The sequence below is a fragment of the Onychomys torridus genome, chromosome 22 (assembly GCF_903995425.1).
Source record: "Onychomys torridus chromosome 22, mOncTor1.1, whole genome shotgun sequence".
NCBI classification, from domain to species: Eukaryota; Metazoa; Chordata; class Mammalia; order Rodentia; family Cricetidae; genus Onychomys; species Onychomys torridus.
Window position 1 is genome coordinate 41,029,267 of NC_050464.1, and position 72,089 is coordinate 41,101,355.

The window sequence follows — 72,089 nt, forward strand, 5'->3', positions numbered from 1 at the left end:
ATGTAGGAACTTTCTAGAAGGTTTTGTTAATTACATAAATTAAACTATGATGTAGGAACTTTCTAGAAGGTCCTGTTCTCTCACAGTGACTTAGGGCAGGTCTCCTCACCTGTTAAGCAGTGTTACCTTGTTTATTGGCTGCATATTATTCGATTATAGCGATACACTGGATTGAGATCTGGGATGGCCAATCTTGACTGTCAACTTGATGGGATTTAAAAAATCACCACAGAAACAGATCTCTGGTGTGTCTGGGAGGAATCTTCTTAAATAGATTAAACGAATCGGAAAAACCCTTCCTGAATGTGGGTGGTGCCATCTTCTAACCTGGATTTCCTCACTGAATAAAACAGAGAGAGGGGGGCCGAGTGCCAGCGTTCACCCCTCTGCTTCCTGACTGTGGACCAGTATGGCCAGCTGCCTCACTCTCCCTACCACGCTGGCCTGTGACCTGGAACTGTGGGCCACCCCGCCTTCCTCTAGCTGTGTCTTGTCAGGGGTTGTGTGCTAGCAGGATATCAGCAACAACTGCAAGACGCACAGCGATGAAACTTTCCCCGTGGGCGAGCGCGTCACTTGTTTCCAATTTTCTTTCCGGTGCTTGTAAACGAGGTCGCTTTTCTTGAGAATATCCATCTAACCAGAAGTAGACACGTGGCCCCGTGGTAGATTTCCTAGAACAGCACATCCAGGACACTGGGAGGGCGTATTTGAAGGGGCTATGGATCTCCTAAAAGTGCTCACTAAGGAAAAAAGATGAATCATGAACAGAGCCCCTGAGAGGACCCAGGGAGGCCACAGAGGCTGTGTCTCTCTCTCATCTCAAAGATAACAATAGATCAGGGAGCTTCAAGGTGCCCAACAAACACAATTGTTCCCACAATCCCCAGAAAAGCTTAGGTCTTGCCAGAGCCTCACATCCCTGCACACAGTGCTCACCTCAATGAGAGGCCGAGGGTACAATCATGGTATCATCTGTATCTGTTCGCACAAGTTGCTTCTTTGCCGGTGACTGTTACCTGGCATTGTGAGCCTGTCTGGACACCCATGCTCTTCTTTGGTTTTGTAGCTCAGTTGGCAGAGTGTTTTCTGGATGTATAGAGCCCTGGGTTCTACCCCCAGCAACACACAAACTCAGCGTGGTGGTGCATGCCTCACTGGGGTACTTGGGAGGTAGAGGCAGGAGAATCAGAAATTCAAGATCTGTCCTAGGCTATACAAGTTTGAGGCCAGCCTGGATTACAGGAGACCTGGCCTCAAAAAGCTAAAAGCAAAAACCAAGAAACATAGCCCAAATGTTCATACACTCGGATTTTCAACTCTACTCATTCTTTGATTTCTTTGCAGCATCCAAGACCTCGCTCTGTTCCGATCAGTAAGTCCTGGTTACTTTTCTAATTTTTTAATCTGTACATACTTTCATTTTATGAGCTCCATCAGCCCGTGTTTTCTTTAGCAGCTTATTGTTTTGTCTTTTTAGACACATCCTTGGTGCTCAGGGTCATGCATGGGTCACAAACCCATACTTGTAGCCAAGATCATCCTGCTTCATGTTTCCCAGTGACTCCAGCCCTTCAGGAGTCAATTTTGCTGAATGAGTGTGGAGAAGGCTTAACTCCAGTTTTGTCCTCTAATATTTCAACAACTGTCTCTTGCTGTTCATGGAGTAATCCTTCCAGCTGTCCAGACGCTGCCTTTATCACACACAGATTCTCTCAAATCCTCAGGGTGTCTTCTAGACAGTGCTATGTTTGCAATTAGTGAGCAAAATGTCTCTAATCCCCCTAGACTACGCTCCCTGGAGCCCAGCTCTGCCTCTGAGGAGAGTTCTTCTTGATCTTCATCCACCCACCCACTCACCCATCCTCCTAACCCATCACCAATCCTCCTACCCACTCACCAACCCACCCCCATCTACCCACTCACCCACTCACCCATCCTCCTAACCACTCACCCATCTTCCGAACCACTCACCCATCCTCCTGACCACTCACCCATCCTCCTGACCACTCACCCATCCTCCTGACCACTCACCCATCCTCCTGACCACTCACCCATCCTCCTGACCACTCACCCATCCTCCTAACCACTCACCCATCCTCCTAACCACTCACCCATCCTCCTGACCACTCACCCATCCTCCTGACCACTCACCCATCCTCCTAACCACTCACCCATCCTCCTAACCACTCACCCATCCTCCCATCCACTCACCCATCCTCCTGACCACTCACCCATCATCATCCTAACCACTCACCCATCCTCCCATCCACTCACCCATCCTCCTGACCACTCACCCATCCTCCGAACCACTCACCCATCCTCCTGACCACTCACCCATCATCATCCTAACCACTCACCCATCCTCCTAACCACTCACCCATCCTCCTGACCACTCACCCATCCTCCTGACCACTCACCCATCATCCTCCTAACCACTCACCCATCCTCCTAACCACTCACCCATCATCATCCTAACCACTCACCCATCCTCCCACCCACCCATCCATCCTTCCATCCACTCACCCATCCTCCTAACCACTCACCCATCCTCCTGACCACTCACCCATCATCATCCTAACCACTCACCCATCCTCCCACCCACCCATCCATCCTTCCATCTTACCTCACACTCTCCTTACCCTCCTTCTTCCTGTCCATTCATCATTCATTCAACTATTATCTAACCATTTCCTGTCCCCCTCCCTCCCTCCCTCCCTTCTCCATTGGTCCGCTCAGCCCAGTGCTTATTCCCTCCCTCCCTGTCTTCCCTTCCCCCTCCTCCTTCTCTCCCTCCCCACTCTGTCCACTCAACGTGATTAGGGCTTCTTTTTCTTCAGATCATCATGACAAAGTCAACTTCAGTATCGTTTTTGTGCTGGGTGCTTAGCTACATCACTGTGTCTCCTGAACTATCATGGATTCACTTTCCATACAAATAATAATAATAATAATAATAATAATAATAATAATAATAATAATATGCTTGTGGGTGGAGGCCCTGGCGGTCTAGAGTCTGTCCCTGATTGGAGGAGGTGAGTCATTTCACCGGAGTGTGAATCAGAGAGGTTTCCCTTCTTCAACAGTTCAAAACCCCACGCCCGCCCTGGGATCCTTCAGACTCCAGTCCCATTTGTATGCAGCGTGATCAGACCTCCCATGCTGGGAAGAAGGGTCCTAGGGCTCCGTGGTTCCAGGCAGCTCCCCTGCAACAAGAGAAGGAAAAGGCATCCATGTGCTTCAGATCGCCTTCTGCGCCCAGAACTTCAGAAAACCTCTCCATCTGTCCACTGGAGCGTGTTCCAAAGTTTTAAGTACCTTTTTTTCCATGAACTCCGTTAAAGTTAACCTGGCCTCGGAATATATGGGGGAAATCTGCTATAAATAGAGGTAAATAGAGATTGTAAAGATAAATAACGCCACGGCCCTGTGAGGAGCGATAATGCACTCTATTTACGGCCGGCCCTGCGCAGCCTGTGCGTGTCCTTAATGGCTTACTTCTGCTCTGGCAGCCTGACTCCCTGTTAGGCCTCTAAAGATTCAGTGTCACAAAAAGCTTACAGATAATTAAATATTGATTTTTGTTTTCTAATCCTATATAAAAATTGTCCTGGGTCTCCCAATGGTGGTTTTATCTCCCTAGGACGTGGGAGAAGCGTGGTGTCTTTTAACCCTCTTTGGGCTCCTCCTGTGAACCAGGGAGGGTCCCAGACTACCACGTGCTCCATCCTAGCCCAGTGCTCACTGATGCTTCGAATCCGAACCCACAGTTTGCCTGGGGCCCTGGGGACAGGCAGCCAGAGCACCCGAGTGATCAGCTCTGGTCCCCAGATCTCTGTACTGGGTACCCACGCTTACTCTCTTGTCCTTGCCAGGAGCCCACATCTGGGAAGACAGCCAGAGAGGAGCAGGGGATGAGAGAAATCCTTCCTCCTTCAGCTCCCTTTGCCTTCTTTCTTAAAACCAATTAAATTAAAAAATGTAAAAAGGCATCCATTGTCATTTTGTATCCGGAGTGGAACAAGGGATAGCCTGCAGAGTGGCAGGTTCCCTGGCTAGACAGCTGGGAAGAGGCAGAGAACCAGAACCAGGTTTGGAAAGCCAGGCCCCACCATGTGTTGGCTGTGTGGTTCTGAGTGAGTAGAAAGCCTCTTTGTACCTCATTCTTCCTATCTGTGAAATGGACCCCTTCCCTCTCTCACTAGGCCTACCAGGTGACACTAAGCTGGAAAACAAGGATCCGTGAAAGGCAGCAGATGATGGAAGAATCTGGTGTGGCACCCATCTGCCACGTGCTTTACAGAACTCTGTAAAGACATGGACTGACCACACTCACCAAAGGCTTTGCCTATTAGGACCCCTCAAACCAGACAAAGGTCACAAGGTCACCCAGACAGGAGTGGGCAGAGCATCTGTGAGTCCTTGTTCCTCAGTGCCGGTGGCCAGTCACAGGAAGGGCACGGGTGCCCAGAGCCACATATTTTAAATGTATTTTTGAATATTTATTTTTATTAATTTTGTATGTGTGTCTGTGCATGGATATGTGCATGAGTCCAGGTGACTGTGGAGGCTGGTGGCTTCAGATCCCTGGAGCCGGAGTTACAGGCAGTTGTGAGCTACTTGACGTGGGTGCTGGGAACTGAACTCTGGTTCTTAGGAAGAGCAGCAAGTGTTCTTATCTGCTGAGCCATCTCTCTAGTCCATCATGTGAATTTTGGTTGTCAAATAACAACTGTACTTATTTATAGAGCTCAGTGATGTCTTGATGCCTCCTTATCCTCATGGGTGAGTTTATGGAGCCAAACCACCTCGCCATCACTGCCCATGCTTTCGTGTTCACAACACTCTGGAAACAGGAGTCACCTGACCATTGTTTCTATTTCTGTGGTGAAGCACAATAAAAAGTAACTCGGGGAGGGAAGGGTTAATTCAGCTACCATTTCCCATCACAGTCCATTACTGAAGCCACTCAGGTCAGGAGCTCAAGGCAGGGTCCTGGAGACAGGAGCTGATGCAGAGGCCATGGAGGGGTGCTGCTCACTGGCTTGCTCCCCATGGCTTACTCAGCCTGCTTTCTTACAGAACCCAGGACCACCAGCTCAGGGATGGCACCATGTACCATGGGCTGGGCCCTCCCCCAGCCATCATAGACACACACAAACGTCCCCCGGGCTTGTCCACAGGCCAATCTTATGGAGGCATTTTCTCTGTCGTGGTCCTCTTCCCCAGTCTGTCTAGGTTTGTGTCAAATTGACGAAACCGAACTAACAACTAGCCTAACAACATTGAAATAGACGCTTTCACATCCCACATAAAAGCACTAGCGTCCAGCCTCTCCTTGATGGCCTGGTAGGGATGAGCCCAGATCAGCAGCTACTGGGCCATCCTCCCTCTGCCTCAGGCTCCTCACCCTCTACTCCAAGGCCTGGTTTCTCGTCACTGTATCACATGGATTCATCTTCTTTCCAGCCATTAGCCAATGGCCCTGGGGAGAGTTTTGTGAGTGGGCTGGAATTAACCTGGGAAGAGTTTCCTTGTCCTTGAGTGGGGTGGGATCAACCTGCTTGTAGAGTTGAGAAGTACCCTTCTTGTGGCTCTGTGAGTTTTGTCCCTGCTGTGGGCAGTGCCACAAGTAGACAGAGAAACTGATTGTGTTGGTGAAAGTATAGAGCTCCTGACATGGACTCAGGGCCCTGAGGCTCCACCAAGCTTTGGTTATTCTCAGCTGCTGTAGTTATAAGGGACTGTGTTTACAGCAGTGGTTCTCAAGCTGTGGGTGGCGACCCCATGGGGGATAGCATATCAGATATTTACATTACAATCCATAACAGCAGCAAAATTACAGCTGTGGAGTAGCAATGAGGTAATTTTATCATCGGGGGGGTCACCACAGCACGAGGAACTGCACTAAAGGGTCACGGCCTTCAGAAGGTTGAGAACCGCTGGTTTATAGGATGTCAACATTGAAAACGAAATCTGTACCTCACAAAATACTGAGATGTTATAACTTAAATAGTAAATTATTCTACGACCCTGAAATTCCAGCATCGTTTATCTGTAAAATTTAGCCAGGTGTGGTATTAGATGCCTATAATTCCAGCCCTTAGAGACACAGGCAGGAGGATCAGAGGTTCAAGGCCAGCCTGGACTAAATAGGGAGTTCAAAGCCAGCCCCGGCTACATGAGAATATGTCTCAGGAAACCAAAGTAAATAAACAAACAAACAAATAAATTCAAGCACTTCTTCTTCAAGGAAGCTGGCACATTCAATTAAGGAGGTGAAAACGACCTTATTTGATTATGCCTGCTTCCTTGAAGAAGCTGTTACGGACACAGAGGGCTCATGTGCAGTCTCCCCATGTACTGGGACTGTACCATTTAGGGCTGTCTGCTTAAAGACAATAACTTAGCACTACAGGCTGATAAGGAGCCTGGCTCACAGGCATGCTACCCAGAAGCCAGACTTTTCCCTGGACCACTTATGCTGCCACAACTGGCCCTGTGTTTTCCTAGTGAAATCAATACCAGCAAATCAAGATGTGGATTGTGTGCCTTGCTTTGAATAAGCCCATCTATGAATGCCACAGCAGAGACGCTCACTGTAGGAGAGTGTGGCAGCCCACCCAGCCGCCACGCCTGTCCCTTAGCAGGTGAGGAAGAACAGCCGGGAGTGTGGAGTAGCTGTAACTGACCGCTCAGCCCGAAATGAAGCTGCAGGGCAGAGAGAACTGGGGTAATGGAACAAACTTGGTTGGATTCAGGTGTAACAGACACGTTTACTAATGGTGGGCACGTGGCCTGGAACGTCTCTGGTAGCCAGATATCAGCCAAAGGGAGACATGCTCTATTACTCTTGACTTGCAGGAGAATCTGCCCAAAGTGTGTAGATCTGCTGGGTGGCACACAGAACACCCATCCAATGTTATCTGTCCATCTTATACTGCAATAAAGTACTCCATGCCACAGGACTCCAAAATGAAGAGAAGTGTATTGAGTTCACCGCTATGGAGATCCAAGGGCCACATCTGGCAATACCCTTCTTGCTGGCAGCATCCTGGTGCCACCAGAGCATCACACGGTGAGGTAGGGTGTGCCTGTGAGTGTGTGTCTCCCACCCTGGCTTTCTAAAGAGTTTCAGGTCCCACTCTGATAACCTTTCTCATCTAGCTCTCTTCCGTGGGCCTTATACACTGAGGTTTGATGCAGTTTAATGGGACCAAATGTGGGGGATACTGGGACTATATGCAAGCCATCACAGTCGGGGACGGAGGAGTAGGGATAAGGAGAGGAAACTGTGCACTGTCCTCGTGCACTGGGGCAGACCCACCGGGGACACATCCCATCATAAGCAGCATGGGAGAGGTTCCTCTGCTCGGTGCCAGCTTTTGACAACGCTGTCTGTCGGCAGGAAATATCTCTACAAATAAAAACAGAGATCCCGACACCAAGACGTCAAAACCAGCACTGAAAACATGAGCAAAACCAAGGGTCTCAACATAGCTGCTGGTGACATGGGGCAGGGGCGGGGGCGAAGGTGGGGGGCAGAGGGGGGCGGAGCGGAAGATGATACTTGCTGGGCTGCGGCTGTTAGTAAGAGTTTGAACGTCCCTAGAAGCCCACATGTTACAGGCTTGGTCCCCAGGGAGGTGCCAATGGGAGATGGTGAGACTTTGAAGAGATGGGGCCTTGCTGAAGGGAGGTCTTAGAGTCCTTGGGATGTGGGCATCCCATGAGACTAATTATCATATCACGTGACTGATGAGATCCACCCCTTTCTCATTTCCTTCTGCTAATACTGCTGCTGTGGCGAGCTGCCCATTACAGGCAAGAACAATGGAGCAGGCTGACCTTGGGAGGAACTTCCAAAACGGTGAGTTGACACAGACCTTTACTCTTTATAAGTTGATTATCTCAGGTAGTTTGTTATAGTGATAGTAATGGGACTATCTTATAATGGTAGGGTGTCAAATCACACATCCAGAAATCAGCATTCCCCAGCACTTCTTGCTACTCTCCAGCTCTTACAATGTCTTAGGGTTTCTATTGCTGTGGTGAAACACCATGACCAAAAAGCAAGTCAGGAAGGATCTCAAGGGTTTATTCAGCTTACACTTTCATATCACTATTCATCACTGAAGGAAGTCAGGGTAGGAACTCAAGCAGGGCAGGAACCTGGAGGCTGGAGCTGATGCAGAGGCCATGGAGGGGTGCTGCTTACTGGCTTTTCCCCCATGCCTTGCTCATAGAACTGCTTCCTTATAGAACCCAGGGCTACCAGACCAGGGATGGCGCCACCTACCATGGGCTGGACTTGCCCCCATCAATCACTAATTGAGAAAATGGCTTACAGCTGGATCTCCTGGAGGCATTTCCTCAATGGAGGCTTCTTCCTCTCTGATGACTCTAGCTTGTGTTACATTGACACACAAAACCAGCCAGTGCACAGTTTTTCTGTGCCCTTTTGGTGATGTTCTCTGAGCCTTGGAGGGCTGATGCAGGTGTCCTACTTAGGACAGAGCCCTCAACAGCCATTTATTCCCAGCACTTTGATCGTTTATGAGTCTCTGCATTGATTGCTGCTCACTGCTTTCCTGTCCAAGGCCGAGAGCTCAGATCTGTTAGTATATATATAAAGAATATGTAGAAGATAGTTTGGCGGTATGTCCATTAGCAAAACTACAGCCTTGGGTTCCCCCTAGGTCCTAAGGCCTCTGGTGATGTTTGTGACCAGGTTTTCAGTGCCTATCCTGAAGTCCTGTACATCAGGCCTTCCATCTGATCCAAAATCAGTTGGTTCCCCCCAATGCTGGTTTATTTCTGTCACTTTGACACAGACCCTGACATACCTGGGAAGAGAGCCACTCAGCTGAGGAATTACCTCCATCGGATCGGGCTGTGGGTATGTCTTTGGGGCCATTTTCTTCATTGCAAATTGATGTGTGGTGGTCCAGCCACTGTAGGAAGCACCACCTCCAGACAGGTGGGCCTGTGCTATATAAGACAGCAGGCTGAGCAAGCTGGACGGAGCAAGTCAGTTAGTAGCCCTCCTTCATGGCCCCGTCTTCAGCTCTTGATTCCAGGCCCTGCCTGAGTTCTTGCCTTGGCTTCCCTCAAGGTATGGTAGACTATAACCTGTGGCCAAATAAACCCTTCTGTGGGGGTTGGAATGAGAATGGCTCTTATAAGCTCATGTATTTGAACACTTGGCTCCCAGTTGGTGGAACTGTTTGGGAAGGATTAGGAGGCATGGCCTTGTTGGAGGAGGTGTGTCACTGGGGGTGGGCTTTGAGGTTTCAAAAGACTCACACTACTCCCTGTGCTCTCCCCCTGCCTCCTGATTGTGGATCACAATGTGAGCTCTCGGCTGTTCCTGCCATCACCCCTATGCTCTGCCATCGTGGAGTCTAGCCCCCTCAAACCATAAGCCCACATTAAGCACTTGCTCTTATAAGCTGGGCATGGTGTCTTAATGATTGTTCTATTGCTGTGAGTGAACAGATACCATGACCAAGGCAGCTTATAAAATAATAGAGAGGTTGCTCAGCTCTCAGAGGGTCGTTGATGACCATCACTGTGAGGAGCAAGGTGGAGGACAGTCAGGCAGACATGGCGCTGGAGCAGCAGCTGAGAGCTTACATCTTATTCACAGGCAGGAGAGAGAGGGAGGGAGAAGGAGAGGGAGAGGGAAAGACTGATTCTGACATGCGGTTTGTGTCACCCCCAGTGACACACCTCCTTCAACAAGGTAATACCTCATAATCCTATAAACAGTCCACCAACTGGGAATGGAGCATTCCGACACATGAGCCTGTGGGGGCCATTCTCATTCAGTGCCTTGTCACAGCCATAGAAAACAAGCTAAGACACAGACAGAGTCCAAAACTGCAAGGTTTGGGTGAAAGAATAAACGTGGGCTCTAGGGGATGGGGATTTAGCAAGTGCAAGGCCCTAGGTTCGGTCCTCAGTTCTGGCAAAAAAAAAAAAAAAGTGGGCTCTAAATAATTAAACCAAAGAGTAGCTCTCTGAGTTCCCAGAGCTCTGCAGCTCTGCACAAGGCTCTGAAGAGGAACGGGTCCAGAGGCCGTCACTAAGGAAAGCCTCCTTGGCTCTGTCTGTCTGGGTGAAGGGCCTGACAACCAGGGGCATCCACCTTTTTCTGGGTTACCTTGAGGCTCCCTGTGGTGCCTCTCTATGTGGCAAGGCTGGCATTGTCCCAGTGGGCACTGCAGAAATGCAACTCCTAGAACCCCAGGAAGAGGAGGGGCGGGAGGGAGACTAGAGCAAGGATAAATTGAGTTTAAACTCACACTACTAAAAAGACTCAACTCCCAGGAGAGACCTACCCAGAGCTTGGCAGAAGCCCACCTAACCTCTCAACCCAGTCCCCCGCCTCATACCCACTCAAACCGGCATAGAATCCTTTACAGGCTTCCCAGAGAAAGGGTTTGATGGTTTCCCTCTCAGCAGGCAGCCCCTAGCACCCCCGAGAGAGCACCAGCTGCTCAGAACATCTCCATGTCTCCCAGAACCAGAGGCAGGTATTTGAGAAGGGCACTGTCCTGCCACCTCCCTGCCACCCCCCAGCATCAGTCACCTTGGATCTGAATGGATCTCCTTTCTCCTTTCCTAGTGGCTAGGCTGGACCCAGCATGAGAGGCATGGGTGAGCACAGGGCCCTGGAGACCTGAGTGAGTAGTATTTGGTAGAGAAGGAGCTTCATGGACGGTGGTGGCTCCACCCCAGCGACACCCAAAATGTCCCCAGGACCTGTCCCCAGGAAGAGTCCCAGCTGCGCATACTCAAGTCACCCCTCAAATGACGTCTCAGCCTTCTCTTTATAGAGCAAGTGGCATCCCTTCCTGTCATGTCTCAGATCTTCTCACAGGCTGGACCAATTCCTCACACGTGAGCCGCGTTCTCTTCCACAGTCTGCTCACCAGTTTGTACAGAAACCGCAAATATTTTTCTCAGTTTTCTTTCTTTCCTCTTTTTGTTTTTCAAAGAATGGGAGAGAGCTCTCTTGTAAAGTGAGTTCCCTCCCCTCTTTCCAGTTTTGTCTCTGCCTAGCCTTCCAGACCCTTTTGTGTGTGGTGTGATTTCATGCTAATGTATGTACGGAACATGAAGACAGTCACAGGTAACACAATGAACCTAACTTTTTTCTCCCTTTTTTATTGAATTATAATGAGTAGTTTCCATAGCAATTACCACATCGCCCTGCACCGTTACCAGCAGATTCTTCTCAGTCTCCGGGCCATCCTTATCAACACTGCTGCTTCCTTATTGGCTTCTAAGGGGGAAACACAAGCCCCTTGGGCTAAGAGACAATTACAGTTTATATTTCAGCGGATTCATAAAGCTGAACAGGGTTTTTAGGGTCTACATTCGGCGGCTGGCTTCCCTTCTCACCCTCACCTCAGTCAGTCCAAGGGGCCCAGAGTCACTGAGAGGACCGAGGGCATCGGGCAGGGCTGAGGCTCCATGGGCTGTGTGGCAGCTGGGAGCTGTTTCCCTGGAGTGGCCTCTTTCTCTCTCAGGGCCAGCTGTCCCCCGAATCCTTGTGAGAGAGCAGGGAAGAGGAGTGAACCCCATCTCCTGAGCAGCTTCCCTAGCTTTTCCTGTCAGGGACCGAGGAAGTTAACTCAGCTCAGGAGGGCCAGGGAAGCATACCTGAGAGCTGTCTATCTAGGACAGCCAGACCCTCCCTCCCCACCTAGTTCCCCAGCACCCCCAGAGTTGCTGCCCTGGTGAGGGGGGTTGTCATGTGACTAGGACCCAGCAACTGGGCAGGACTGTCCTACAGGTTTAGGGACTAGAGCAGCAGATAGTTTACAGGCCAGCGTTGGGGAAGCATGTGCCATGAGGAGCTCGCTCAGGAGCAGAATGCGGGTAGTTCTGTGGTCACAGTGCAGGACAGTAACGCACCAGGATGGGCTTGGCATGTGGGAGTCTCAGGTTGCTGGGGTGGGGCCCTCCCCACCCTATGAGAACTATGGGAGCCTAGTTGCTGTCTACAGACCAAGAAAGCCAGGGTCCACTCGTTCTGTGAGAGTTAGGATGACTCAGGGTGGTGGTGGTGGAGACTGTCTGGTACTTAGTAGGTTATTTAGTGCAGCAGTGGCTGCTCCCTGGCCTTAACTTCCCAGCAACACAGGACAGAAAGCAAGCAACAGCAATGAGGGGGCAGGGCTCAGGGTGTTTGACGCATGCCATACTGCGCCTCTGGGGCTCCCCGTGGCCCCAGAATTGAGTATTAGCTCTACTGTATGATTTCCATCAGGTTGCTAACCCTCTCTGAGCTTCAGGTATGACTCGTCTACAATGGAAGTAAAAAGAAACCCTCAGTTTTCCACTTGAAAGTCCATTTCCAAAATGAACGCTATGTCAGGTGCACAGTGTGCAGTAGGTGCTCACTGCTTGCAGCGGCAAGAATCCATGGTGACATCAGCCTTCAGGGCTCCAGTGATTGAAGCCGGGCACCTGGAGACACAAGCCCCAGGCCTGCCTTGGACCATTGACTGAACGCAACTTAGGGAGGGATCCTCTGGAGCCTTTCCAGACCCCTTGGATTCCCAGTTTGTGTCTGAGGAAGCTGGATCAGTCAGTGAAGATGTAGCCACATGTGAGACAGGGAAAACAAAGTCCCTGCCAGCCACTTGGGGGTCTTGGCACTACTGTCCTCTGAAATGGTGCTAATGTCCCCAGACAGGGAAGAGCTGTACCAGTCCCGCCACTTAGAGAGAGAGAGAGATTTAGGGGCCAACACATGGGGAGAGCAGACAGGCAGACTGCTGGATTTACTAGTCTTTACAGCAAGGTTGGCAGGAGGGCCCTGCCATGGGGAGAGCTGTCAGCAGCTCAGCCTGCAGCCAGTGAAGACGCCAGCCTCTCTCCATGCAACTGTAGGGCAGGCAAAGCCCATATGCTTTGCCCTAGAACCTCTGGGGGTGAATCATAGATGTTACACCCCAGGGTTTCCAAGCATGGCTGGCAGCCAGGCAGTCTTCTGTGGATGTTACAAGACCCGGGTGCTACTGTGTTCGCTAAATGTCATGCACCGATGCCAATGGAACTACCATGCAGGGCTATGGGAAGGGCTGAGCCTTCCAAACCCAGGCCTAATCCTGTGAGTTGGACAAAGAAAAAGCCTACTATGCCACAAGCAATTGAGATTCTCAGGCCCTCCAGTTGCTCATCCATGGGAAGGGCACAGCGCTCTCACTACCCATGTGGCAGGCTTCCGCTGGTGGTTTTTGCCTGGCCAGGTTCTTTGAGATGTACCTGAGTATACAGCCAGTGCTCGGTAAATGTGTTTTTGGTGAGCTCTGTTTAGGACCTCAGCAAAGAAGTCAACAGAAGAGTAAAGGCTTTTTCTGAATCTGCCATGACCATCGTCCCGTTATCCTTTTAGGAAGCAAATAATGACAGCCGCCCTGGGCTTTGTCTCAGGGTGAGGTTGCAGAAATGAGCGGGCGCATGCCTGCCCATGGCTTTGCCCAACAGACTTAAAAGCAAAATAGATTGACGAGCTACCGTGAAGGCGAGGGAGACACAGTGAGCCTTCTGGTGACAGAAAAGCAGGCTTGGCCTGTGAAGTCAAAGAATGAACTGTGTGGAGGGGGATGCTTGAGATTTGAGGATGAATGGTCATAGAGTTGATAAAGGCCTATGTTTCTCAGGCAGAAACTGTGAGACTGGGGTGTACCGAGGTGCTGAGGTTAGAGAGGGTTTAGTGCAGCCCAGGAGTTTAAACAGGGTCAGAGCACTCAAGCTGATGTAGGCTTGTCTACAAGGGGCAGGCAGCCATTAACCCTGCAGCTCCGGACCCAAACCTGTCCTCACTCCAGGCCTCCCACTTCCTTGCATCCTTGGGGACTATATTCCATTTCTCTATCTCCATGGCCTCGCTATCCTTGGGAAAGCATCATTTTTACAAATGCCTGTTTCCTTGACTGAGGCCGGCTTAGGGTCCAAGATGGGAGTCCTTTGCAGGAATCTAGAGCCATGACCAGCACTAGAACACCATTGAGCAGACAGAGGTGACCATGCATGGAGTCCTGGGTCCCGTAGCTAGTACCCCAGCACACCAAAACCCAGCCTAGGATCCTGAGGGAAGGAGTGGCCTCTGCAGCCGCTTTCCTCTTATGGAAGAGCGCCATCCCTGCTCTCTTACACACAAGTCTCCTTTACTCTCAAGCCTAAGAATGGTCAGGCGCCCTCCCTGGAGTCACAGCATAAACATTCTGCCCTCACACAGGGAGTCTCTCAACAGCAAGCCCACCTTCAGCTGCCCCACTTTCAAGCATTTTTGCAGAGAGCCTATTTGAGGAACCCACCAAGGAATGCAGAAGCCATATTCTGAAGATTGGAGGTGACAGAGGATGGGAGCTATAGGCAGAGCAGGGACCCTGGAGATCTGGCTCCATCATGATATGCTGTTTCCTTTGAATATCCTTGCAAATTCTCTGTGTACTAAGGCCCTGGTTCTGGGGGTCAGTCAGCAGTCCTTGTGAACCTGCTTTGTGTCAGAGCCGGTAGGGCTTACAGGGCAGGGCCAAGTAGACAGAGGTACCCTGTGGCCAGATTTCACTCATGGACCCTTCAGTGATGGTCTCTGAGCTGTACTAAAGATAGAAATGAGGGAAGAAAAGCCAGGTCCATACTGGAGAGGCAGGAGAGCCAATGAGAAGAGGGTCTTGCCCCATTACCAGCATCCTCCACTTGTTACCTGGGTCCATGTCTAGCCAGTGGGTCTTTGGTGGCATCCATGGCTTCAGGGAGGATCTGGCCATTGGAAGAGTAAGCCCTCTTTCCCCTAATTCGCTTCTGTTGGGTATTTGTCACAGCAACAAGAAAAGCAATGAATGCATCATGAACAGTAATCAAAGGGGGATTTGCCCTAGAGCCCAACTGCCCATGACCCCACCCACTCACTCTCACAGCCCTGCCCACCCATCCTCACAGCCCTGCCCATTCACCCTCACAACCCCGCCCACCCACCCTCACAGTCCACATTGTTCCTCTCCCACAGCCCCACCCAAGTTCTAAGCCTCAGTCTGTGTTAGATGTCTTTTTGCCTGGTCTTCTTGTATACAGTGTGTGTGTGTGTGTGTGTGTGTGTGTGTGTGTGTGTGTGTGTGTTCTAGTTGGCCTTCTGTTGCGATAAATACTATGACCAAAAGCAACTGGGGAGGGAAGGGTTGAGTTCAGTTGATTTCACTTGAGTCCAGAAGGGAAGTGAAGGCAGGAGCCTGGGGCAGGAACTGAAGCAGAGGACATGGAGGAGGGCTGTTTGCTCTTCATGGCTTGCTCAGCCTGATTTCTTATACCGCCTGCCCAGGGGCAGCATTGTCCATACTGGGCTGGACACTCCCATGTCCATCATGAATGAAGAAAATGCTCCACAGACTTGCCTACAGGCCAGTCGGATGGAAGCAATTCCTCACTTGAGATTCCCTCTCCCCAGAGGATACTAGCTTGTGTCAAGCTAACAAAAACAAAACAAAACCTAGCATAGGGCATATGCACACACAGGTACGTGCGTGCGTGTGAGTATGTACCTCCCATGCACATGCAGAATCTGGAGGAGGACATTGGTGTCCTGTTCTGTCACCCTGCCTTATTCCCTTGAGGCCTCTCACTGAGTCTGGAACCAGGCTAGCACCCAGCAAGCCCCAGCAACCTTCCTGTCTCCACTACCCACAGTTAGAGGCACATAATGAGCACACCTGGTTTTTCATATGGGTTCTTAGAGTTTGAACCCGGGTCCTTTGTACTTTTGTGAGCAGTTCCCTTGACTGCTGTGTCTCCCCGGCTTCCTCTCCTGGGTCCTCACAACTCTCAGCTTGTTTCCTAGCGACCTTGAGAATGGCTGGCAGGCACCAGTGTGAAGTCTCATCCTCAGGACGGCTGAGAAGCAGACACTGCAGGACGAAAGCTCAGCTCTTAGGAGGACAGCTGACAAAGTGGACAAACAGAGCTGAGGGATAAGCAGTCTGAAGCCGATGTTGTCAGCAGAGGACACCCAGGCCCGTAGTGATAACTAACGTGCTAACTAATGGGATTTACATTTTCCTGGCTGCCCTGAGGGATCTGGGGGAGGGGCGGGAAATCGTCCCTTTCACTGATCTTGCCTCATGGCAAGGTCAGCTCTGGGAGCTGTCTGGTGTCATTCCCACGCACAATGGAGACATCGCAAGAGCCCGGTGAATGCTGGGATGCGAAGCCCGGCATAGCATGAGAGACAGAGCGTGGTGTCTTTGGGGCAAGGGGCTGGCAGAGGAGAAATGTGTCCTGCAAGCTCCTATCCCTTCACACACCTGTGGCTTCTTCTGAACTGGGTTTCTGAGCAGAATCGCTGCTGGGAACCCCCTCTTGTAAACACAGATGGTGTCGTGAACGTGAATCTCTAGAAGGTGTTCTGAAAACAAAGTTAACGGAGTCCAGATCCTTGCATTCTGTGTGGCTTGATTAACTAGACCCAAATCACTGCTGCAACACAGTGGCAGGTGCGGGTTTTGTATGCTTCTGTAAGGCAAGGGCCATGTTTTTCCTCTCTGCTGGATTGAGAAGGTCCGCAGAGTCCAGCTGCACAGGGATCACTGATTCAGGAGCATTCTTACATATAGGCCTCTCTCTGGATAGGGTTATACAGAGTGGATTCTCTTTCCCCAACTGCCTTGTGCATCACCAGTGTCCTGTGAGCTGCCTGTTGGAGGGAATCTTGTCTCTGGGCCACAGTCAAGGCCCCCACCCCCAGGGGGTTTAGGCATAAGGAAGACATTGAGAGGCCAGCTAACCCTCTGTGCGGGTTTTCCATCTCATGTCATTGCTAACTCAATTGCATGAAGGGCCACACCAGCCAGCCCAGACCCCTCCTCCTCTGCATTGTGCAAGGCTCTATCGACATTTGCATAAAACACCATAAATCACAGCTTCTCGAAGCTCAGAGACCAGTTCCAAGCAAGAACAAAGACGCGGGAACCGCAAGGGGGAGGGAAGGTTCAGAGATGGCAGCTTGGACAATGGTGTGCAGGGTGGGTGTGGCACAAGCCCCCCTCCCTCCCACTGCAGGCCCCACAGGTGGACACCACCTGCTGGATTTCAGGTCACACTCTGTCCCTAGGGCCTCTCAGCAAGCTTGAGAGCTGGCCACCCCAAGGCAGAGAGACATGGTGATGATGAGGACCCTATCCTGAGCTCAGTGCAGGTGTCTCACCTAGCACAGGTGTGGGGGCACAGATGGCTGTGATCTGGAAACAGAACAGGTAGTAATACTACAAGTGGAAAACTCACCCCTCTGTGCCCAACCCTGGTGTTGTCTCACAGAGCTGTGTGTACCAGTGTGCGTGCACTGCTGTAACAAAATCATTGCTCACTAGTCACGGAGTTGGTTCCAGGACACCCTCTAGCTCCCCAAATCTGGGGCTGCTCCAGCCCATTTCATGCAATAATATACATTAATGTCACACAGAGACAACCTGTTCTCCCTGGGCTGTGGCCGATGTTTACCATGTATTAGTCGGGGGTCTGTGCAGACAGTTGTTTGCTGTATTATTTAGGTATTAAATAAGGAAGACTGAACTCAGATGCATCAAAGATATGTTTGCCCACGGTGCACAGTCCTCAGCCTATACCAAGGATACCCACTATACTCAGAATTGAGCCACGGGCTGCCTGAGGCTGCCTTGAGGACCAGGTGTATGGTCTGTGTAATAAGGGGAAAAAGAACTAGGCTGATGCATAGCTGCTGCTGGGCACCTGAGAACATCTGGACTTAGAACTGGTGGGAGGAGGTCAGGAGGGACTGAATCAAGCTGGATTGCAGCTGCATGTGGGTCTTGTTCTCCATGGTGCCTCCTCATAGGGGAAAAATCAGGGAGAAGCAGATCTTAAAGGCTTCAGTGTGGTGTTCAGGCATCCTCTCTATTTTCAAGGCACACTCTCTGTTTGCACCTGGCTCTAAATACGACCATGAAGACAGATAAAGCTTTACTGAGTGGATAATGCCAAGCTACAAAATATTAATAGTGTGGGATTTGCGTATTGCCTGGGAAGCAGTGAGCAAATGAGAAGACACTGTCTCCAGTGTGAATGATCTTTTTTAGATGCAGGGCTCCTGGCTGAGTCCTCGGTGGTGGCCGACTCAGATCTGGACCCATAGACCAGTGGGCACTGACAACCCTGCTTCACAGTGTCCTTAGAAAGTCCTGGCTTATGGGAGCTTCTCTCTGTTTATTTGTTTTTGAGACAGGGTATTGCTAGAGAGCTGAGGCCAGCCTTGAACCTGTGGCAATCCTCCTGCCTCTGCCTGCCCAGTGCTGAGATCATATATGTGTGCCACCACATCCAACTGTCTTGTAAGATTCTTGGAAGGAGGAACACAGGATGTGGAGCACTTCAGAACACAGGGAGGAGATTACAGTCTCTCAAATGCTGGGGCACCCTGACAGCAACTCTGGATTTAACAAATGCGAACCTGGTGCTATTTATTTTCCAGACATGGATGAATTCAGCTCATTGTGGAGACATGGTTAGGAAAAATAACGACAAGAAAACACACAAGCATGGGCGTGCACACATACAACCGTGCACATGTTCATGCGTGTATTACTTTAGGATGAAGCAAACACCCCATTAGGCATTGCATATATATTTGTGTCTTGTTTGTGTGTGTGCACATACATACGAGCATGCATATATATTTGTTGAAAGGCATACACTGAGTGGGAAGGAGGAGCCTGATGGCCTTGCTGGGGAGATGGGAGAAGAGCCACTGGGCAGAAGGAACACCAATGATCTGTTGATTGTCTTGGGCCAGAACCAAGAAGTACCGCCATAATGGTCTATGGTTAGGGGACCAAGTTCCCGGGGTCTGGGGGAGTGCAGAGAACAATGATGTCACTAATCACTCTGTGTCTCATCAGTTCACGGGACACTGATGGTCAGAGCAGGGTGAACAAGCAAAGAGCTGGTGGGGCAGGTAGAGTGGGATGTTTCTGGTAACCTCTTGGTGACATGTTTTTTCCAGATAGGACCTCCTGAGCTGGACAGCTGATCTGTGGCTGCTCTCTATCAGACGCCATTTGTCCATCTGAAAAATGGAGCTATTCTCTGCCCTCGGGTGAGGGGTTGGTGTTTTTCTCTGCTGCCTGTCACTGAGTCAGCCAGCATGTAGGCGGAGCTAATTCCCGGGGGAGCATGCAACAGCCGTTTGAAAGCCATGAGCTGGTACGGAAGACAAAATGTCATGTTGGGCGCCAGGGAAAGGGCTCTGATGGTGTGAGCCTGTGACAGTTTGTATGGGAACTATTCCCCACAGGCTCCTGTCCGAACACCTCGGTCCCAGCAGGTGGCGCTGTTGTAGAAGGTTGGGAATCTTCAGGAGGTGGAGCCTCATTGGAGGAAGTGGGTTGCTGGGGGCGGGTCTTGGGGGTTTGCAGTCCAGCCCAGCTTCCTTTCCCTTCTCTACATCCTGATCTGCAGAGGTGTGAAGAATCAGGTTCCTGCCACGAAGCTGTTTGCTTCTCATCTTCCTGGCCATGATGGGCTGTATCTTCTTAATCCTGAGGCAGAATCAGCCCTTCCTCCCTGAAGCTGCTTCTGTCAGTCAGGAGTTTGGTCACAGCGATGAGCAGAGTGACTGACACCTGAGGCTATACCCACAGATGACATGGGACCTGCATGGGGCCCCTTTGTCCTTACAATGGTGTCCTTCCTCTCTGTGGGTCTCTGTCCATCTCCCTAGCCTGGCTTTCTGCCTTGAGCCTTTCTGCTCAAAACTCCTCAGTCTTCCAGAAGAGGCATCTGCAGATGCTTCCAACAGAGCTGTTCTCCTCCTGCTGAGATACAGCAGGAGGCTGCCATTGCTGAATCCATCCCTCTGGTCTCAGTGATTGAGACTTTGGGCATGGCTTGCCAGACTTCTAAGACATACAGGAAAGGGGCGGGCCATGGCATGTTAAACAGTGACAGAATATAGGCTTAGCACTCCTGACATCCCCTTCCTTGCCAAGAAGCAAGGTCCTACCCAGGAATGAAACCAGCATACAGAAACCTGGGCTGAGATGAGGTAATGGCCTTGCACATTGAGCACCTCAATCCATCCATGCCCGAAACTAACATCTACAGAGTTTATCGGTTTGTTTGTTTGTTTGTTGTTGTTGTTGTTGTTTTTGATTTTTTGAGACAGGGTTTCTCTGTGTAGCTTTGCACCTTTCCTGGAACTCGCTTTGTAGACCAGGCTAGCCTCGAACTCACAGAGATCCACCTGCCTCTGCCTCCCGAGTGCTGGGATTAAAGGCGTGCACCACCACCGCCTGGCAGAGTTTGTTGTTTTATGAATAGATACATTTCCCGACCTTTAAGCTAGATCTGAGAAGACCCTGGTACCGCCCAGTGAAGCGTGGAAGGCTCGGGTCCACATGGCCATGTGGATGGAGGAGTGGTGTCGGGGCAGATGGCCCTGGAATCTGACCTGATGATCGGGATAGCTTCCTAGAGAGACCAGGCTTTGTTCATTTCTTTCATCCAACCAGGAGAGCCTGAGCAGCACCATGCTGGCACAGTTACTGTACCATGTGATGCTCTCAGGCCCCGGCTCTGCAGGTGATGGCTGCCTGTGGGGAAATGCAGAGATGAGAATGAGGTGCCTTTGGGGTTCTTTGAAGGCTCTTCTCCTGCCTGCTTCCCTCAGCCTCAGCCTCAGGCCTGAGCTGACCAATGTAAGGAACATCCCATGAAGCTCTCAGTTTTGATGGACAGCCCCATGAAATCCTCCCACATTGGGTTCCAGCAACTGCCACCAGGAGGAAAACACGTAACTGTCACACCACAAGGAAACCCAGCCACCACAGCCTGGCCCTTGGACCTCCAAGGAGCTGTTCTTGCACCCCAGTGATGCATCTTTCTGCATTCATGCACATGAGCCCTGCATTGCACAGTCTCGGAGGTTGGCGTTTTCAAATCCAGTGTCATGCCTTCAAGATCCACCTGAGGTGCTGGATGTGCCAGTGGTCACTTTTTTTTGTTTGTTTGTTTGTTTTTAGCTGAGTGATATTCTGTTGTACGAATCTCTTAGTCTGTTTTTAACCATTTGCCTATTAAAAGTGGCCCATCTATTTCCCACTTGAGGAATTATGGGTAAAGCTGCTATGGACAATCATGCATAGGCTCTTGTATGACATAGCTGTCACCTCTTTATAATAAATAGGAATCACAGCCCTGGGTAGTGTGGGAATAATTATTGGCTTGGTGAAAACAAAACCAAACTCTGATTGTTTTTAAAAGTAGCTTTCCAGAACATTCCAACAGCAGAGTGTGGGGCGTAGGACTTTCTTCTTGTGCGTTTTTTTCCTTATGAAAAATACCGTGTGTAGAGAACATCCAGGATCATAGAAAACACACTTACACATCAGCAGGGTTCTTAAATAAACGTAAAACAAAACCCAAATGTGCATTCTTCGGGTTCACTGGTATCTAGACCCATCTACAGCATCACCCTTTTCATGGCTGAATAGTATTCCACGGTATACGTGTGCAACATCTCATTAGATGGTGGACACTTGTCTTGGCTGTTGTGTGTAGCAGTGAACAGCAGCATGCAGATGCCTCTGACATCTTATCTAGACCCAGCAATGGAAGTTACAGCTGCTGAAAACAGGAAAGCAAAGCCTCAGATTCAAAGACAATCATTTGTCCCAACTGTTCACCCTGGGAGACGGTTGGAAGAGACAGAACAGAGAGAGGAGACTGTTGGAAAAGACAGAAGAAGGAACAGAGAGAGGAGACTGGCAGCCCTGTGCCACACGGTTGGTTGGAACTAGTCTGATGTCTCAGAAGCCATCCCTGTGATCTCTCTCTCCCCCTCCCCAGGCAGATGCAATGCTTAGTGTTCTGTTTAATGAGAAGAAAATATGGATCTAGGTGCGGGGCGCACACCTGTCATCACGGCACTCAGGATGCTGATGTGGGAGGCTGGAGGGTTCCCAGTCAGTCTGGGCAACACAGCAAGTCCCTGACAGACAGACAGGCAGACAGACAGACAGACACACACACACAATGAGTAAAGCGAGACAAGAGGGGGGTGATAAAACAGAAGCAAAGCCCTGACCACGGCCCGCCTTGAACTGAACAGAGATGACTTACCCATACTCCGCTCAGGAGAATGTCCCTGCCTCCCAGGCCCAGCCACAGACCAGCAAGTACAGATGTCTAGCACTGTCCTCAAGAGTCCAACAGGCAGATGGCTATGCCCATATCACACATTTATCCGTGTATAGCACATTGGTAATGCATGTGGTATCCAAAATGCATATTAAATATATAGACATGTAATGTGTGCCATTAGATGCATATACAAACAAAGTCCTATGTGCATACATGTGGCAGGCATGACAAAGTGCTTGTTAAGGAAGCCTTATGTATTCTAGACCCTCTTCAACATGGCTCAGGGTTTGTGTCAAGTCTCCACATACCTGCTAGACATAGAGAGGGCTCTGGTCTGCAGTGATGCCCAGCACAGCCCTGTAGAGTATCTGACCCAAATGGCCGGTACAGAGCTCAGGGAGAAACATCACAAGCTTTATTCTCTGCAACCTTCTGAGACTTCAAAAACTTCTTTTTCCATTCACAACTGGACGACTGTGTGAGTGCAGACTCCGTACAGTGTGTGTGTGTGTGTGTGTGTGTGTGTGTGTGTGTGTGTGTGTGTGTGTTATACGCACTCTGGTCTTCACAAGCGTGTTCAGAGGAGTGTGAAGGCATGCCACATCCTTGGTGACATGTCTAGTTGACATTTTCAACCCTCTGAAGCTTCGTTCTCACTGTCCCACATTGTGTCTTAGAACTCATGGATGTGAGAAACACGGTGATCAAAAGCCACTTGGGAAGGAAAGGGTTTATTTCTTCTTACAACTCCACCACTGAGGGAAGTCAGGGCAAGAACTCGAGGCAGGAACCCGGAGGCAGGAACTGAAGCAAAGGCCACAGAGGAGCACATTTTATTATCTTGCTCTTCGTGGCTTGCTCAGCCTGCTTTCTTATAGCACCCAAGACCACCAACCAGCCCAGGGATGGCACTGCCCTGGTGAGCTGGGCCCTCCCAATCAAACACTAATTAAGGAAATGCATCGCAGACTTGCCTACAGGGTGATCCTATGGAGGCATTTTCTCTTTCTTTCTAAGAATCTTTTTTCCCAAATGACCCTAACGTGTGTCAAGCTAGCCAACACAGTGACTGAAGCTGTCACTGTCTTCCCATGATTCTGGCTGAGAAGAAGGAACCCCAGAGAAGCCTAGGACTGGCCAGGGTCACACTGCCGGGCCATCTCTCTCCAACTACCCTGGACCTCAGTTTCTCATCTCCACACGTAGGCTTTAATTCTAGATTCTTCTATGTCCTGGACTTCCAGTGAGCATGTTTCAGGGTGTGTGGAGTGTAAAGTCCAGCTCAATGGGGCCCAACTTGTCGAGCTGCAAACACCAGCAGCAAAGAGTGAAGTGGCCTCATGGGAATCGGTGGACATCCTCAGACATCCTCAGCCATCACAGGGGATGCACTGGGAGGAGGCTTGAGCCACCAGACAGAAAAAGAAGGGTCCAGAGCAAGACGTCAACGGTCTTGTTACTGTTTAGGGTCACAGTTCACTCTGAAGAGTCTAAGGTCTGGGGACTTGGAGAGAGCAGCCTTTCTGGCAGCCTGTGGTATTATGCACTGTTCGCATCCATGACAACCCTGTGGTGTGGAGGTAAATGGAGTTCTGGGGGTCATTTTCAACTGCTTTCCCCAAATAACCTGGGACTGGATAAATGTATAGTAAGCAAGTTTATCTGCCTCGAGGTTCTGGGGCAGCTGACCTGGCTGATGCTCCACATGGACAGACAGGTTCCCATCTTCCTATAAAGCCACCAAGACGACCCTATTCCCATGGAGGAACGCTCATAACCTCCCCAAGCCTCCAGATGTCAGCAGTCAGGGAACCGGGAGACGACGACATTTCAAACACATGACTAAGGGGGCATGTGGAGCCGCAGAAGCGCTTCAGTGGGAGTTTGAACTGCTGACCTCAGATTTTATTTGACAGTGAGAGCTGAGTTCTGGGGAGTGTGGTGGGGGCGGGGGAGAGCTTGTGTCTTGTTCGCTGGACAATTTCAACAGGAATAGTAGAGCCTTTTCTTCTGGCCCGCCTCCTCTCTCCTTTCTCCTCTCTCCTTTCCCTCTCTGTCCCTCTCTCCTCTTCCTCCTCCCCCCCGCCCCCCCCATCTCTCTCCTCTCTCTTTTCCCCCAGCCGCGGTGAGCTGTCAGCTCTGTAACCATCCATCGCCTTTGCCTTCTCTCTCTCATCCCATGCTCACTTAGGAGGCAACAAAGAAATCCTCATTGAATAATTCATCCAGAAACTCAAATGTGTCTCCTCTCCTTCTTATGTGCCACATTGTGCGTTGCGAGGCCCCCACTGTGGCAGGGACCTGGCTTCTGGGGGGCGGCCATGCTGAGCTGTTTTTTGGCACAGGTAGAGATGGCTATGGTGAACAGTTGTAGCTTTGCATGGGAGAGCTGGCAGCACTGGGCTTAGGGACTGGGAAGTGCGGTGTGCTTCATGGAGACGAAGACAGCTGAGGTGGTGAGCACCATGGCTCTCTCACAGACCTGCAGACAGTCCTGGTCTGTGGAGACCCTTTGATCTGGCAGCGCAGTAGTGGGAAGTGGGCAAGAGACAAGAGCAAGCCCCAGGAGGTTGGAGCTGTACCCCATCTCCAGGACCTGCCGCCACTGGGCACCCATGGTGTCCCCCTTGAGTTCAGTTGTCATTTCTCAGGAGACAGGAGTCACATCTTTGCCACAAACACCTCCTAAATGCTGGCAAAGGTTTTCATATAAAACACACAAACAAACAAGCAAGCAAAAATAGCCATTATGGCCACAGCCCCCAGCCCCAATTGTATTCGACAACATGGTAGATCTGTGGGTGTCTGTTTTCTACCATGGGGCCCCATTTGGCCACGGGGTGCATTGACACACCCCTGAGAGAAGAGGTGACCTTAAAAGACACTGTCTAAATAGTCAAGCTCCTGCAGAGCCTGGCCCTGCCTGCCACGTGACCAGGTTTATTTTTAAAATCAGGCCCTCTTCTCTGTCTGCGTGGGGTGAGATGGGCGGAGTAAATAATTAGAACTGGTTTCTCCTCACCCAGTCGGGAGAGAATGGGAGGCAACATTTGTCTCTACACGAGGAGAAGAGGGGAATGAAAGAAAGAAACTTCCTTCCAACCCGGGTTGGATTCTGTGGAGTGTCTCCTCCATCCTTGGACTCTGTCACCAGCGTCTTTTGATTACAACATCGGCTTGGAGAGACACTAATTGTACCCTGCTTACAATGCTTGTAATTACACGGATTACATTTGCTTCATTTCCATATGTCAACACCACTCCGAGATGGGTGGGGGGCAGCCGGGAGCCGCTTTTATAATCGGTTATTGTCTATGGAAAAAAAAAAATCTCTGCACCCAACATGAGTGAAATGTTCTTTGTTGAAATTGGAAATAAGATTATACATAAAAGTCGTCCTCTGACATCCACAAAACGGGCAGTTTAAAATAAATTGCGGCTGCTGATCAACTAGATTGCTGGCCCTGATCCCTCTCCTGCTAATGAGGGAGACACCACTCACGTCGCGTTTCAAAAGCTTTCTTCTTAATAAAAGATGACCCCCATATCTCTCCCGGAGAAGACATTGTCCCACACTGACTGTTTGTGATTGAGGCTCCTTTCCATAAAGAGAGAGAGAGAGAGAGAGAGAGAGAGAGAGAGAGAGAGAGAGAGAGAGAAGAAAGGAGAGGGGGGAGGGAGAGAGAGAGAGATACCAAGACCTGGTTCCTGAGTCTGTAGCAGGCAGGCTCAGAGCTACTCTCAACCTAAGACAGAGGACTCAGGTAGGTGGTCAGTGAGCAATCAACAAACATCTCCAAACAGGACAGCAGTGCCTGCTGGGGGAGCTCTGGGTACTGCCTCTCACTGCAGCTTTTGAAACAAAGACATTTTGTGGGGGACAGGGGTCTTTTCCATACAAAGTCCAGAGGGGTTGGAAGCTGAGGGACTGAGACCAGCTGGGAGGGTCTGGGGGTATCAGAGTAGAGGAAGCAGACCAGCAGGAAGGGACAGGCTCTGGGACGACACACACACTGTGTTATGGCTCACTTGTATACCGCCCCCCCATTTGTACAATGAGGTTCTCACTCTCCTTGACCTCGTGTGATTGTATCCGGGGCCCTGGAGGATGAGAGCATCCCTCCAGATCCCTCTTCTTCCCCCTCCTTTCCTCCTCACACACTACACAGCCAGGAAACACCCACTGAAGCCCAGCAGATGGCCAGTGCTGAGCTGAGGTAGCCCCTTTCTTTATAAAGCTCTCCGCCTCGCGTATTCTATTACAGCATCAGAAACCTGAGACCCTGCCAGGGGCAAGCCCGTTGGAAGGAGCTTGCTCTGTTGTTCCTTATGCTCACATCGAGGTCACATGACAAGTTCTCATTGGTGAGGGTGGTGTTTGTTTTGTTTGTTTTCTGAGACAGGGTCATCTGGACCTTGCTGTCCTCCTGCCTCAGCCTCCAGGGTGCTGGGATGACAGGGGTGCACTCCCATGTCCAGCATCTGGTTTCTCTTCTTAAACTCATATTCCAGATGTCACAGCCCAAACCCTGCGCTTCCCATATCTGAGGCTGAGGGACTGGGGCTCTCACGCGACATCCCATGGCCATGCCCTCACTCTCTCCCGGATACTGTCACTGAAAAGGAGACAGACCGTACTTTAAGGGACTTGAAACTGTAACACTCAGGGAATTTGCAGAAGGCAGGCTTGGAGACGCTGGGACTACACCCTCCCTCGGACTTGAAGTGGGTGCCCCTAGAGAAAATGTGATGGAAGCCATTCTAAGACTCGAAGCCACAGAAGAATAATCCCCAAAGAAGCCACACAGGTTTTAAATCCCGAGAAAGGGTGATGCAGGCACCTGGGACCTCACAGCAAGCGCCTTGTGAAACCACAGAGGCGCACCACACCAGGAACTATGACGGCATCTCATAAGAAAGATCAGTGGGGCCCTTGGCATCGATCACAAACTGTTTCTGTCAATGTCACATGCTGCTGGGCTTGGGGGAGTTCCCCAACACATCTGCTAAATTGAAAAAGGCTTTGGGGTTTGAGAACAAACAAATAATAAATAAATGAATATATAACAATACAAGGAGGGAGGGAGAGAGGCCTTTGAGTTGGGAGACAAGGAATCTGAAGTAAATGGAAGATGAAGTCAACATACACAGGTGTGTGTGTGTGTGTGTGTGTGTACGTGCATGCATGTTGGGGGGGGTCTGTGTGTTCATGGTGAATGGGTGGTGGGTGGACAGATTAGTGAACGAACAGTGAATGACGTGTTTCAAAGACAGTCTGAAGGGAGCTGCACCTAGACTCGGCCTCGCACAGAACTCCATTTGTGCTCACTTGAGGGGGGCGTATTTCCACAGTGAAGGTTCCTCGCTGGAAAATGGTATGAGTTTGGGGTCTTGGGGAATCCCCTCAAGCTAGTGTCTGCCCATTGTGAAGAGATTGATGATGTGAACAGTGAAACAGTCCTGTGGGAAAGTTCCTGCTGGGTCTAGCGGGCCCAGAGCAGGCAGAGCGGCTGGGTTCTCCGTATATAATTCAGACAGTGACCTGGGTTTACTGTTCGTTTGTGAAAATACAGGGAGGCAGGAGCTGGAGCAATGTCAAGCTGACCCCGGGGGAATGGGGGAGCAGGGAGGCTGTGCAGGGACTGCGGTGTGCTCAGAGTCTGAGGCCTCGATGAGGCAAATCTGCCCTAGTCTTTTTTCTTTCCAGCATCAGCCCCTCTGAGCTGCCTGGTGACCTTCACACCTCTAATCATCACAAATACCTTTTGCCATTCAAGAGCCATCTCAAATGCTCTCCTCCCTGGAGAGCCGGCATGCTCCTCTCATGCTCACAGGCAGCCCTGTTCACGCGCTGAAGAGGGTGCTTGCTCACAGCTGTGGTCTTACCTCATGGATCTGCCCTAACTAGAAGCATCACAAGTACTCATTCTGTTTGTGCCTAGCACTCCCAGCAGGGGATACAAGTCTGGCTCACTCTGCAAATCTCCCAAAGGAGAGCATTCATGATAAATCAACCCGATTTCAGGCAGGAGATCTTTTGTGTTTATGGTTGTTTTTTTGTTTTTGTTTTTTTTTTTTTTTACTTCTGGAGATAGAACCCAAGGTCTCATGCATGAAAGTCAGGCAGGTGGAAGGAGGGAGACATGGGAGGACAGTGGATGGATGGATGGATGGATGGATGGATGGATGGATGGATGGGCAGATGGGTTGGTGGATAGGTGGATGGATGAGTAGACATATGGATGAATGGATGGGTAGATGAGTGGATGGGTGGGTGGGTGGGTGGATGGATGGATGGATGATGGACAGATAGAGGGATGGATGGATGGGTAGATGGATGGGTGGGTGGGTGGGTGGATGATGGATGGATGAACGGATGGATGGATAATGGATGAATGGATGGGTGGATGGATGGATGGGTGGGTGGATGAATGGATGGTTGGGTGGATGGATTGACACATTGCTCCATGGGAACCATTTCTTGATTGAGACCTCATGAGCTTTCTATGCCTCTGACACAGGCCACAGTGGTCTGGCTCAGAGTACTTCGGACTTGGTGGGCCAGCTAGCCATTTTATGGATGGATGGTGTGTGGACAGATGGATTGTGGATGGATGGATACATAATGAATGGATCAGTATGGATGGTCAGATGGAAGGGCAGATAGGTACATGGGCACATGGGGACATGGAGGTATCAATTTAAGGAGAGGTGGATAGAAGGGTGGATGGTTGCCTGGATAGATCTGTCTCTGGAGGAGAATCTGGCTGTACCCTCCTTCACTAGTGCTGGCTTCAAGTGCTCACTTTGAAGGTGGTGAGCTGAGCACTGTGCTACCATCTATTAGATTCCCTGTGGATGTCATTTCTGCCAGATAGGATAGTGAATGCCTGGATTTTCAAGGTTGTGAGGGCCATTTCTGCAGGGCCAGCCCCCTCGTCTCCAGATTTTCACACTATAGCTGAGGCTGGACTAATTTCTGGAGCCTCTTGCCTCAGCTCCCCAAGTGCTGGGATAACCGGTATGAACCACTGTGTCTGGCTTACACCATCTCTACCATGGGGCTTTTAGATGTGTGGTTACTGACTAGAACAAAGTGAAGAGCCTTGGTATTGTTACTTCATAATGTGTCTGCCTCCTGCTCTGCCTTCAGGTCATATCCTATGTCTCTTCCAGAAGTATCCCACTGAGGTAGCTTTGTAACTTTGTCGCTTACCAGCCTGACCTAGCAGCTTTCTCTTCCACTTCATCACTAAAAGCACCTATCAGCCACCATGACGGTAGAAGCAGTTAAAAGAGATGATACTCATGACACGGGAGATCTCTGCACATTCCCAAAAAGGAGAGATAGCCCTGTGTATGATTCGTTAGCATAGCCCATATCTCTCCTCTACCATTCCTATCTTATATCTAAGCCCTCATTCTCTCTGGATGGAGAAACTGCTGAGTGATCAGTTCTCCATTCTTTGGAAACTTTTTTTTTTTTTGCTCCTGACATTTATCTTTGGGATATGGGATTCTGTGGAATGAACTGTGGGCCAGTCATGGATGGACAGATTGTACATGGGTGAGTACGTGGTAGGATGCAGTGGTTGATGGGTGGGTTCGTGGGTGGACAGATTGCATGTGGATGAGTATGTGGTGGATGCAGTGGTTGATGGGTAGGTTCATGGATGGACAGATTGCATGTGGATGAGTATGTGGTAGGATGCAGTGGCTGATAAGTGGATCCATGGATGGACAGATTGTATGTGGATGAGTACGTGGTAGGATGCAGTGATTGATAGGTGGGTTCATGGATGGACAGATTGCATGTGGATGAGTATGTGGTGGATGCAGTGGTTGATGGGTGAGTTCATGGATGGACAGATTGCATGTGGATGAGTATGTGGTGGGATGCAGTGGCTGATAAGTGGATCCATGGATGGACAGTAGGTGATCAAAGCTACTTAGACTTCCTTCAAGAAAAGCCCTCCCTGTGATGTAGCAAGCACTTTATCCATGGGGACAGCCTCTCCTCATTTTTCAAATGGTTTTAATCTGCCATCACCAAGAAGGGGTGGTGTCTTAGTTAGAGTTTCTATTGCTGTGAAGAGACACCATGACCATGGCAATTCCTATAAAGGAAAATATTTAATTGGGATTGGCTTACAGTTTCAGAGGTTTAGTCCATTCTTGTCACGGCTGGACATGGTGGCATGCAGGCAGACATGGTACTGGAGAAGGAACTGAGAGTTCTACATCTTCATCTACTGGCACTGTGTCACTGGGCATAGCTTGAGCATAGGAGACCTCAAAGCCTGCCCCCACAGTGACACACTTCCTCCAACAAGGCCACACCCCCTAACAGTGGCATCTGGGGAACCAGGGAAAGTATCTTTTAGTGGCTGCCAAGGAAGACCCAGATCCACCACCAACTAAGGACTCAGTTTCCCCATCCATGATACAGGGGCCATGAGAGACTCAAAACACAGAGTCTGTAGTTACTTTGAACTGGGAAATTATGGTGCCAGGGTTCCCAGGGCCAGTCCTTCCTCTGCAGGGGCTGAGCCACACCCAATCTCTCGCCTCTAAGAGCTCCTAGGAGCCTCTCTCAGGCCAAGTCAAACAGATCCACGCAGCTGCCTCAAACACCACGCAAAATCACAGGCAACAGGGCAGAAAACCCAATTATTCTCAGCTGTTACACTGCTTAATTTAATATTTCCAGCAAGTTCCTTGGGCCTATGCCTCAGAGCGAAATGCATATTTGGGCTCTGTCACACCACAACAGTGTTACATGATGCCGAGGCCGTCCCATTCTGCTGAGGTAATTTGTAAGTGGGCTGCACCCCTCCCACAGTCTGGGGACTTTTGTAGTGTATTCCTGGAAGAGAGATCTGAGCTAACGGTTCTTGACAATGACAGGCAGGGTAGAGACAGCAGAGCAACCCCACCTGGCTTGGCTTCCACCCTCCTGAGAACCAGGACAAGAGAGCTCAGGGCAAACAGAGGGGCAGGGTGTGGCACGCTGTGGTCTCATGCGATCCTATCTTTAAATTCTGAGACAAGGTCTTTCATTGAAGCTGGAGTTCATTCACTGGCTAGGCAGACAGGCCTGTGAGCCCTGGGGTCCACCTGGCTGTGGTCTCTAAGCTGGGATCACAGGCCTGGTGTCACCAGACTGGGCCTTTTCTTTGGGTGCTGGGAAGGGAGCTCAGTTCCTCACACTGCCTTCCCAATAAGCACTTTACTGACCCGGCCATCGCTGCGACCCTTGCAGTTAGAGCTGTTGACCGGGTGCCACAGACAGTGGCAAAGTGTAAAGAAGATAAACAAGATGGAGAAGGAAAAGGTGAGGCCCCAGGGCTGCAGCCAGGTCATGGGTATCCGACATTGGTGGCTTCCAATTTTAGAACATTTGCACATCCACAGTGAGGTGTCTTATGGGCGGAACCCCAGGGTGAGCACAGAATTCAGTGACGCCTCATCTACACTGTGTTCTCATAGCCCGAAAGTCACTTTATACAATTTTTATTTTTAATCGAGCCTGTGTTGTACCTGTGACCTGTCACACGAGATCAAGTTGGACTTTCACGTGTGGCTTCTATGCTAGAGCTCAAATGTTTCCAACTTGGGGACATTTTGGATTTTTCTTTTTTAATCCAGCATAGCCTTTTTATGAGCTTTATAAGCACAAACACATGTATGTCATATCTATGTGTTTATTTAAATGTTATTTTACTTTGAAATAAAGTACAGACTCACAAAAGAGTTCCAAGAAACCTACAGCAGTTCTGTGTCCATCCACTAGCTTGCAAATAACATCTCACCACAGTGTGGCCTTCCCATGGTAAGTAGTCCCCTGTCCCTGTCCCTCTCTTCCCTCTGCACTAGCAAGGCTTTCTTTTTTTACCTTTCAGGGTTCAATCCTGTGGGGACATGTCCAGGAGCCCCCCTTTATCTGTAGGGTGCACTATGGGTAGAGGTGGGGAGAGTGGCAGGCACCTTCTAAAAGTCAAGTCGTCACTGTATGATGCACTTATAAAGTAATGTCTAACTGACTCATTGTGTGCTGTCCTTAAATTCCATAATTGGAGGTGTCTAAAAGGCCAGGGATGGCAGGAGGGCTGGGAGTGGGGAGGACTGACCATGAGCACCTTTCTTCCCCTAGCCCTCAACAACACAGGACACTCATTTAAAGATCTGCTTGATATATTTACATTTTCTACATAGAAGTTGGTTTGAAGTGAGAACTTTGGAGTTTGCTCAAAGAAAATAATTTCTATAGTTTTTGAAAATGAAAAACCTCCTGACTCCACATGGCTGCTGGGAGCCCACTGCCTGGAGAGCCCCACTCTGTGCATAGCACACACCTTTGTGTTGGGAATCTTTTCTAACTAAAAGTTGACAAGGTCACATCTATCACTGCCCTTACCCCTCTTGTAGAGAGACTGGTAGGTGTCTCACAGGGGTCTGACCACATGCTTGCGCTTACCGATGTTATTTTTCCCACAGTGGTCACTGTGAGAATATTTCTTACCATTTTACTGAGGAGAAAACTGGGGTTGCAGGCTCTGCAGCAGCCTCCCTTGTCCCAAAGGCCACTCAGGAGCTTGCTTAGTGTTTCGACCTACAGCCCTATTTCTTCTTGAGGGGTCTGATCCCTCTCCTCCCTGACACTCCCCAGAGACAGGGATTCAATCTGGAGGCCATTCTCTAGGTTGACATGGCAACCTCTCAGATGCCTCTTTCTCCAGAATATAATCTGGGCCACGGGATATGAGGGTACAACCTAGCATATGTAAATGGCTGGACATGCATCTTCCTGCAGGGATTCCCAGGGCTCTGTTGCAACCCTGAGCATCACAGATTTCCAAAGCATGCCACAGGCTGTCATTTCAAGGGGATTAGTTTAAGGGACACTTTATCTGACCATCTAGCTGCCTATCTGCCCCCATCATGGCCCTCAACACATTAGATTCCTAGTCTAATATACCAGGCCTTGGATGGAGTAGTTTATAAACACAGGGTGGTCCTTCTGTTCTGCCCTCCTGCAAATCGAAAGCACCCAGAATTTGGAAAGTTGTCTGGGAGTTGCAGGAGGATGGATCTGCTACGTCTCCAGGCCTGGCATTTGAAGCCAGGGTCTCTTGTAAAATGCTGTTGGGGAGGGCAGTGAGGCAGATATGCAGCAGGGCTATAGAGGGACCCAACAAGGGTCCTGGCATAGAGACAGGGGTTCGTTCTCTGTCCCCCATCTCTTGCAGATGCCGTCATTGCTTGGGCTGCCCTGGGAGCTGGGGTTCAAGGCTCTCTCTGCACAGCTTGGCCTCCCCCAGCACAGAGCAGGGGAATGGTGGGAACAGTCATGCAGGGGCCCACTGGGAGACATGCCGTACTGAGCTGTGAGGGCAGTCAGGACGGGAATGACTGGGTAAGGCAGTAAGGGGAGGAACTAGGAAAGCAGCTGCCCCAACTGCAAGCCACCTTCCCACTCCAAACTCCACCCAGGACCCTGGCTGAGGGTCAAACCCTCCTTAGCTCTTCTCATTACGGGCTGGGGGCTGTCATTAGCCCCCAGCACCGAACAAAGGCCCCTCGACCAGGCGGCCGCATCCGCTGGGCTAATTAATTGGATTAATGGAAGAGCGGCCCACACTGGGGCTGCAGGATCACTTCAGTGGGCTTTCCACAACCCCCCTCCCCCCGCGCCGGCCCCGAGTCGTTGGGGTATGGGGAGGCAAATTGAGTTAAAATTGAAGAGATGGCTGCATTCATTAGCCCGCCCACCCTCTGAAGTCGCTGGTTAATATGCAAACTATTAATATGCAAATCAGCACAAATGCAAAATAGAATCGTGAGTCGTCCCTCACCCCACCCCTTTGGAAACTGGCTCTCGAGGCATCAGGCATCGGAGGCCAGTGTGCTGGCACAGATCTGAGGTGGGGGACAGAGCTCACTGTCAGAAATCTATTAAAAATGGTGACAGCAACTCTGTGTGCTTTATCAGGTGGCTCCTGGCTCACCTGTGTCAGCGCCCCTGGGCTCTGTGGAGCTGGGCTGGACCATTCTTGTCTTTGTGGCTTGGAGCAAGCCAGCTCACTGTAGGCAACCCGGAAGCAGACCCTATCACAGCCTGATCACTAGGGATCAGAAGTCAGAGCAGAGACCTCATCCAGGAGCTGCCGGTGGTGGTGGTGGTGGCGGCGGCGGCGGCGGCGGCGGCGGTGGTGGTGGTGGTGGTAGGAGTCCTGTGTTCAAGCAGTTTGTTTCATGGGTCAAACAGTTTACTCACTTTAAATGAGCGTGTTTCTCAATCAACCATTGTCACATGCTTTAGATGTCAAAGGAATAGAGAAGGGAGGGAGGGAACAGGAAGACATGAAGAAAGAGGGAAGGGAGGGAGGAAAGCCCCTCCGGTTTCTGCCTCTGACTGTGTCCTGGTTCCACAACCCCTTTCCTGGATGCCACCATTCGTGGGTACACTCTGGCTGTCCTCATCCGAAGCAGACTCTTTCCCCTGTTCCTGAGTCGTTTGCCAAGCGCACATCTAGGCCTAGTCCTGCTGATGGTTCCCATCCTATCCCAAGTCCTCCCGCCTGCTGCCACACCCCCCACTGTGTTCCCCCAGAAGAGCTGGTTCCTGGCTCCTATGCTGTCTCTACCGACTCCATGGTGGAATTCCTAGTGTGTGGAACATTTGGTGTCTGCGGTGATGACAGGCAGCTCAGCATCCTCAGGTGCTGTAGCAGGGATGCCTGTGGCTACAGTCTCACTGCCAATGCCTCTGTGAGAAGCAGAAACCCTTTCTGCTCCCTCCAGCCCTGGAGGCCCATGGCCGAACCATGTTCCCCCTCTCTCCAATCCCCGAGGAAAGCTGGAGTACACAGCGTCTCCCTGGTGCGGCTAATGCAGGGTGAGTTTGGAGCTGTTGTATTTTCTTTCTTTCTTTCTTTCCTTCCTTCCTTCCTTCCTTCCTTCCTTCCTTCCTTCCTTCCTTCCTTCATCCCTCCCCCTCTCCCTCCCTTGCTTCTTTCCTTTTCTTTCTTCCCTTTTTTTCAGCCCAACACTAGCTAGAGTCATCTAATAAGAATTAACCAGGTTGGGGATTTAGCTCAGTGGTAGAGCGCTTGCCTAGCAAGTACAAGGCCCTGGGTTCGATCCCCAGCTCAAAAAAAAAAAAAAAAGAAAAAAAGAAAAAGAAAAAGAAAAAAAGAAAAGAATTAACCTTGCTGGGTGGTGGTGGTACACGCCTTTAATCCCAGCACTTGGGAGGCAGAGGCAGGTGGATCTCTGTGAGTTCAAGGCTAGCCTGGTCTTCAAAGAGAGTTCCAGGAAAGGCGCAAAGCTACACAGAGAAACCCTGTCTCAAAAACAACAAAAACAAAAACAAAAAACAAAAAACAAAACAAAATAAAACAAAAGAATTAACCTTGATTCAGAAAATGCCTCCCCATCAGCAAGGCTGTTTTCTTTCAGCAAGGGTGTTTTCTTGATTGATAATTGATATGTGAGGGTCCAGTTCACTGTAGGTGGTACCATCCCCAGACTAGGATAGAAAGCCAACTGAGCAAGCCAGGGGGAACAAGCCAGTAAGTAGTGTTCCTCCATGGCCTCTGCTTCAGTTCCTGCCTTGAGTTCCTGGCCTGACTTTCTTCTCTGATGGACTGTGACAAGGATGTGTAAGCGGAAATAAACCCTTTCCTCCCCAAGTTGCTTTTGGTCATGGCATTTCATCACAACCATAGCAACCCTGTCTAGAACAGACATTGGTACCAGAGGGTAGACTATTGCTGTGACAGACCTGACCATGTTTGAGGGAGGATTGTGAGAGGGCTTTGGAACTGTGGGCTAGAAAAGCCATTCAGTTTAGAACTTAATGAGCTGTTGTGAGAACCTAGAGAATAATGCTAAGGGCAGTACAGAGGATGGAGGCCTGCCTTGAAGTTTCAGAAGGAAGCAAAGACTCTCTCAGGGCCCTTTGTGTGATATTTTGAATTAGAATCTGTGGCATCTGCTCAGCGGGTGTCATTAGCAAGAAACAGGAACCATTAAAGTGAAATTTTTGCTGGGGAAATGGATGCTGGTTCACTGGGCTGAAGAACCAGCTGTGATTAAGAAGAGATCAGCATCATTGAGGCAAAATCTGGGAAGTGTGTTCTCAGGGGCAGCACACAGAAGCTGTGTCTAAAGCGGGCCATGGCTGGCCACCATACTTGGTAATGGCTAAGAGTCTCTTAGGTGTTATTGGTTTTGAAGGTGTGAAGGGGTCATGGAGAATGACTGAGGTTTGGCACCTTGTATTAGGGAGGGTGTCCCTGAGGAGATGCCAAGAGACTATTGGTAAAGGTGCAGTCTGTGGAGACCTTACCATATGGGGATCCTAGGACTATGAGATGACCACGGAGGATAGCAGCCACTGTAGAGTAGAGACATCTCTGTACTCCAGGTTGGCAGAACCAGAGGACTTGTTCTGCCCAAGCTCTGTGGCACCCAGAATGATTCCCAGGCATTAAGCACTAAACTTTTACACTGTTGAATTATAGCTTTTTTAAAATTTGACTGTACCTGTGTCCTGGTTCTTTCCTCTTTGAGTAAGAAAGTACGTAACTTTTTTTTTGTTTTTGTTTTGGTTTTTTGAGACAGGGTTTCTCTGTGTAGCTTTGTGCCTTTCCTGGAACTCGCTTTGGAGACCAGGCTGGCCTTGAACTCACAGATATCCGTCTGCCTCTGCCTCCCAAGTGCTGGGATTAAAGGCGTGTACCACCACCACCCCGGGGTAATTTATTTTTTTATTTTAAAGTATTCCACAGTTGAGAGACTTTGAACTTTTACATTGGATTTTTTAAAAGAGAACATGGACTTTTAAAGTGTTGAAGTAGACTGGGATTTTTAAAGCTACATTATGTTTTGTATTGTTCAATAATTATTACTGCTCTAATATTAGCTTGGCATCTTGGGGGACAAATGAAGAAGGAAGGTTTATGGTTTAACAATGATGTGCTCATGTGTCAAGTTGACAATGGGTCAATGGTGTTGGTTAGTGATTTTTCAATTTGACACAAACTAGAGTCAACTGAGAAGAGGAAATCTCAGTTTAGAAAATGTTCTGATCATATTATCCTGTAGGCAGCCTGTGGACCATTTTCTTGATTGATTATTGATGTGGGAGGACCCAGCCCATTTTGGGTAGTGCTACTCCTGGGCAGGTGGTCTTAGAGTGTATAAGAAAGCAGGCTGAGCAAGCCATGGGGAGCAAGCCAGTAAGCAGCACCCCTCCATGGCCTGTGCATCAGCGCCTGCCTCCAGGTTCCTGCCTTTGGTTCCTGCCCTGAATTTCCCTCATGATGTGAAATTAGCTATAAAGTAAAATATACCCTTTCATCCCCAAGTTGCTTTTGGTGTTTTATCATAGCAATAAAAAGCAAACTCAGATATGGATTTTCTTTCTGAAGAGTACACAACTCCTTGAACTCTGTTCTGTTAACCCTCCAACTGGTGCTTCTTCTCTTTGGTCAAGGATGTTCTCCAATGACACAGAATTTGGCATTTTCATATGTGATGTCATGTACTTGCTTTTTCCCAGCTTCCTGCTTGCCCTGTTTTTGTTTTTTTTTTTTTCCTTAGATGCCCCTAAGCCATGATTGTCCCTAAAGTTTAATTCAGGAATCTGACCCTGCTGCTATGGAGCAAACAGGTTGGAGAAGAAGCATTGATGTTGGGATTAGGCAGATGGGTCCATTAACTAGGTGAAGGATACTGGAGGTCACTGGCACGTTCTCTGTGCTGGATGGAGGGAGTGGGCAGCACTGGTTCACCTGGACAGCAGGTAAGAGGAGGCTGTTGATCAATGGTGAAGATGCCGCTTGTCTCAGGGAGCACTGGCTGCATGTCTACCCTGAGCCATCCTCTAGGACCAGCTTCCTTATTATACACTTAATGCCACACCAGTGAACAAGGGCTGTCTCCCTGTTCATTTTACAGATAAAAAACCAAGACCAAACAAACAAAAACCAGAGGCTCAGAAGAAGGAGGAGCAAAGCACCGTGATTCAGCTAGCTGGCCTGAAGACCCATGTGGGTTGACTCTGGAGCCTACAGCCGCTTCCATGGGTCCTGTTGAATGTCCACTGAACAGGTTGCTAAGTAACAGCTAAGACACACCAGCCATGCTCTGGTCCTCAGCATGGCCTCCTGTTCAGCAGCCAGAGTTGACTGTGCAGGTCTTCAGGCTCCTTAGAATTCCAGGGCTGGGAACCAGAACTGACCAGCTGATACCACAGGGTAGCCTGGACCTGCTCACATATATGGGCTGATAGTGTGTGATGGTATCAAGGCTCAACTTTGCTTGTGACTTCTTAGAGAGAGAGAAAACAGTGGGTTTGTGATTTCCGCACTGCATCACAGTGGCCTTGGCTGAGTCAGCTTATTCTAGAAGGCTCTTCCTAACTGTCCACAGAGATGGCTGCATCAGCAGGGTGGCCCATTCCTGGCGGCTGCTTCTGGGGCTCAGGTGGGTCTTGAAGCTTCTTGGCCTAAGGAGAGGCAACAGTGACCTGCTCTGGTGACTACACTGGAGAATTTAGGATCTACCCCTGACTGCAGCAGCCCAGGCTGGGTGCCAGGGCACAGCAAGGCAGGAAAACACAAGCCCCACACCCGAGCAGCTGCTCCATGCCAAGACTGACACCACGTGGCACCTTCACTTTCTGTAGCCTCTCAATTGAATCCCAGAGGGCAAATGAGCCCATTCTCCCCTTGTGGGTCTTCACCAGAGGCGAAGCAGGGGCTCCAGCCATGCCTTTCCCCTGTCTGGCACACAGGGAACTCCAAGGAACCAGAACACTTGAGTTCCTGCTCTCACTCAGTAGGGCGTGGAGACAGATGCCAAGGCCAAAGTTAGAAGTACATGCAAATGGCGTGCTAACTTCATGCGAACTGTACACAGAACTGACTGTGAGCTGTGTAAGGTCCTAGTCCCACTCCTTGGGCCTGTTCTTTGGGTTATGAGCTTGTTTTACAGATAAAAGGCCTGAAGTTCCTAAGCATTAGCGATGGGCCTAAAAGTGAGGCCCATCCTCGTCACAGGTCAGAAGAATTCACCCCTAAACCTTCTGGTCCCAGAGCCTCCATTAGTTATAGGCAGTCAGGTAAAGGACAGCTGCTCCTCCCCCCTTTTCCGCCAGTCCCGAGAGTTCAAAGGGCAGGTGCACCTATCTCACACCTGCTGACCTTTCCTCTTCCCAGTACATACAGCACCTGGCCTGTGGCAGGTGTCCAGTAAGGGTTTGGAAGATGAGTGAATGGATGCATTGGTGGGTGGGTGGATAGATGGATGGATGGATAGATGGGTGGACTGGATGGGTGGGTAGGTAGATCGATGGATGAGTGGATAGGTGGATGGATGGTTAGATAGATGGATGGGTGCATGGATGGATGCAAGCGTGGATGAAAAGCTGGGTGAATGGATAAATGGATGAGTGCTTAGATGAATAAATGGGTGGATGGGTGGGTAGGTGGATGGATGGATGGATGGATGGATGGATGGATGGATGGATGGATCAATAGCTGACTGGGTGGGTAGATGGGTAGATAGCTGGTTAGTTGGGTGGGTGGAGGATGGGTAGTTAGCTAATTGGAACAATGGGTGGGTATATAGCTGTTTAGTTGTATTTGTGGATAGATAGGTAACTGATTAGTTGAGTTGATGGATGACTGTGTAGCTGGTTAGTTGGATTGGTGGAAAGATAGGTAGCTAGTTAGTTGGGAGGGTGGACGGATAGGTAGCTGGTTGGCTGGGTAGATGAGTGGATGCCCTGTTCCATTTCCTTACAATCCTTACCTTGCCAACCAGTGCATTTTCTTCAGCATTCTAAAGGCATTGAGTCTGGGTAAGAATGACAGCCCTGGGCCCTCAGACATGATCTTGAGCAGCCTTCAAGCACACCCTCCTCCAAGTGTACTACCTGGGAGTGCAAAGCATCATGTTAAATGCTCTAATAAGCTCTGCAAAAAAGATTCAGCATCATGGAACCCAGGGTCTCCAATTATAGTCCAGGACATGTCTTGTCCTCCCTTGGCTCCATGTAACACAACCTGGATCCCCTGAACAGCTTTGTGAGCAGAGGTGTGAAGCTCTGCCAACATTTTACCTGGAAATTCCTTACTTTAACTGCTGCTTTGGGGAAAAGCCACTCTGTGTGTGTGTGTGTGTGTGTGTGTGTGTGTGTGTGTGTGTGTGTGTGTGTGTGTCTATTGTCTGTGTTTTGTATGCATGATTCTCCGTGTGTGTGTGTGTGTGTGTGTGTGTGTGTGTGTGTGTGTGTGTGCATTCTATATGTATCTCTGTGTGTGTTCTGTACACATGATTCTCTTGTGTGTGTTCTGTACCCATGATTCTCTGTGTGTGTTCCATGTGTGTGTGTGTGTGTGTGTGTGTGTGTGTGTGTGTATTGTCTGTGTTTTGTATGCATGATTCTCCGTGTGTGTGTGTGTGTGTGTGTGTGTGTGTGTGTGTGCATTCTATATGCATCTCTGTGTGTGTTCTGTACACATGATTCTCTTGTGTGTGTTCTGTACCCATGATTCTCTGTGTGTGTTCCGTGTGTGTGTGTGTGTGTGTGTGTGTGTGTGTGTGTGTGTGTGTGTGTGTGTGTTGATCTGTCTATCTGTCTGATGGGAAGGTTTTAGGCACACCATCCCAGAAGAAAGGCACTTTGGCACGTGCATGCTGCTAGTGACAAGCCTCTGGGGGTGTTTGTGGTTGACCTCGTCTGGCCTCCATCCTCCATCTAGAAGGGAGAGAGTAGTGTACTCAGCCTGCCAGCCCCTCCCACCCCTGATTCTCTCACTCTGAGTCATGCCTTCTAGGATGAAGAACTGCTGCTGGGGAGCCCAGGATCCCCCTTCCTGGAGATGCCTGCTCTCCCTACTTGCCAAGGAGTCACAGACACTGGCTGTAACTGTCAAGACACCTGACTCCGATTTACTTGTCCTGACCCCCAAGTCCTAGCAAGGGAGGTGACTGTTTCCCTGGCCTGGTCCAGTAAGGCCATCAGTTCCCTTGTGGCTGCCTTGATCCCATCTTAGAGGGGGTCCTATGGTTAGACCACAGCCCTTTTTGCCTCCTGCTAAAGTCACGGCTCTGTCTCTGGAGTCACAATGGCTGAGCAGGCAAAAACCATTCCTCTGACTGTTGCACAGACTTACTGCGTTCATTAGAGTCACCCTCCACACAGCCGCAGTGAGCCCTGCCGGGCTCAGAGGCCTGGGAACAGGGTCTGAAGAGACAGAGTTCCATATGTGTCAGTGGGCTCTTTTCTCAGACCCCAGAGGACAGCTGCAGCTGTTCCCACCCTGAACTGAGTCCCCTCTGCAGCACAGACTGGAGCAAAACATGCTGAAGGGGCTCCCCTGTGCACCTGAAGTTCATCTCCTGGGACTCCTTCCTCACTGGGACAGAGTCAAAGTGCAGCAGGTCCTCAGGAAATGCTTTCCAACACAGCAGGGGCTGCAGAGATGCCCACGAAGTGGAAAACACCCTGATTCCAATACATGCAGGCCATTGTAAGAAGATGTCAGCTTCAGAGAGCAAGGCCCGAATCAATCCCTTAGAAGCCACCTGGGTACCACTAACTGAGAGATGGAATGGGAAGATGGCAGAGGCTTATATGGGCAAGGGGCTTATGTGGGCAGTTTTGGACTTATGTTTGTATTTGTAGATGGTGAGGCCGGCTTGCTTTATGATCTTGGGGAAGTTCCCCCCACTGCGCCGCCCCCCTCTGCCCCCACGCCTCAATTTCTGAATCAGCTGCCTGTCAGGAAGATGGTAAAAACCAAATGGGATCCAGGCAGCAGCCTCCTAAAGCTCAAAGACGTGGAGATAGGAACTCAGAGGTTCAGCGGCAGCTGGAACCTCTGTCCCAGTGGAAGGGCTGTACTTGCCATGTGATGGTGGACAGACACTCTGCCTCCCTGGGACACAGTGTCCTTTTGTTATCACCATAGAGACAGCAAATTATGAGTTGTGGGTTGTTGGGCCTTTAGAGAAGACGTGGTTTGCAAGGTGCGTGAGGCAGGCCCAAGAGTTCTTACTTTCTCTTCACGATTATGACATAGGCAAGCTACGAGAGGAGGGAAGGAGCATGCTTTCCACACGCTTCCTCCTTTACTTCCAAGAAAAGCTGCTGCACCCCCAGTCCTCTTAGAAAGGAGCATGTTAACTGGACAGTGCAACAGAAGAAAGAATGCATGCGCAATGGGTCAGCGGGTGTGCTGGTGATCGTGAGTTCCACACCCTTGAACTCTCAACAACAGAAATTACCTTAGAGGGCCTGCAGGTGCACCTCCATCACACAAAGGAGGAAGCAGGGGCTCCTAGAGCCCCCAGAAACTCATGCAAGGTCATCCAAGGCACAAGCCAACTCTGGCTCCAGTCTCCAGCCACCTTGGTTTTCTCCTGTCACCTCACACGGCTGATCTCTGACTCTAGTCACCCGGTACAGACCTCCAGGGTGTGCACTGCACATTTTTGCCCTGTGTAGTCCCAGGAGGCATGCTGGGAGAAGGGGCTGTTGCTGCCACCAGGGCCCCAGCCCCAGGCCATTATCACCCCTCTTGATGTAATAAATACATTCTAGGAGAAGCAGATGCCTGAACAGTTGGACGGGAAGGACCCAGGCATGCAGAGGGAATCTGCTTTGTGAAAATTTGTCTATCTGCCAGACACTGGGCAACATGGCACTGCCAGCCAAGTCTGGGTCCGGCTGCCAGGTGGGCGGCTCGGGCCTTGGCTGTGCCTACTGCTCTTTCCAGACCCCCTATCCCCAGTGCCCTGATGTGGTCCAGTTGCCAGTTCTTCTGGAAGCAGGCCTGAGATGCTGAGGGTGGTTCCCTATAAAGTCAACCAAGGAAGCAGAGCCACCGTGCAGGTTAGCATGGCGGGGATGCTGGGGGCTGACTTCACCCAGGCCAGCCACTTTCCCCCAGTGACGACTTTGTTTGGTTTTAATGGTTTCACATACACACACACACACACACACACACACACACACACACACACCTGTGAGGTACTTGTGACCTACCAGAAGTCACTGTTTTACTTAAGTGACTGTTCACAAAAGTTTCCCCTGCTGCCCTTCCTATCCAGTGAGACCCTCCACCCCCACCCCAACATATGAATGCCGACAGCGGAAAGACCACTGACTCACAAAAGGCACCAAGTTGCTGTTGGCTCTGGCTGCTTCATGGAGACACAGGTTCCCAAAGGGAACATCTGTAGTCAGATTTTTTCTTTGGGCTGGCAGCTCACAAATAAGGACACAGAGACTTATTATTAATTGCAAAAGCTCAGACTCGGCTTAGACATGTCCCACTAGCTCTTATCACTTAAATTAACCTGCTTCTATTCATCTGCATTTTCGCCATGTGGCTTTTTGCTTCATGTCCGACTCCCTCCATGTCTTGTTGGCATCTCACTGGCATAATTCGTGTGCCTAGAACCATCCTGAGTTCCTCTCTTTTTCCCATAAATTCTGCCTGTCTCTCCTGCCTAGCTATTGGCCATTCAGCTTTTTATTACTTATTACATCAATCACAACAACACATCTTCGCACAGTGTACTAATATCCCACAACAAAAACCTGTCTCGGTACCTACACATTCATCTCACCCCTTCACCCCCAACCTTTTTTCTGGGTCCAAACTCATTAGTTCCATTGAGTTTAGGGCAGGGGGGATATGGCTCATGGACAGGAGCAGGGCACTTCACTGTGTGACCTGGCTTTGTGTCCTCACAAAGGCCTAACAGGTGAGAAGTGACTGTCCCCATCTAGTAGAGGCCTCCTGTAGTCTGCCATGCATGCCCCCCCCCCAGCCCCAAAGGCCTGGGAAGGCTTGGTGATCCATTTGTCATGTTGATAGAAGTAGTGGGACCTTTAAGAAGTAGTACCTAAGGGAAGGAAGTGAGGTCATTGTGGATGTGTCCTTGAAAGGGATATTAAGACCCAGTCCTTATCTACCCGGTCTCCTTGTGTCCTGGCCACCAGGAGACATAGGGTTTGTTCTGCCACAAGATACTGCCCTGGCATGGTTCCTCCCCCTGGCCCTTAGCAGCTGCCACTGACAGCCCCTGGTGCCCTCCTTCTTTATAAGTTGATGTCTTGGGTGTTTTATCTCCAGTAGAAATGACCTGCACAAGATTCCAGAAGACAGATAACTCTTCCATGATCACACAGCTCAAGAGAGACAGTATTGGGGGACCATTGGGGAGCCCCTGAGTCTGACTTTTTCCCTCTCCCACTAACCCAGTTACTTTCTTATCTGTAGGTGATTCTGTTTCCTCCCACACTGGCTGGAGACCCTGCGCTCCTTCCTCACCATCATCTTCTGTGGTCCCCAGAAGAAGGACAGAAGCAATACTAAAAGTCCTTCCCTCTTTCCAGGATTGCTTGTTCCAAACATAACATAGAAACACCATGTGTGGCATTATTACTGTTGCTTTTACTGTTTTGCTGTTGTCATTATTGGTGGAATGGGAGAGTGAGATAATCTCCCCTCAAGCACTAATAATTATTGCCTTGCAGCTCACAGTTAAGCTATGTCAGGTCCTGCATTCTCAATGACTTTTGTATCATCCAGTTCATCCCTTTATGCATCCCATGAGCTGCCAAATCAGGGCAACACTAAAGGAAAATGTTTAGGTAATTTCTCAAAGCCACTTGGCCAGAAGGGATGAGATCTAGATTTAGTGCTGAGTTTCCTGCTTGTGCTGGGCCCTCTGTGCACCTCACTCCATTCCATCTTCTCCATCTTGGAGAGGCTAAAGAGCCAGCCATGGCCTTCCTGGACTCTCTTGCAGCTAGAGTTCTGGATGCAACATTCTTCCAGACAGTGAAAAGCACAGAAGGGAAGCTATGCGGTATCTGACCATTGCTGTCAACACAAACAGTATGAACTCACTATGACTGCTGCAACAAGGAATCACTTTATCATCCCATTTCCTGGGGAATATGAGGCAGTGAGTCAGACATAGAGTGTCTTCCTGCATCTGCCATGATTCTGGAAGTGTTTGTTCAAGTGCCTGAGTTCTGTGTGAAATTGTTCCAGGATCCTGGTCCTGCTTCTTCTGTCCTTGGTGATTTCTTATGCACTGACTCCCTCAACAAAATCCCCTCTCATTCCAAACATCCATCTTGGATTTTGTTTCCAGCCTAACCCTGGACAGATATCCAGCTTAACACAAGAAAAACTCATTCCAATTTCTGAGCCTCAGTTTCCACACAACACAGGATCACAGGAGGGCTGTAGTGGAGGTGTGGAGGTAAGTGGGGTTTTGACCCACAATGCCTTGTATAGAAATCATGACCCTGGTGGAATGTACTCTCTCTAGTAGAGAACATAGACACCCTCTCTCCTCAGCCTGCTGCAGAAACAGGTTCCCAAGTACTGACCAAGAATTGGGAGAGCATGGGAAGAAACCAGATGCTTCCTAGAAGTCTCAAGTTGCAGGAATGCCTGCCTGGAGGGGCCCAAGTGGCTGTGCCTGCCTCTGGACTCACTCATCTTGTCCCTCAGCCACTCAACATTTCACTGAGGCTTGCTCCCATGGCCATCTTTGAGCTAATCATCTTCAGAAAAGAGAGAAGAGACATATGTTAGGGAGAGATCAATGGTGAGTTGGGGATATTAATGAAGCTATGGGTGCTTGAAAAAGTCGCCTGACCCAGCTGGGGAAGACTGCATGCAGGAAGGGACAGCTATGGTAAGACTGTAAAAACATGTATTTTTTAATTCAAGGTAGGTGGTAGCATGTGGGTGAGGAAGATGCTTCCAGAAGGAATAGCCTGGGTGGCTGATGGCTCTGCAATCAAGAGTCTGTCTGGTGACTCAGAGTTGTTACTGGAAGATGTGGGGTGAGGAGTGAGGGGCAGAGAGTCAAGGCATTTCCAGGGTCATGCACAGAGACCAGAGTGAGTGAAGACCCTGAAGAAGCATTGAAGGATTGGGATGAGGAAAAGGCTGGTATAGCAGGAACCTTAGATGGTCTTATTAATAAGATCAAACCTGAGCCAGGTATTGGGGTGAACGCTGGAAGATCAGAGAAGCAGAACAAGCCACAGCTACCTCACCTCGCCAGTTCCTCAGCTGATCCTGTTTCCTCAGACTGAAAGCCTTGGAGTCCTCATCCCAATGGCTCTCAGCTGAACTGCTGCTCAAAAGCCTAAGAGCTTAACCACCAAATGCTTCTAGTTTCTGGTCTTCACCTCTTATATATCTTTCTCTTTCTGCTGTCACTTCCTGGGATTAAAGGCTCACTTCTTGGGATTAAAGATGATTGTCACCATGCCTGGCTGTTTCCAGTGTGGCCTTGAACTCACAGAGATCCAGATGGGATTTCTGCCTCTGGAATGCTAGGATTAAAGGTGTGAGTGCCACCATTTTCTAGTCTCTGTATCTAGTGGCTGTTCTGTTCTCTGACCCCAGATAAGTTTATTAGGTTACACAATATTTTGGGGAACACAATACCACCACACCTCAGTGTGTGCCAAGTAAGCACTCTGCACTGAGCTCCACCCCAGCCTAGAGTCTAAGAGTTAATGACCCCTCTCTCTACTGGGGAAGTTAGTCAGCTAATGCCGTCATGGTTAGTACGCAGAAAGTTCTGAACAACACAGCATATAAGGTCCTTTATGTGACTGTCTCTGTGCCTTAGACTGGAAATCCATTCCCAGTGGACTCCAAAGCTTCTTCCATGGAGCCCCAAGCAATATCAGCAAAGTCCTCCTTCTTTGAGGGGTGCTCTTCAGCCTACCAGGTGGGGAGGGATGGGGTATCTGACCCATCTCTTCTGGAGAACTCATCAGAACTTACCCAAGGAAGACATGTCAGTGTTTAGAAATGAAATGGCACCAGACCTCCTTGTTTCTGCTGTAATAATCAAGACTGGGAAAGGGTGAAAAAGGACACTTCAGGCTCAGCATGAGACGGGTCAAGTCCGAAGCAGGAGGATGAAATACGCTTTCGTTAAAGATGTGGCACTTGTCCAGCCCAGGACCACTTTATTATCCATTTCTGTCTCTGCAGAGTTGGGTGAAGGGGCAGCTGTTGGCCACAGAGAAGGAGGGAGGAATAGAGTAGTGGAGGGGTAGATGCAGGGATGGCTGAGTGGATGGATGGATGGGTGGTGGATAGATGGTGGATGGATGGATGGATGGATGGGTGGGTGGACAATGGGTGGATGGATGGGTGGATGATGGGTGGATGGATGGATGGAGGGATGGATGGATGGATGGATGGATGGATGGATGGATGGATGATGGGTGGATGGGTGAATGAGTGGGTGGATTGATGAATGGATGCATGGATGGCTGAGTGGATGGATGGATTGATGGGTTAATAAGTGGGTGGATGGGTAGATAGAAAAACAGATTACCTAAACAATAAATAGGAAAGAGTTCCTCAGTACTTGCCACAGAACAGATCCTCAGTTGATGGCTATTCTCAGAGTGAGTATGTGGTCTCTTGCCGGGATGCTGAGATTCTAGGCCATCTGTAAGTTTTCCTTCAACACACTGTTGCACCGTCCCTCACCACCCAAGTGTTTCCAGCTGTGAAATGAATATTCTAGTTTACACATCTTATGCAGTGGGGAAGAACTGCCTGTGTATTAATAACAACAGAAAAAAGCCACAGATCAGTCTTTGTAGGCCACTAGCACACACCCACATGACTAAGAACTGCCTGTGTATTAATAACAACAGAAGAAGCCACATATCTGTCTATCTGTAGGCCACTAGCACACACCCACATGACTAAGAATCAGAAAACACACAAGGCTGAGGATGGGATGTAGCCACTGGGAATCTCGCCACTGGTGGGATGGGAAATGCCAGAACCACCTTAGGAAAAAGGCTGCTGCAGCATGACAGAACTCCACAGTGTGTCTCTGCAGAGACCTAAACACAAACCGCAGAAGTGGCTGCTCTCAGCAGCCCCAGCTGGGAACCTTCCTGTGGCCACTAACAGGAAGGAATCCTACATTATGGTGAGAAAGCCCAGCTCCAGATGCTAAGGAAAAGTCTCCCTGAAGCTTTTAGACCCCATGGTTCCCCTTAGAAATGGTTCTAGTACCAACTCCAGGACTGCCCGTGGTAACAGCTCTCCGGGGCTGTGGCTCCTGGGGTTGGCGTTTGAGAAAGCTCCACTCGTGATTGAGCTGCATGCATTCCAAACCATCTGTGGGCTACACAAACTGCAGACACTTGTTTGCTTGAAAATGTCTTTGTCCCCCACCCCAGGCTCTGAGACAGTCGAGGTAGGACAGGGAAGATTGTAAGAGTCAGGGGTCAGAAAGAGAGAATGGAAACAGCATCTTCTGGACAGGACAGCTGCATTCGTGAGCTCACAGTAGCTCTGGTTGCCTGCACAAAACCTGCACAAAATCAAGCCAGTAGCTCATGAGTCCCTACCCCTAGCTGATGAGCTATTGACAGCTGATGGCTCCTGGGATGGGGAAGAGATCTTGTCGATGATGATGATGATGATGATGATGATGATGATGATGATGATAAATAGTTTTAAAGGGCTTGTTCTAGTCTGCCTTTAGAAGGAGAGAAGTTGAAGTAATTCTGCATCCTTTCTCCTCCCCTACCATTGAACCCCAAGGTACCTATGTGGTGGGATGGTGCCTTCAACAGCAGATGCTGACAGTTTGTGACTACAAGGCACAGATAACACCACAGAGTTCTGAGATAAGAGGCAGACACCACAAAGCCACAGCCTGGGCCCAGGCTCCAAGCTGCTCTGGCCTCGGAGCCCACTGTGTAAAAGAGGCCAGATCAGATTAAAGCCACCAGAGCAGCATTATCCTGTCGGGCTCACTAACGCTCATTAAGCCCTGAAAATCCTTTTTACGGTGTTTAGGATGCCTCAGGAGGCCTTGGCTGTGTAAATATTATCCTGCTTTTAAATCCCACCAACCAGGCCACCAGCAACAAGTGGGGTTCCCAATGGCTGTGAGGAGGAACCAGGAGCCAGGCCAACAGTCAGGATCTGGGTCTCCCGAGTCTGATGCCTCTGGGACCTGCTTAATGGGGCTCACGATCTGGGCCAGAAATCACACACCCCCACCCCAGGCAACCACTTAGAGCAACACACACTGGGCATAGATGGCCTGCCTCTGAGACCATTGACCTCATGCAGCCCTGCAAAAGGATGTTCCACAGCTGATGGAGGAGGTAGGGCAGCATTTTCCCCTTGGCTGTCCCTGAGGTGGCCCTCACAGCTGGCCTCTCTCTGCACCAACTTGTGCATGTCAAGTTGGGAAATGGCTGGATGGGGAATTGTAGAACTAGATGCTCATGGATGAAGAATCCCCACTGATTCTGCTGTGGCCATGACACTGGCAGTCTATGCTCCTTTTTCTTTCTTAAAATCTAATTAGTTTATCTTTTTAAAGCTGATTTTCAGGTCTGGGTTGCAATTCTAGCTGATGAAGGACCCGTTCTAGGCCCACGGCAGGGTGGACAGTCACTGCTCCCTGTGTGTTTTCTCAGTGGGTCCCCATGTCGTAGACAGTGAGTACTATACACGGGTGACACAATCCTGCTTAGTAGAGGTCACAGTCCACTGGGGGAACAGTGAGAATCCCGTACCCTAGCTGTAGGGATGTGGCAGCTTGGCACTGAAGCACTGGCATTCAATCAGAAAGGAGTGGGACCCTGCATGCACTCCGCTTAGCAGGCAGTAGTTGCTCAATTAACATGATTTCTTTTACTGCCACTGGGTGAAGCTGAGGTCTAGCTCATATTTAGAGCATGCAACTTTGAGAAAGTGTCTTTCCCTCTCTTGGCCTCAGAGTCCATGTCTATAAATGGAGCTGGTCAGAATACCTGCTCCTCAAGCTTTTGTTTGGTGCATAGCTGATGAGCCCTTCTCATGCGCTGGGTGCTGTGTGTTTGGTGATCAGTAATGCATGGTGCTGCCTTCATGGGCTTCTGAGTCTGTCAAGTAGATGTCAGGTTAGTACTGTGGCTGCTGTTCATGCTGGCCACTGAGGGGCACTGTGAAGAAACTTTGGGGCAGACACTGGGTATAGCCTGACTAGGAGATGGGATGCAGCTTCAACAGGGGTCACAAGCTACTATGCAAAGTCTGAACCACTGGCTGTGTCTTGTACAGCTCATGTGCTGAGAATGACTTCACAATTTTAACTAAAAAAGAAAAAAAAGGTTTGAAAGCTGGTTTTAGGTCATGTGAAGCTCATATGGTGTTTATATCTGAGATAAGGCTTCCTGCCCAGTCAGGCCCATGTCAGAGGCTCTGCTCAAGGGTACAGCCCGTCCTGGCGGGAAAGGCATGATGGCAGGAACGTGAGGCAGCTGGTCACACTGTGTCTGCAATCAGGAAGCAGAGAGATGGATGCTGGTGCTCAGCCTGCTGTCTCCTTTTTATTCTGCCCAGGACTCCAGCCTGGGCAGTGGTGAATCTTCCCCGCTCAGTAAAAACTCTCTGGAAATGTGTCCTCCCCTGCCCCGCCCCACAGAGGTGTGTCTCCCATGTGGTTCCAAGCCCAGTAAAGTTGACAGTGAGTATAGCTACATCATGTGTCGCCTTCAATCATGTGCTGCCTGGGGCTGCTCCGATCCAGGACAGCCAGGTTACCTCCTTGCAGCAAAGGCCTTGGGCCCTCCCCTCTCTAAAGTTCACCTTACCTGATCATGGAAAGACCTTTCCTGCAGACCCCAGTCCTGAGGAAGTAGCCTTTGACTAGAGGGCTGAGAGACAGACAGGCTGGTAAGCTGCAGTCTGTGGAAGGGTTGAGGGGAATGTATGGATCCTAGAGAAACTAGTTTGGTATCTTTAATAACTATGGAGCGTTGTGGGCTCAGCTGCAAAGCCCATGAGTTGTGCAAGTTTAGAGAAGCTGGGCCTGGCAGAGAGAGTTTAGCATGCAGGAGACCCTGGCCTTACCCAGCATTTCCAAAGTGGGGAATGTAATGATACATTTTCCTGGGTATAGTGGTACACAGCTGTCATCCCAGCCCTCAAGAAGTAGGATGGTCACAAGTTCAAGCAAAGCCAGCCTAGGCTACATAGAGAGACCCTGCCGCAAAATTTAAAAGAAAAGAAAACAAACAAACCTAAATGCCTGAGGATATAGTTTGGGCACAGAGCACTGGCCTGCTGCATGTGTGAACTTCTGGGTTCAATCCTTGGTGTTGAAAATGAAAATCCACCAGCACTCTAGAGAAAGCCAGGACTGTGTGATGGCCCTAGCCCACGCTCACAAGCTCAGGCGTTCTCTCCCGGTATTCTACTACGTTATCAAACTGCAGACTGGTAAGAACAAGAAAAGTACACAAAGTGGGCAGAATCCAGTGCAGGAATTTTCCCAGCCACCCCTCCGGCCTCCGGCATCTTGGCTGCCGTATTGACACCACGGGCTTCTCTGAAATCCAGCCACGCCACGGGGAAGGAGAAAGACCGAGCCAGGCTTTCCAGAACACGCCAGCAGGAGGGGAGCTGGGGGGTGGCTGGAGAGGCAGCTGCATTGGGCACAGTTGGCATGCCCGGCTCCTGGCAGCTGTGAAGAGCAAGCAGGAGCTGTCTCCCTTCGCCGCTGCTGTGTGGGCTGCAGCAGAACCGTGAGGTGTGGGGTGGCAGGCGCTCGTGGTAGGCCTGCCAGCTGCCTGGAAGCGACTCCTCAGGCGCGTGAGTATATGTGCTTTTGGCTGCTTGGCAGGCGTGTGCAAGAGCACATCCCTGGGGCGTTGGGGGAGAGTCTGGAGGCTCTTTTAGGAGAAGGTTCTGGAATTTCCTGTGTGGCCCAGTCACCCCTTCTGAGGCTCAGGTTCCCTCTGCATGTGGAGACAACAGTTGGGACTTTTGTAGCCACCTGTGCAGGGGACACTTGGAGTGGCTGCTTGGGTGTCCTTTGAGGACGGCTCTGCCCCCAGAGCTAGCTAGGTCCATTGGTAAGTTGGTGGCGTTGGTCACTGCCCCACAATGCCTCAGGCTGGGAGGCCCAGCTCATTCAGGTCACATGCTCTTCCAGTGACCATGGCCCTGGGAGTAGAGCTTGTGCTTTTTGGGCAAAGTCGAGGCTCTGACTGCCACCCACTAGGGTTGTTCCCACCCCAGTGAAGAGACGCTTGCTCAGCACTCACACAGAGGAAGCCATTGACACAGTCCATCCTGCAGCTCCCACCCCAGCTCTATAGAGGTTTAAACTGAGAGTGGATGGGGCCAGGACCAGAGGCCACAGCTCAGCAATCCAGGTCGGTGCAATCCTGCTCACCCTCCTCTCAGCTCAGGTCTGCGAGGAGACCCCACAGATGGCTGTCATCAAGTAGGGACTAATGTGCTTCTTAAGGTGACCTGCTGTAGGCACAGCTGCTCCATCACCCCCCATCTTGGGGTGGCGGTCCTCCAGGCTTGCCCTGCCAGGGGAACTCTCAGTCCCTGCTGGTGGCTCAGTCCTGGAGAAAGTAACACTCTTGTGTGCTCAGCCTCAAGTAGAACGAGAAAAGGACAGATTGGCCAAGGGGGGTGGACACAGATGGAGGAGCCGGGAACCCAGCACCTCCTTGGGGTGAAATGATCCCTCCAGTGCTGAGGATGAGTGCTGGCTAAAATGACAGCGGACATGTCATTGTCACAGTTCCTACAGTGGGTGCTTCAGACACAGCAGAACCACACCCCCTGAGTTCACTACCTCATCCCAGTGGTCAGTTGCCTCTCACACTGAGCCTCATGGCCACCTGTCATCCTGGGCACATATGGGGTCACTGGGGAAACCTACCTAGGAACAGGTCTCTCAAGGTTCCTCGCCCCAGCCTTGTTCTCCTCTGAGCTTACTGAATGTTCAGCCTTGATTTCATTATTTGCTCACAAGTGGCCACCCTGACTCTGAGGCTTGACAGCTTTCTCCAGCAGTGGTGTTGTCCCTGAACGTATGATGACTGGAAAGGCCACTTGGAGCCAAAGAGTCAGATATCTAATCAGACGAAGGAGGAAATACCCAGGGTCACGAAGGCCAACAAGGCTGTCCTCCCCACCTGCTTATCTAACGGCCGGGTGGCCGCAGACTCCTGGGTGGCTTCAAACCACAGAGCTTTGTCAACCATGCAGCTCCGTGACATAGATAGCCAGACTGAGCCGTGTTAGGGGACCTGGTATAGAGAGAGGTATGAAAGCCTGGCCTGACAGGGATGGATCTGTCCACGGCCAGAGCATCTCCCCACTGCCTAGGGCTTATTCTCCTCCCAGTCCCTGCCTTTGCTACAACAAAACACACTGGGGACTGTGCTTGTTAGATTGATGACACCTTGGTTTGACCAGATGCAACTTCATCTCCCGACCTAATGGCAAGGTGCCCCAGAAGGCCATCTGCTCTGCAGGAACCAGGCTACTGGAATCACCCTTCAATGTCATCTATTACAGTGACTGCTGGCAGTTGAAACAGGGGAAGGCCTGGCCTGCAGATTCCCACTCTCCTCATTCAATGGCTGCCTGTCACCTGGGGATGTGTTCATTCACACACAGGGCTCATGCTGACCCTGGGGCCCCTGGGGCCACTCTGCCCTGTGTCACATGAATAAGCAAATTCTTTGCCGGCTCCACCCCTGCAAACCCCTCTGGGTGATTTGTCTGTGAGATCTTCCATGGCTTGACTAGGAGGCTTCATTGTCACTCAGCAAGCTCTCAGCTGCTACTCGGGGCCAGTTCGGGCACTGATGTCACATGGCAGGCTCCTTCTGTGGGAAAGGTGAGAGACCTGGAGATCAGAGGGGAGAAGCCACTTGATGAAGTCGAGCAGTTTATGGAGGTCAGAGATGAGACCCTCCCACTTCAGCATGGCCCTCTGTAAGGCTGGGCTCTGACTCCATCACATAGCAACGGAGGTTCTCTGGACCCCAGTGATCCTTGAGCTTCAGGTGAGGCAATCAGGAGTACTCTGCCCATTGTACACATCAGAAAGCGGAAAGTCACCAAGTATGGAGGACAACAGGAAGGGACAAAAAGTAAAGGTTTGATGTGATAATGGCGGGTGTTGATGATAGTTATGGTCATGATGGTGTTGGTGATGGTGATGGTCATGATGATGGTAATAGTCATGATGATGGTGATGGTGGTGATTATGATGGTGGTGATGATGATGGTAATGATGGTGATGATGGTGATGGTGATTATGATGGTAGTGGCGGTTATGGTGGTGATGGGCATACTGATGCTGGTGATGATTATATTAATGATGATGATGGTAATGGTGATGATGGTCATAGTGATGATGGTGATGATGGTAATGGTGATGATGATTACATGATTGTTTCCAGCAGCAGCACATTGGTACCTGCTGGAGCTAGCTTTAAAAGCGACCACTGTCCTGCTACCTGCTATGGTGTTTACCTGACTTCTGAGCACAGTGCTTGGCACTGATACTGGTGACATTACTCACTGTGTCCTCTGACTCCTGGAAACATGCCATGCCATTGGTTGGCTGATGAGTGAATGGATGAGAAATTCAATATCACAGCCTCCCTGCATGGGCAGGTTGTGTGCCTGAGGTTTGAGTGCACTTTCAAGTCACTGACACAGACAGGACTTTTAAGATTTATTTATTTATTATGTATACAGCATGTATGACTGCAGGCCAGAAGAGGGCACCAGATCTCATTACAGATGGTTGTGAGCCACCACATGGTAGCTGGAAATTGAACTCAGGACCTCTGGAAGAGCAATCAGTGCTCTTAACCTCTGAGCCATCTCTCCAGCCCCACCGCCTTTTGGTTTAGAGTCCTTACAAAGTGCTCAGTTAAGGAAGCCTCGCTTAATTGCCAAATGTTTGCATGGGAAATGAGCTCCCAGGAAGCAGGGAACTGGTCCTGTTTTACAGAGAAATAATTAGGCCAAGGAGATGGGAGATTGCTTCTGAGGGCCAAGGCCTCTCCACTGAAGGGGATGGAAAGCCTTCATTCAGCCCAGGAGTTTCAGAACCTCACATTCTCTCAGAATGAGTCACAGGAGGGCACTGGCTTGGAGTGAGGGGAAAGGAGAAGCCAGGGTGGGACGGCTGTGGGGCCCAGGGAGGGTGCAAGGAGACAAGAGACATAGATCTGCCTCTGCCTCTTCCTCTCCCCCTCCCTAGTCAGACCTGCTGTGGGGTTTCAGCAGCTGTCACTGTTTACAGGAAGTTGGCTTATAAAGGTTATAAAGATACAAGCTGGAGCATGTACAGTTGGGTATGCGTGTGTATGTGCATGCACACATGTGTGTGCATGTATACGGGTAGGTACACATGCCTATGACATCACTGGAGCACCCCCCAAGCTCCCTAATCACCTGCTTCCCTCATAGCCCTGGACTGGCTGATAGGAGGATGGGCTCTGTTTCCTTGTCTCAGTGGCTCTATGTCTAATTTTGAAACTTTAGAAAAAAAAGTAGGGAACCAATACATGCTTCCCATGGAAACAAAGTTAGTATGGAGAGAAACCAGCTCTTGTGAGTAGAACCCAGAGGAGGGGAACAGGGGAACAAGGGAGCAAGGGTCATGCTAGCCCTAGAAACACCATCCCTGGCTTCCCTCCATGTAGAGTGTCATTACAGCAGGGCCTTGGGTCCCTGCCAGTCAAGAGATTTTGCTGCTCCCATTTCACAGGTGAAAAACTGAGGCTCAGGTGACACACACAGCCCCTCTGGGGTGGGGGACAAGGAGGAAGACATGTTCTCCATGCCTACTTTGTCTCATAGCTTTCTAGGAAGAACCTGATAGACTCACGATGCCTGCCACTGCTGCAGGGGGATCAGATCAGGGAAACACAACTGATCAGCACCCAGGAGTTATTGATCTGTCTTGTGTCTTCCCAGCATTCCTGGCAGCCTATAGGTGTGTCATCTGAATCCTTCTTCTAGCCTGGCCTCATGTCCCCCACCTGCAACACATTAGTTCTAGTAATATCTAGTAATATCTCTAACATGCATGTGTCTGTTCCTTAATCTCAAGAGGGTTGCGATTCACCTCTATTTAAAATGATCCTGGAGCAGGGCCCACCAAACCAGGCCAGTTCACATAGGTAGCCCGAGGTGGGGACAGTGCTAGAGGGGTTGGCGGAGGGGAAGCATGCGGCTGATATTTTGAATCTAGATTACTCATCTGAGAACACGCATGTGACTCTCTGGTAGGGTACACTGTTCCTGACTCCTTACCTCCCGGAAGGTGTCATCATCTCCCTTGTCCCCATTTGGGAGCAGAGCAGGCATTGTGGAGGGCAGAAGAGAATCTCAGAGCTAAGCCTGTCTGGAGCTTTGCACAGGGAACACTCAGCTGACCTTTCAGAGTGTGTCCCAGCCAAGTGGGTGGGGCCTGGAGATGGAGGTTGATTCACAAACACAGATGCATCAAAGACAGCCTGCACATTCCCGAGAGAGGCAGAGCTCAGGACTGAAGCAGACATTGGAGGAGTGACCTGGTGTGGCAGATGACATTTCTATAGTCTAGAGAGTGGCCTTCAATAGCCACATGTTCAGATTTGAATGAGTCAGTTTATTAAGTAGGCGGCAAGTCAAAACAAAAGAATAAATAGAAAGTGAGAGATGACAGACAGACAACTAGGGGAAGGAGCTTCCAAAGGCAGCATAATTAGAGACAGGCTAGGCAGAGTGAACACACAGGGACCCTGAGTCTCAGTCCTCTGGTGGGCCCCCCCTGTGTGGACAGGACAGGCCACAGCCACCATGCCCACACACTCCTAGGGACATGGGGGAGCTGCTTCCTTCCTCCAACTTCAGTATCCCTCCAGGCTTCCCACACATACTGTGAGATCCAGGCCTGTAAACCACACCGCTTATCAGGAGTTTGCGATGTACATGGACCCCTCCCTCTGAAACCTCAAGAACACCCATTACCAAATACAGCGTCCTGATTCGGGGATGAGAGCTCACCTGGATCCCTGGCTTTTCCTGGCTGCTTGCTGATGCCACCACACGTGATGACAGGTGTGACTGTCACGAAATTATGTCACCCTGGGAACAGCCAGAGCTGGGTGGGGATGCAGTCGCCAGAGTCATGCTATCCACACTGCCCCCGCTCCCAAGAGACTGTTTGGGAAACCCATTATGTCACTTTCTCATGATGTCTTTTCTAATGGCTGTCATCTGCTTCCTGCCCTGACCCGTCTCCTCTAAGAGAGCTTGAAATAGCACCGTCCCCCATGTGTGTTTCAGGTTGGTTTGTGGGGTACCCCAGTCAGCCTTGAGGTGTGGCTGTAAGGCTGCTTTGCTGTGGTTTAAATGAGATGTCCCCCACAGTCTCAGGCATTTGAACACTCAGTCCCCAGTTAAGAGTGCTTTGGGGGAATGTTTTGGTGGCATGTCCTTGCTGGAGGAGGTATGGCACTGGAGAGAGCTTTGAGAATGAAGCCCTCACCGACCTCCAATCTGCTCGCTCTGCTTCCTGCTTGAGGTTTACATTGTGAGCTCTCTGATTCCTGTCCCTGATGCTCCGCCTGACCCTCGAGGCCATGCTGCCCCTGCCATTATGGACTCCATCCCGCAGGACCATCAGCCAGGATACATTCTTCCTTCTGTCAGTTGCCTTGGTTGTTGTATTACATGAGAGCAATGGAGAAGTACCACACCACACCACCGTTCAGCTCCTCAATGTAGATCTCACCCTCCTAAGGCACAGGGTGGACAGGACCTGCTGGGATCCACCCGCACCATGTTCTCTTTCCCATGGGAATCAGTGAACTTTTCTGGGCTTGAAACACTCTTGGCTTTGGAGCCATAGTCTCTTCCATGGCTATTCCAGCTCTGCGGATGATAGAAACTGCCACAGACCAAAGAGGTCCCTCCGGGAAGATTCTCCGTCTAGACTGTATGTGGTTATGTTACAATAAAGCATTATTGGCAGACCACAGACAGCAGTTTTCTGAGCTCCAGCTCCACATATAAACGAGTTCACTGAGCTGTGAGTGGGGCTCAGCGGAAGGACGTTTGCTTGATGTACAGAGCCCCCGAGTTCCATCTCCAGCACAGGAAAAAAAAAAAAAGGAAAAGGAAATGTCTGTTGATGGCCCACTAGGCACACGGAGCTCAGTCTGGGCTCTTTTCTAACATAGTTTCTGAATCTCCCACTTCCAGGGACAGTCACCAGGTACCTCAAGGACAATCCAACACTTGGGCTGGGGAAGTGACAGGGATGGGAACATGCTTACCATGTAAGTTCCAGGACCAAGTTCAATCTGCTCCCAGAGCCCACACAAGAAGCCAGTTGTCACAGTGTGTACTTGTGACCATAGCACGGGGCAGGTGGGGACCAGTGGACCCCTGCGACTTGCTGGACAGTCAGCCTAGCTGACAGCAAGCTAGGTTCAGAGAGAGAGAGTGTCTGAAAATAATGATGGATAGACTGAGAAATGACACCCAAGTGTAGCAGGAATCCTAAAAAGTCTTATTAATAAAAACAAACCCAGGGCCTGGTATTGGGGTCAATGCTTGAAGGTCAGAGAAGCAGAGCAAGCCACAGCCTCACCTTACCAATTCCTCAGCTGATCCTGTTTCCTCAGACTGGAAGCCTCTGTGTCCTCATCCAGAATGAATCTCAGCTGAACTGTGCTGCTCAAAGCCTAAAAGCTTAACCAGCCTAGTTCCTTGTCCTCACACCTTATATACCTTTCTGCTTCCTGCCATCACTTCCTGGGATTAAAGACGTGAGTCACCATGCCTGGCTGTTTCCAGTGTGGCTTTGAACTCACAGAGCTCCAGGTGGATCTCTGCCTCTGGAATGCTAGGATTAAAGGCGTGTGCCACTACCGCCTAACCTCTATGCTTAATATTATGGCTGTTCTGTTCTCTGACCCCCAGATAAGTTTATTGGGGTGCACAATATATCAACCACATCCAAGATTGTCACCTGCCCCCCCCCCACTCTTGAACATGTAAACACATGCACGTGCACATGCATGCACACAAACACACACACACACACACACACACACACACACACACACACACAGTCCGACTCTTTGGCCAGGCAAATACAACACTGTCTTCTTACAAGAGGGAGCTGTGTGAAGGTAGAGAATGAACTTTGGCTTGAGAAGAAAACGTCCTCCATGGGCTCACCTGCCGAACATTGTTCCCAGATAGCGGCACTAGTTTGGGAAAATCTAGAAGAGCTGGTAGGCAGAGCCTGGCTGGAGGAAGCAGGCCACAGGAGCTGTGACTTTGACGACTATGCCCGGCCTCCAGTGTCTTCCTCACTCTCTGCTTCCTGCTGCGGTCACCATCACGTTCTGCCTCAGGGTCAACATGAAGCTGGGCTGAGACCTTGGAACCCGGAGACAAAGTCAGTCCGTCTCCCTCAGGTGCTCTGGTCATTTTAGCCCTAGCCTCGCAAAACCGACTGACACAAGCTTTCCCTGTCACCTGTCTCCTCAGAGGACTCCTCCTTCTCTCCAGGGTCCAGCTTGGCTGATGCCTGCCCAGCTGCAGAAGCCTCGGTTGACCCAAGTCTGGTCTGTCCGAGCCATGCTTTCCCAGGAGAGGTGTGTGGCCCCATCTGGACAGATAAGAACCTGCCTGGGAGCTAACTGTTTTCCCAGTGGGTGATAAGCAATGGGATGTGAGATCAGGAGAGTGCGGGGCTCTATGCTGAACTCTGGCGGCCTCTGTGATGAGTGTCCTCAGCTTCCAGGTGTCTCCCACCCTGGAGAGGTAAGGATCCAGGGTACTCTTCAGCTCTAATTTGGGGTAGCAAGCTCTCTGACTTTAAGGGGCCTGTCTGGGCTAGGGGATGTCCCGGAGATCGATGCCCTTCCTTGAGATGGTACTTTTGTTTGTTTGTTTGTTTTGTTTTGTTTTCGAGACAGGGTTTCCCTGTGTAGCTTTTAGTCTTTCCTGGAACTCTGTAGCCCAGGCTGGCCTCGAACTCACAGAGATCTGCCTGGCTCTGCCTCCCGAGTGCTGGGATTAAAGGCATGTGTCACAACCGCCTGGCTTTTTTTGGTTTTTCAAGACAGGGTTTCTCTGTATAGCTTTGCGCCTGTCCTGGAACTTGCTTGGTAGACCAGGCTGGCCTCAAACTCACAGAGATCTGCCTGGCTCTGCCTCCCGAGTGCTGGGATTACAGGCGTGTGCCACCACCGCCCGGCTGAGATGGTACTTTTAAGGCTGCAAGAGTATGTCAGAGGGAAGGGAGAGGCTCACGGTAGCAGAGTAACTGAAGTCACCACTGGCAGTAATGAGCTGTAGGCTGAGCTGCATGTGGGAGCGGTCTCCCTACACTACCAAGCCACACACAGTGGCCCGAGGGTCCCTTTTCTGACTCACTTTGAGCTTGGCTGCTACTGAGCCAGAAATGTCCTTGTCCCCTGGCTGGGAACATAACTTTGAGATGGCAGGGAAAAGACGGAGTAGGTGTCTAGGAGCAGGAAGGAGCTGCAGCCGAGAATGCCCGCTCAGCCTGTGGGAAAGCAGAGCAGTGACTCTAAAGGAGGGGCAGACTGTAGGCTTGCAGAGGGGAGAGAGGTTTCCTGCTCTCTTCCAAACTTCCAAATGCCCGTGTCAAAGCCAGTTGTTTTTACTAAAGCCTTGAACTGGTCTAAGAAGGCAAGGCAGCTGGACTCCATTCTGGGAAAGAAGGGGGAAACGCGGAGGACTGAGGGTCTGGCTGCTAAGCACGGAGACTGGTGTGTGGCCTCCTCGCGGCATCTCTAGGAGGCAGTGCCTGGAAGCCACAGCTGCAGAGCTGGGGGGATTCAAGTTCCAGCTCTGCCTGGGACTCACTCACCCTGTGGCCTCGGTCCCTTGTCCTTACTCCCACGCATGGGTTGTCAATCAGTCATCGCTCAAATGCATTTTCACAGCTCACTCACCAAGCCCCCTTTCTGTTCTGAGAAGGCTCCAGTCGCCCCAGAACCCACTGCCCCAAATGTGGAACAAACAGGTATGAAAGACACACGGGGCACACTCTGCAGAATGACAGGCCCAGCCTCTTTTTCCCTCAGCCTCAGTCTTCACATCTGTCTAGTAGAAAGAACATGCCCCTCATCAGACAGCTGGCTGAGCATGCCTGGCTGTGTCTCTACTACCCCAGGTGCTTTGAGGACAGACATTGACCGTGATTATTTCCTTCTTCTTTGTCTTGGAAGCCCTGAACCTCAGCTCCTGTCCTCACGTGATGGGTAGAACCCAGGCCCCCATAGCATTGTCTGAATACCTATTCTTGGCAAACAGCCTCAAGTCAGGGGCTCAGGGAGCAGAGGGAGACAGAATTCAGCCTGCCCACTTGCCACATACTCATTAGGAAGGGCCACCCACCATGTTGCCCCAGGAAAGGGGGAAGGGAAGTAGGTCGAAGGAGAGATTGGACCAAATGAGGAGAGTGATGGCTGGCGACTCTAGTCCAACTCTGGAGCTGGGTTACCATCCTGCCCCCATCCCAGGAGGCCATCAGGCCTCTGTGCATTACAAGATGCTTTAAAACTGCTTTTGCTGACAGTCCTAACTCCTCATTGGGGCCACAAAGTCACAGAAAGCAGAACCCATGCCTGCCACCACGGCTTCTGTCTCCCTTTGTCCTTCAACTTTGTCTCAGACCCCACTGGCCTCTTCCCACCTGTTTTCTCTCATCCCCCTTCAAGGCTGAGGGAGATGTGTCGCCATCCCTAACAGTCCCTCGTCAAGAAGACCACAGCTGTGCCACGTGCCTCTGCATGACAGGACTCTTCAAGTTCCCTGGCAGGGTAAGCCTGCAGGAGAGCCACCCCAGACAGAGCGATGGCAGTGGCCGCAGCAGGTCACTTGTGGGAACCACGCCGGTCCCCTCCTCATGACAGAGATCCATGAGGCTGCCTCCCAGACCCGCTCTGAGAGGAGGATGGGCAGCGTTGAGTCAGCCTGGACTTCCGAACGGTGACCTCAGGTCGCGGCCGTATCCTTCCTGGGTTTAAACCTAATGCTGGAGCCTGTGCTGCAGGATTGACTGTGACAATGGGCTCCTTATGTGTTCTTGCTCTGTGTGAGTGCCCAGAAAACTGAGATGGGGACAAACATGTGTGTGTGTGTGTGTGTGTGTGTGTGTGTGTGTGTGTGTGTGTAACAGCCAGAGCCTGGGCTTTGCCCCTAAAATCTCTAGTTATGGTGGGATGAGAACCCAGCTCCACAAGTAACAGGCTTGTATTGTTTTTTGTTTTTTTGTTTTGTTTTGTTGTTTTCTGAGACAGGGGATCTCTGTGCAGTTTTGGTGCCTGTTCTCACTCTGTAGCCCAGGTTAGCCTCAAACTCACAGAGATCCCACCTGGCTCTGCCTCCTGAATGCTGGGATTAAAGTTGTGCACCACCACCGCCTGGCTTAACAGGCCTGTGTTGTTATTTGATTTGGGCACCATCATCTTTCTGTGCAGTCAAAGGGTCCCAAACTCTTGGGCTGCCCCTGCCTCAGCCTCCCGAGTGTTGGAACCAGCAGTGTTGGAACCATGCCTTAGTGAGTAGGCAATTTTTTAGCCCCAGGCTTGAAACTTGTCTGTCTTGAATATTTTCATCCAGTGGTAGCTGTCATCTGCTCATCTAGGCATCTAGAGCATGAAGGAGCCTCTAGAACCTTCCACAGCTGGTCGGACTTCTCTCTGCCCACGGATGACTGTCTGGGAAGCCCTGAGCCTCCTAGCTTTGTGACTCTGCCTTCAGTGAAAAGCTTCTTTGTGGACCGAGGATGAAATGACACTCTCCGCAGGGACCAGCCCAACCATTTGTTTTGGCTGCATTCAAAGCCACACTTTCAGTGGCCAGGGTCTAATTCTCCACCCTGGAGTGACTCAGAGGCCCAGAGAGGAAACCAGCAGTTTTGAGGGAGAGAACACCACACCACGGAGATCTGTCTGTCTGCCTCCAAATGTGTCCTGAGGGGACCAGTGTTTACCACTGCATTTACCAAAGGCACGAAACCCCACACAACCCGGGTCTGTGACCATGACCTCGGTCCTCCTGGCAATCTCTGTTCTGCACATATTTAAGAACCAGCTAAGGTGGTGTTTGTGGAGCCCCTGCTGTGTTCGGGACCCGACTAAGCCCCTGCAGCAAAGTGTGGGGAGAAGGTGGCTATGGCCTATCCTGAGGCTCCTGGTGCAGCCCTCCTGGTATCCCCCAGGGTGGGTGCTAATGGCATAGAGAAGTAGGAAACAGGATTGCACACAGGGCAGTTCCACCCGTGTTTATGTGGTGGCTGGAAAGACAGCTTTGCTGCTAAGAGAACTGGCTGCTCTTAAAGAGAATCCGGGTTCAATTCCCAGCTCCCACATGGTGGCTCACAACCGTCTGTAACGTCAGTTGCTGAGGAACAGACGCCTTTTCCAGGCCTCCGCAGCACCAGACATATAGTCAGGCAAAAACACCCATACACATTAAATAAGTAAATAATGTTTAAATGTCTGTGTTCGTGGAACAAGGAAAAGGCAGCAGAAGCATGTAACAGCATCAACAGCAGTCGGTGCTGATGGTGAGCATCAACTACCCTTTCATGCCTGATGCAAGGCTCAGGTTCTCAGCCGTAAGTAGGTACCATTGCTCAGTATGGGTGCAGATACATTTTAATTATAAAAGTAATTTATGCAAATTGAAAACCAGGGAAGTCACTAGCTCCCTTTCCCATGCCGGAGCATGGCCCTCCAGTCCCCACAAGTGGGTCCTTTGTGTTTCCATGTGGACTTGGAGTCTAGTAATAACACTCAACTCTGGCCTGATTGAAGAAATTCATATTTACCTCGAGATGTACTTGGGATCCAACTTCTGCAAGTTTACCCAATTCCACGTTGAAACTGCTCAGAAAGTCACATCGGAAACCAGAGAGACGGTGAAGTCTGTGAGGTCCCTGCCATGTGAGCAGGACAGCTTGGACCCCACCCTCAGAACCCACATAAATAACCAGCCACAGCAGCCATGTCTGCCTGCAGGAACAGACAGCAGGACCCTGGAGCTGCATGGCCAGTCAAGCTAGCCAGAACTGTGAGCTATGGACACGGACTGAGGAAAACAGTCAAATAATATGGGCCTCTGGCCTACAAATCCAAGAGCAAACATCCAAACACATATGCACATAGATGCACAGGCACCTACATATGTGCACACACACATGCCCCCATGCCCACACATGCATACACTCATACACCCACACCCACCCACCCACCCCCACACACACCCCACCCCACCCACACACATACACACGTATGCATGCACGCACACCAGTATTTCTTCTGAACAGGTACAGGCTTGGTTTTGGTCCTTTTTCCTAAACATCACAGCCTGATGATAGTCTCGTGGCATTTCTGTTGCATCAGACAGGGAAGCCCCGACACGTGATTTAAGATGTGCAGTGTTCTGTGCTGATGTGGTCTATGCTGATGCTATGGCACTCTTGGATACAAGGGGTTTGATGTCTAGGATAGAGATGGGGGATCTTGGGGTCCTGGAACCCATCCCTCCAAGGCACCAGGGAAGCATGACTTTTCTTTAAGAACATTTCCCGCTTGTCTTGTGGGTGTAGACCTGCCTCTGTCATAAGTCATTACATTATTGTTGCTAATATGAGACTTTTGAGACAAGGTCCCATGTAGCCCATGTTGGCCCCAAGGTCCTGTGTACCTGAGGTTGACCCTGAACTTCTGACTCTCCTATCTCTGCGTCACCTAAGTGTCAGGTTCCAATTTTGTCTCCAGGTCTGACTTCTGCCTTACGATGGAAAGGTGTTCTGAGGCAAGTCTGCAGTGCAATGGTTACGTCCCTCCCCTACAGTGGACATCCTTGAAGGGATGTCTTTGCAGCTGCATAAACATTCCAGAGGAGAAATTCCTGCAGGCAGCCTTCCTGGCTGGGTCCACGGGGGGGTGGGGTTTTAATCCATCATTAAATTAGTCTTTTTTTTAAAAAAAAAGACAAGGTCTCACTGTGCAGCCTTAGCTGGCTTGTAACTAAGTTAGCTTTTAAACAACAGTGCCTGAGTCTGGATGACTGGAAGATCATGATCCACAATGGTGACAATGGTGATCAATCATTGGACTCTTCTTAGATGAGGGAACTGAGGGTAAGGGAGACTTCCCTTGGCCCAGGAGTGGGTGCCAACATGATCCAGACATCTCACTTTCACAGACACTCTCCTCTCTCCCTCCCTGGGAGCCCTCTGGGGTCATCTCCCACCCTCCCTCCAGCCCCGTCCTGACATCGCTCACACTTGCAGTGTGTGGCCCTCTGGGTGGAATTACAGTGCCTTAATTGAACTGAAAACAAGAGGAGATTGAGTTTTATGGGGCACAGGAGGCCAGGGAGGGCGGAAATGAAGTCCAGAATGAGCTGCAGGCCCGGGGGAGCTGGGCTACAGGTGGGAGGGTGGTGAGAATGGAGCCTGACCGCTAAAGCTGGTGCCTGCATGGCCTCTGTACCTGCTCTCCATCTTTAGCCCTGTGTCATGGTGGGGGGTGCAGCTGAGGTGGGTCACTGGCTCTGGGGACTTGGATCCCATCACCCCAGCAGAGCGCAGAACCATGAAGAATGCACACATGCATGTCTAGCCACCCAGGACCCCTCCAATGGGCCTCTGCAAAGGAGGCTGGGCCGAGACCAGGGGAGACCTTTCAGATTCCAGATAGGTGCACATACAGGACTCAAACCAACTCCAATCACAAATCCGGCATGTGCAGGCTGAGCTGCTTGAAAGCTGGCATGGGGGTTGTTGGTTTTTCTGTTTCTCAGGCTTCAGCACAGGACCTTGTAGCTCCCAAGTCCTCACAGCACTTGGCTCAACAAATAGACACCTGTTTACTCAGCAGATAGGTTTTTCAGAGTGGGGAACGTTAGTGGGGAGAGAGGGGGATAAAATGCCGTGGTGAGGAGATGTGTGCTTCAAGACATGATGGGCAGAGTGGAGTGGTATGCTCCCTGGAGGGATGCTGTGAGAAAGGCCAAGAGGGAGACCCCACAGCAGAAGGGGATGGCGGGGCATTCTCACCAGACAGGGCATGGGAGTGTCAGGGACATGCAGGCTGTACCAGGAAAGTCCCACCGAGCCGGGCCCAGTCTCCACTGTAGGTTTTCTGGTTCTTGAGGGTCTTCCGGTTCCTCTAGAGACATAGCACACTCCCACAGGGGCATCAGACCTCAGATAAACACCGCATCTTCTGCTTGGGCCCAGGAGGCTTTAGAGATGTTTTAACCACAGGGTTTTCCGTCTTAGACACAGCTGGGCAGACACGGACTCTAGAGTTTGTACCTGTGTTCAATTCTTGACTCGGCTGCCAGGTGAGTTACTTTATGACCTGTCACCTCTTCTGCCTCTGATACCTTATTTGTTAACTGCAAATGGGCATGGAATCATGCCCATGAATCTTTGTTAACACTTCATCCGTAAGAGTCTCAACAGCCAGTGTTCTACAGCTGGTGCTCTTCAGCCAGTGAATGGGCAGACTGTAGCATGCCCATACACTGGAATACTATCCACCCATGAAAAGGGACAATGCTGAGGAAACAAAGGTCAGTTATAGAGCCAGATCACACACCTGTGATCTCAGTGTTCTGGAGGCTGAGGCAGGACGACCAGGAGTTTAGGGCCAACCTGGGCTACATAGCAATTCTGTCTGAAAAAGTCATCGGAGGCCGATCTGGAAGCTTACATTTCCATTCAACCTCATGTCTGCGACACTCCCACAGAGGGCATCACAGGGGTAACCCAAGAGGCTTTCAGTGTGAGAATGGAAGACCCTCTCTTCCCAGGCGGCCACAGGTGCCCATCTGAACACAGGCTAAAATCTTATAGAGCTGTTTAAAGAGCACAATGATCAACTGTGCCTTAGGGGCCCAGTGCGGAACCAAAGGTGATTCTGTGGAGTTTAATGCTGCTGGGGGGCAAGGCGGGGCACTGGGGAGAGGGGGAGCTGGGATAAGGGGAAACTGAGATAAGGGGCACTCTGGTCCAGATCTGCAACTTCTAGTGAGAGTCACATTATTTCCGAAGAGTCTCATTAGAATCCAAATTCCCCCACACCTCTTCTCTTGATGACGTGAAATGATTCAAGAAAGAAACCAGCCGCACCCAGAAAGCAGCTAAGTGCCCCTGCCGCCATGTTCAGGTCACTTTGGGAGAAGGTCAGGCTGAGGGCAGGGATTTGGAGGGAACACCGGTAGAGCTGACAGAATTTCCTGATGGAAATGCTTGGGGCTGGAAAAGAACTCAGATTTAATCTCTCAAGAAAACAGGGGGGTGGGGGTGGGGGAGGGAGGGATGGCTCCGGGTTTGTGCGTGAGCCTTGTCAGCAGCGTCAGCCTCAGAGTTCCTTGCACAACCTCTGGTAATCCAGCCAGTCAGAGCCTCCAGAGCCTGGGAATTCACTGCTGTGTTTTACTGACCCCTCTCCCCCTCCCCCACAGATGGCAGCTTCACTCGGAATCGTGTGTTAATCAGAAACACATCGTCCATATTGTCAACACTTTGTTTAACCACTTCTATAAATTCAGCATTAGTGTTGGAGCAGTCCTGGGTTGATGGATGGAGTCGTCGGCTGCCCTCGACAGCCAAAGCCCATAAAACTAAGTCTGGGGCTGGAGACTCCGAAGACAGAGACGCTCGACTTTCACCCGGACTTGTGATGTGTGAACAACAATGCGGCTCTGGGCTGGAAGGAATGGTGGGTCCCCCAGGAAGCCCATGAGATGCGGAGAAGCAAGAGCATCCCTCCAGGATCCTACAGGAGTTATTTTTGAGAGATTTCAACCCCAGAGATTCTGGGTGTGCCTAGAAAGAAGTCGTGCTCAGGAGTACAGAGTGCAATTTCCATCCTCTGACGGCAGCTCTGTGGAGCATGTGACTACCAAATACTGAAAGTGGCAGGATCAGGCTGTGACGCTTCACTTGACTATGACAAGGAGCTGGAGCCTCCCATCCGTCTGTTTGTCTGCCTGTTGTCCTGGGCTCTGCCCTTGGCTGAGAGGCACACATCTGCAAGCTTCCCTGGGGAAGCTGTCCCTGTGCCCTGTTGAGAACCACAAGGAGCAAGTTGGTAACTTCTGAGTTGAGGAGGGACACAGATTGTCCTCCTAGTACACTCCAGCCAGAGGAATGGAGAACAGCACAAGGGCATGGGGGGAGGGGAGCTCTGGCTCATGCTGGAGGGCAGGGCAGGTACTATTTAGGATACCCAGTGGAAGAGATAGAGGAGGGTGCTCCCAGACACAAGGAGGAGCCTGGGGCTGCAGGTGAGTGCTTCCCTGGGGATCTGAGAAGGAGGGAGTGGCCAAGGACAAGGTTAGAAGGAAGAGCAAGGGCCGGGTCACACAGAAACTTTCAAGGCTCTTTATTCCAGTGGAGGAAACTGAGGCAATCAGTGGGCCAGTGACATCCAGGTGATAGCCAATCACAGTGAACCATCAAGCCAGGCCACCCCTCTGCTCTGGAGACCTGTTGCTCAGGATCTCCAGGCTGCCTTCCTTCTAGGGTCCCTAAGAAGAGACAGCAGGATGGTGGAGGCCCTGGTCCTGCAGCACCCCCATCTTATCCTCCCCAGACCCACCAAGCTCTCCCTCCACACCCCAAAGGCCTGTTTTTCCAGAAACACAAGCTGAGCGGAACCCCTCCCTGGGCCTGACTGAAATAAGAACTCCCACAGAAGAGCACTTTCTTGGAGAGCGCTGCGGAGCCTCCTGCTGACTCTGGACACAGCCAAGCTGGGTTTGCTAAAATAATAATCTTTAGGAACCCAGTTCGCCTGCTGCCAAAAGCCTCGCATGAGAGCTTTGTGTACCCGCAGGCCTGACCCAGAAAACTGGCTGTGAGGTAACTCAGGCCAGAGGCCAGAGGGAGCCACGCCCTTTTAGCTCTCTCTCTCTCTCTCTCTCTCTCTCTCTCTCTCTCTCTCTCTCTCTCTCTCTCTCTCTCTCTCCTTTTTCTCACAGATGAATTAAGCCTGGTGCTGTAAGCCAGAGATCCCAGCTATTCAAGAAGCTAAGGCAGGAGAATTAAGCTCAAGGCCTGCTTGGGCTACAGAGTGAGTTCAAATCCTGCCTGGGCAATTTAGTCAACCTCTGTCTCAAAAGAAAAAGAGAAAAACAAACAAAAAAGCAAAATAGCCAGGTGGGTGGTGGCGCACGCCTTTAATCCCAGCATGTGGGAGGCAGAGGCAGGAGGATCTCCGTGATGGGGCCAGCATCATCGCTGTTACAGAGCACGCTGAGGCCCCAGGTTCAAGTCCCTGTATGGCAGCAATAATGTAACTACAAATGGCTTCCCCGTGGTGTGTTTTCGAGTCGGGCTGTCACAGACACAGCAACAATGAGTTTGGCTGAGACTCCGGGGAGGTGGAAGCCACAGATCTGGTGGCCACAGAGACTGACACCCTGCAAGGCAGTCAGCAAATCTCCAGTTCCATCCCATGGGGACCTGAAGGGGCCTTGAGGTGGTGCGACCCCACAGACTTAGCTCGGTTGTGGCAGAGGGCCACGGGCTCTGGAGGATGGTTCTGACCCATGTCTTGGGCTCTGGAAGAAACCCTGTCACTCCTGACTCGGCCTACTTCAATGGAAGATGGCCAGGCCACCAGGCTGCACATACCAGCTGCCAGTCGTGGCAGGCTCACGGCATGCCACACATGAGAGCCCCCCAGATTAAGGAAGGACACTGTCACTACCACCTTAGGGACCCTTCCTCCCAGCAGCTGTGGAGGAAGGACATCACAGGAAAGGGTGGGTTTTATATTTATTATGTTTTGCAGTGCTGGGGACGGAACCAGGGTCCCTGGGCTTGCCAGGCCCTACCACTGAGCCCTACTGAGGCCTGAGACAGTTGGAGAGGAAGGCATGGATCTCTGCAGACAGCTCAGCTGGCTGCTCCTGTATGGGAGCCCTTTGCTTTCTGCCTCCTGCCCATTAGGAGTGTCCCAAAGTGACTCACACCGGGAGCTCACCATCCTTCAACTAATACCAGTAAACAAGGACTCTGCCTGGCTCCAGCTTACAGATGAAGGAACCAAGTCCAGAGAGCTGACAGTACTCAGATGAAGCCACTTAGCCACTAAGGATTGGAGAGCTGGGGAAGCGAGTCCTCCACACTCTGTGGGTCCCAAGGCCTGCATGATGTGGGGTAGCTGGCAGCCTATCTCTGTCCTTCGCCCTAACTTTGCTGATGCCTTGTTATGTGGCCCTGGGCAAGTTGCCATCCCTCTTGGAGTCTTCACTCTCTCATCTTGAAAATAGACCCAAGAAGAATCACAGGTACCGTTTAGTGGCTAAGTTGGGGACACGGAGAGGAGACAAGTCAGATAAAACTCCAGATGCCAGGCAGGTCCCTCAACAGTTACCTACAGCCATTCTCTCTTCCCCGTGGTGATAGATACACTATTGTCCCAGCCATTTAGCGTGGATATGTTTGCCCGGCCCACCGGCCTCTCCCTCCACATTCCTCTTCCTCAGTTTAGGGTGGCGCTAAATCAGAACCAGGGGCTTGTCTGTCGCGAAAGCTTGGAGGATGTTTTGTGGGCACAGGGCCTCTGAAGTCAGTGCCCTCCGCAGGATTGCAGGCTGGAGGACAAGCCACACCCACTTCACTCAGAACCCAGAGAGCTTCCCCAGATTCTCCCGTGAGCACGGGGACACTTGGGGTACTTCTCTGGGCAGCTGGGCATCCCAAGATAGCACTGTTCTTGGAGTCCCTGAGCTCTTGGTTTTCAACCTGGGATGCCATTTATTACTGATGATGCCCAGATGTTGCTGCTGTTGTTGTTAGTGTTTTAACAGAAAGGTATTTTTCAACTTGAGGGGGATTTTCTAGAGATGTGTGTCACTGCGATTGGATGGTATCTGTGCCTACTTGACTCCCGGGATCCTACCACTTGGCTACCCCTCTTTGGCCAGATCTCTCCCTGGCTCTCAGAGTTAGACACACCAAATATGTGCCATCATTTCAGGTGGAGACAGCAGAACAGGGAATGATTACCTGGCACCAAGGACCTGACTGAGAACAGTCTACGGTGGACTCTGATCTGCTCTCCAGAGATCCCAGCAGACCCACAGTCACCTGCTCCTGAACATAAGGGGCCAGGTCTTCATCTCCCACTGCCCACTTCCTTGGAGGACCTCCTGAATTCATCTCTAGAAGAAGCCATCCACACTGGCTCTCTCTCTGCAGCTGTGTCCTGACAGTGGCCACAGCTGCACCCACTGACTGTTACTCCTGTTCTCCAGGTAGGAGATATGGGGCCAAGAGCCTGGGGAATGTGCTCAAAGTCACGGAGCCCTGGAAAGCTTCTCTGTTGGTTGAAATGCCAATGTTGTCAAATGGACAGACTTTGGCATCATGTCTGTGAAGGAGTTTCTAAGTTAGGTTAACTGAGGTGGGAGACTCGCCCTAAATGTGAGCTACACCATCCCTGGGCTGGACTCCAGGACTGGATGAAATGGAGAAACTGAGCTGAGCACCAGCATTTCTCTCTCTCTCTCTCTCTCTCTCTCTCTCTCTCTCTCTCTCTCTCTCTCTCTCTCCAGCCTGACTGTGGATATGATGCAGTACACCGTCTCCTGCCTTGTCTGTCCCAACAACCTGGGACAGAACAAACCCTTTTCTCCAGTAACTTGCTTTCTTCAGGCATTTTGTTACAGCAATGAAAAAAGTAATTGTTATGTCTGACCACCACCACCCTGGAGGTGCTCTCCCGGGGCACCAGCCCTCAGTCCTGGGGACCGTTTGTCCCAGGTCCCTTCAGAAACAGACTTGGAGATAGCTTTGTTCTCAGGGGAAGTGGGGTCCGTGAGGCACAGCTGGGGCACACTGCAGCAGTGAAGTGGGGTCCGTGAGGCATAGCTGGGGCACACTGCAGTAGTGAAGTGGGGTCCATGAGGCATAGCTGGGGCACACTAGAGCAGTGAAGTGGGGTCCGTGAGGCATAGCTGGGGCACACTGCAGCAGTG